General features: G+C 38.2%; 1 protein-coding gene across 2 annotated transcripts; it reads right to left on the reverse strand.

Moving 5' to 3' along the window:
* Window positions 1–23071: 23071 nt before the first annotated feature.
* Window positions 23072–48455, reverse strand: CJD1 (Chloroplast J-like domain 1). Of its 2 annotated transcripts, XM_088896575.1 has the most exons (11): window positions 48208–48455; window positions 47612–47708; window positions 47392–47496; window positions 47218–47295; window positions 47029–47073; window positions 29719–29774; window positions 29193–29250; window positions 24467–24592; window positions 24232–24327; window positions 23775–23846; window positions 23072–23416 (listed from the first exon to the last, which is right to left on the reverse strand). In XM_088896575.1, the coding sequence occupies exons 1-11, from the start codon at window positions 48312–48314 to the stop codon at window positions 23354–23356; spliced, it is 903 nt and encodes a 300-aa protein (XP_088752701.1). In that variant the 5' UTR covers window positions 48315–48455; the 3' UTR covers window positions 23072–23353. The 2 variants fall into 2 exon arrangements, with proteins under 2 accessions (XP_088752701.1, XP_010244067.1); XM_010245765.3 differs by lacking the exon at window positions 47029–47073 and having other exon boundaries at window positions 48208–48453.
* Between the last annotated feature and the right edge of the window lie 23634 nt (window positions 48456–72089).

The raw sequence follows: 72089 nt of genomic DNA on the forward strand, positions 1-72089 counted from the left end.
TAAGTAGTGTGGATGAACTACCATCAAAGTCAAGACAATATTCTTTAGTCCTTTGTAGGTATTTTAGTATGTTCTTTAGAGCAATCTAGTGATCTTATCCTGGATTGAATTAATATCCACTCACAACACTTACAACCGGAGCAATGTCTAGCCGAGTGCACAACATAGCATACATGTTGCTCCCTACAATAGAGGCATAGGGAACATTTCTCATATCCTCTATCTCCTCAGGGGTCTTAGGTGACATTGCTTTGGAGATAGTGACTCCATGTTTGAAATGAATGAATCCCTTCTGGAATCCTACATGTTGAATCTTTTGACAATCTTGTCAACGTAAGTAGATTGGGACAATCCAATTAACTTATTCGATATATCTCTATAAAGTTGAAGTCCCAAGATGTAAGAAGCTTCTCCAAGACTTTTCATGGAGAATTTCTATGGAATCGATACTTTTACTATGGTTAACATTCCTGCATCATTCCTAATGAACAAAATGTTATGTACATATAGAACCAAGAATATAACCTTATCTCCCACTAGCTTTTTGTAAACACGTAGTTTGTCCGAATTTTGCTTAAAATCAAATTGTTTGACTATTGACTCAAACTAGATATTCCAAATGCTAGAAGCTTGCTTTAAGAATGGCCATGGGTCGGAAGGTTTCCTCATAATCGATTCCTTCTTTCTGAGTATAGCCTTTCGCCAAAAGCTGAGATTTATAGGTGTTAACATTTTCATCAGGGCCATTCTTCTTCTTGTAGATCAACTTGCAACCAATTGCTTTCACCCTGGGGGTAGGTTTACGAGAGTCCATAATCCATTGGTTTTCATCAAGTGCATCTCTAATTTTCTTGGAATCTAACCACTTTAAGGAGTCTACGTCTAACATAGCTTCCGTATAAGTCATGGATTTATCGGAGAGATATTCACCTCCTTGATCTGATCAAAGGATTTTGATTTGTTTCCCTAATTGTTTCTCGACTTCATGTCTAAACTCCTTGAACTTTTCAAACGATTCGGACTTATGCCTCATTAGGTACATGTAACCATACCAAGAATAGTTATCGGTGAAAGTTATAAAGTAAGTGTGTTGGTTCCATGTCCTAACATTCATAGAACCACATACATCAGTATGTATAAGGTCAAGTGTGCCTATTCTTATTTCAGGCTTACTTGTAAATGGCCTTTTTGCCATCCTACCTTGAAGGCAAGGTTCATAAATTGGTAGATCTTCTACTATGAGAAAATCTAGAAGACCATCATTCACCAATCTTGTGATACGCTCTTTGTTTATATGGCAAGTTGGTAATACCACAGGCATATGTGATTAATCGTTTCTCGTGTTCTTTTCTTGGGGATGTGTTCTGACATCATTTCGGTCACATTTATTTCTAAACAAGGGTGAAGAACATAAAGACCATTCTCAAGTTCTCCATGAGCAAGGGTTTTGTTATTCAATTTAATTACAATTTTATTATTGAATGAAACAGAATAACCATCCTTACATAACTTAAAAATAGAAATCAAATTTCTTCTAAGTTGCGAAGAATAAAGACAATCTTTAAGGGTAATAATCCATTCTCTAAAAATTAAATCTATTGACCCTATAGTAGTAGCTACAACAGTTGTAGATGTACCCAAGTAAAGCATGACTTCATCATCGCTCAACCTTTTGCTTTCCTTGAACCCCATGCAATGTATTACATGCATGAGTAGAAGACCTAGAGTCAATACACTAGGATGTAGAAGTGACCAACATATTTGTCTCTATGACTTGAGTTTTGAAATTGCCTTCTTTCTTTTTCTTGAGGGAATCCAAATATTGAGGATAGTTCCTCTTCTAGTTCTCGGACTTTTTGCAGAAGTGACACTCATTTAAAGACTTGTCTTTGTTCTACATCTTTTGCTTGCTGCCCTTCCTTTGAGGCCTCTTCTTGCACTTTCATTTCTTCCTAGTAGATTTGCCTCCATCAAAAAGCATGGCCACTAGCTTGTTCTTTCTAATCAGTTCATCGACTCTCTACAACATATTATCGAGCTCATGCAAGCTTGTTAGCTTGTTCATGTTGTAGTTCATGACAAACTAGTTAAAGGATGTGGGTAGAGAGTTTAAGATGACATCAGTCTTGGTGTCATAATTCAGCATGGAACCAAGAGCCTCAAGTTCATTGATAAAACCTATCATCTTCATGACATGGTCATGAACCGCTTGGTTCTTAATCATCCTGGTGTTCATGAACAATTTGAGGACCTTTCGCCGTGCAGAACAATTCTGTTACTCATACATTGTCTTTAAACTATCTATAATATCTTGACAAGTTTCTATTTTGTCAAATTACCTCTGGATAGAGTTGTCTAATGAGGCAATGATGTAACACAAGGCAAGAGAGATTTTCTCTTCCCATTCCTGTTATTCCCTTATCTAAAAATTAAATCTACTATTTTTATAACAGTAGATGCAACAGTTGTAATTATCTCTAAGTAAAGCACAAACTCGTCATCATTCAGCCTTCGACTTTCCTTAAACCTCTGCAATGTGTTACATGCATTAATGGAAGTCCCAACGTCAATACACCAGGATGCAGAAATGACCAACATATTGGTCTCTATGACAAGATATTCAAAATTACCTTTTTTGTTCTTGCGGGATTCCATATTCTGAGGACAATTTCTCTTTTGATGCCCAGTCTATTTGCAGAAGTGACCTTTATCGGATGACTTGTCTACTTCTGCTTCTTCGGTTTGCCTCCCTTTTTTGGAGGTTTCTTCTTACCCTTCATTTTCTTCCTACAAGATTTGTCCCCTTCAACAAGCATGGCTATTGGCTTATCCTTATTAATCAGTTGTTCATCTCTTTGCAACATATTGTTGAGCTCATGGAAGCTAACTTTTAGCTTATTCATGTTGTAGTTCACGACAAACTGATTAAAGGATGATGATAGAGAGTTCAGAACGACATCAGTCTTGGTGCCATCGTCAAGTTGGGAGCCAAGAGCCTCCATTCATTTATATAACTTATCATCTACACGACATGGTCATAAACTGGTTGGCTCTCGGTCATCCTCATGGTCATCAACAATTTAACGACCGTTTGTCTTGTAGAATGATTATGTTCCCAATACATGGTTTTAAGACAATCTAGGATATCTTTGCAGATATCAATTTTGTCAAACTATCTCTGCATAGAATTATCCAAGGAGGCTATGACATAACACCGAGCAAGAGAATTCTTCTCTTCCCATTCTTGACATTCCCTCCATGCCTCAGAAGCCCCAACACCCGGATGTTCCAGTGTTGGGTTTTTGGAAACGTTGTCCAATTTCTCGGACGTAAGCACCGGGTTTAGATTACAAAACTAATTTAGATAGTTGGGTCCTTTCAATTTGTTGTCGTCTAACAATTTAGCAAACTATCTATGAGAAATCACATGAGTGCAAGGGGCCTACCTATGAGAAATCACATGATAGTTGGGTCCTTTCAATTTCCCTTCTATCTCAGTGACGATGACAAAGTTCATGTCCCTAGAAATGTGGGAAATCACATGAGTGCAAGGGGCCAGTTGTTTCAATTGCATAAACCATTACTTTCTGTGAAGGATCACATTTCCACCCATCCAATGAGCTTTCCATTTGGCCTCCATCAAATAAGTTTCATTGTCATTTTAGGTTAAACCTTTCTAATTGGTAAGTGTAGACCCGTCATATCGGGAGCCCCAAGGTACTGTGCAAGAGTCATCCATTTTAGGATATGCCCCTTCTACTAGTCTATAATGTCCCTATCATCTCATGAAATAATCCCACTGACTGTCTTAGTGAAATGGATAACCCAATTTTATGGTGCATCTCCACCCACCAAATCAGACTGTTTTCATGCTAATGACAGAATGCCTTTAGAGATATCATCTTATGGTATTCCCTATCCCATTGCGCTTATGTTGATAATGAGTGAACGTGTATATCAGTCCCTAGGTCATATTTAGGTAATACCATATTGGCTCCCACTGACTTTCACAAAGTCAGATTCAAATGGACACTTTAATGGGATAGGGTTCCCGCGAGGTTCCTCTTGGAGAAGAAGTTATTAAGGGGGTCCATTAGAAAAGGAGATCATGCAATGATCCCTGGGAATCATGGCAATGATGTGGATTTAGCCATGATGTTCGTGGAAAGCCTGATAAGTCAATACATGGCCCATGAACAAATCACATCCATTCAACACATCACATACACATACATAATTGATCCATATCAATTTAAAACTTGTAAAACTAGATTCATTTAGATTAACACATGATCAACCCATCAATGGACCAAATTATCTAATGTCTCGGTATATGGGGCTAAACTACAAAAAGCAGTTCGACCCATATAGTTGTCTATGCTGAAATGGGATAGTCTTGCTTTAATCTAACATTAAATGGTTTTTCAAGTATGGGCCAAATTGGTCCCTACAATGGGTCATCAAACCCATGGCCTAAAATCAATTTTGGGTCACTCAAACAATGATCCAAGGGGTTGTGATCAGACCCCAAAGAACCATAGGTTCAACCCAACAAGATTGGACCAAAACTAGGTCAAATCGGCCTACGGTTTGGTGTCCAAAACATGCATCAATTCACATAGGTAATGATCTGAAACTATCAGTTATGATTCACAATCATATTAGAAAATAAATAGAATATAATAAAAAATAAATGGTTAGGGCTGATAGTGTGATGGTCCGAATCCAATCTGGACAAAAATTGCATCACTTTGAAACTGCAATCTACAAATTGATCTCTATTTGCGATCTTTGTCTTCTCTGCATACTTTGACTATTTCTCCGATGTAAAAATAAAATAAAATAACCCTAATTTATATTGCTTAAATAAAAAAAAACATAATACATTCTTTCTAGAAAAGAAAAATAATTAATTACAGACCACATAATGAAATTAATAAATTCGGTGTGCACAAATCTTGCCACCATCAAGAGTTCGATCTCCATCACACTTTCAGCCCAAGATTTCAAGAATCCATAATAAAAAATTCTATAATATATCATAATATATATAAAAATTTTAGATCATTGGCCCACTTTGAGAACCAAATTCTTAGAGATTTCTGCTAACTACTCAAATCGACTAGACTAGTTCTTGCCAATTTCAGTTTTGGTTTAAATTTGGATTGGTTCATCCCAAGGATTGAACCTAGTGCTCTGATACCATTGTTGGATGGGTTAGGATCCGTCATATGGATCGCCAAACCATGCTAGATGGTTGGGTGAAATTTCAAAAATTTCGTAACCCTTTTGGAAATCGAATTCCCTATGTTTTAAAAAAGTGCATTTTTCAGGATCGATCTTGCACTGAACCGAACCAAATTCAAAACCAAACAAAGAGGGATATGGGGAAGCTGAACCTAAACTGGACCAGATTTGCACTGATTCAGCAACACGGTTTTCATCAAAATGCAAACCAACTGCTTGGATCGAATAAAACTAATCTTTATCAGTCCTTGAAAGCCTAGGTCGTGATATGGTTTCTTGGAAAAGAAAAGAGTAGAAGAGAGAACAAGATAGAGTGTTATTCTAGTCTAGTTCACCCTCTTCTTCTTTTATCTTCTTATGGAGCACTCTCGTAATCAAATTAAGAGATTATCCAAATCTAATTTGGATCTTGACTCTATTAAGAAATAAGCTTTATCCTATTAAAAGAATGGGTGCTCCATACCCATTTCCAAACCCAGATATGTGATAACTTACATAATCTTATTGATTATGGGCCTTGGGCCCATTTCCTTCAAAGGCACACAACCCAAGGTGTTGCATGGCCAATTTAGGCCTGATTTGTATGGCGTGGTCCCCATAATGACCTCACATAATTCCACATGGGTTCAGCCCGACCTCTACGAAAAGGCTTAGTTGAATTTACTACTAAATGCAATGATCCCTTGAGCACATCACTATGGGCTCAATATGGGCCCAACATTTCCACTTAAATGATCATTGAATTCAGCCATCCTATGAAGACCCAAGAATAATAGATTTAAGTAAGATAAATCCCATCAGGCAATTAGCCCTATAATGGTCTTTTACACATAACCTCTTGGCCCATAATAATCACAACACTACTCGGCAGGGAAGGATCTCTCCCCTAACTACAAGGTACAATGTCACATTCTCTACTTAGATGGATTTCGGGAATTAAAACCTTTTGCAAATATTCTCATAAAACATTAATATATGTATATGTATATATCATAAATATATTTTGCAAAATCAGATTGCAAACCACTGTTAAAATTCACTGTCAGCAATTCAGGTTTCCATTTGAGAGTTTGTAAACCCTATCATTCACTTTATCCAACAAAGGGGCTAATCCTATCGCTATGATAACCCACTTAGGTGAATTCTAAGACTGGCCCGACATACCCAGGTTTTAACCTTTGATGGATCTCACTAATTGGCATATCAAAGATAACCCAATCCAACACTTAGTGTAGTACCATAATCAAGTTTAAAGGTTATGTGTAACTTTCCAGATTTGCCCATCAATCTCCAAGGTCTAGGGCATAACTAAAAAATGATCTGTGTTCAGTGTTTCATCCAAACACACACTGCATGTGCTTTGGGTCAAACCCTAGCAGCTGAGACAAACTGCCCCAACTTCTTTGATAGCACAACAGTGTTAGCCTTGCCAAGATAAACTCCCTAAGTCTATCCAACAATCAAGAACATTTTAAATTAACACAAGTCTCACAAGTGTCCAATTTAAGGGGTAATTTCATAGAAACATACCATTGCCAACATGAAACAATCATGTACTAATATTCATTTGCAATAAATATATTTGTACATCAATTTGATTGGAGCTAAGGGCATACACTGACAAAGCAACCCCACAATGATCTCACACAAGCCCATGTGAGTCAGGGCATTGAACTCCTGACCCTATCAGCATTGATCTAGTTTAGGCCCAACATTTACAAATAAATGATCATTGGATTCAAGCTCCCTATGAAGACCCAAAGATAATGGACTCATTTAAGACAAAGCCCATCAGGTAAACAGCCCTGTAATGGCCTCTTACACTTAAACCTCTCGTTCCATAGTGATCAAAACACTACCCGACAGGGAATGACCTCTCCCCTGGCTACATGGTGTAGTGCCACACTCTCTGCTTGGATGGATCTCTAGATTAAAACCTTTTGCAAAGATTTTTCATAAAATAGTAGTATATGTATCATTTAAATACATTTGCAAACCAGATTTAAAACATTGGTGAAATCCATTGTCGGCAGTTTAGGTTTCCATCAGAGAGTGTAAACCTTAATATTCACTTTGTTCGACAAATGGGCCAATCCTATAACTATGATCACCCACTCAGGTGAATTCTTAGATTGCCCCAACATACCCAGGTATTTGACCCTTAATGGATCTCACTGGTTAGCATATCAAAGACACTCTAGTCCAACACCTAGTGCAGTACCATAATCATGTTTGGGATTAAGTGTAACTTTCTAGTTTTGCCCATCTATCTTCAAGGTATAGGGCATAATTGGAAATTAGTCTGGGTTCAGTGCTTGTAATAAAAACCCGCTAGCTGTGCTTGGGGTCTAAACCTAGTAGCTAAGGAAAACTGCTCCAACTCCTTATCAGCACACTAGTGTTATCCTTATCAGGATAAACTCCAAAAGTCAATTCAATGGCTTAGAACATTCTAAACTAACACGAGTCTATTAAGTGTCAAATTTAAGGGGTAATACAAAGAAACATACCATTATCAACATGTAACAATAATGTACTTTATCCATTTATAAATAAATATTTATGTACATAATTCTGATTGAAGCTAAGGGCATACATAGTCTAACACACAAGAGAGAGAGAGAGAGAGAGAGAGAGAGAGAGTGTGTGTGTGTATGGAAATCCATGCTTTATTTGGTGTTCATGGGTTTCATCCTCTAATTCCATTTAAGAGTATGGTTTGCTTAAAAATCAATCCTCTCTTTTGTTACAAATCCAATTTTGTCATCCAATTGTTTTCTATTCTTTCACCACAATGACGTCTAGGTTCTTTGGGCGAAGAAAGAATCCAAGGTTGCAAAGTTGCTTTAGTTTGATATCAGGTTGGAAATCCAAAACTATAAGCCATGTGGAATTATGGATGGGAACTCATAAATTTTGACCTTCATTTTTATGTTAGGCAGCCAAGATGGAGGTTCCTTGTTGGAGTCGATAAGCCTCAAATCATGGATTTCGGAAAACCCCCATCTACTTAGGCGAGAAGGATGTTGAGAAGTGGGATTATTGATCTTCGTTTCTTGGACTTTGAAGTACATTGTGTCTAGAGTGAGGAGTGGAGATTGGATTTATCACCCAATTTTGATGGTCATTTGAAGAGTCTTCATCTGTTTTTTCCAGCCCCATTATGTCGCATATATTATTCCTTCCACAACTCCACTGGGAATCATGCGCCTCTCCCAATTTTGCCTCTTCTTTGACTTTCGACCTTACTCTGAGAAAATGGTGATTCATTGCTCTTGCATTCTCTCTCTATTTCTTCCCTCTCCGACTACTTCATCTTCGACAATAATCGGAACTTAGAAGCAACTCTCAAGGAAAGGTGATTCGAAAATTCATAGAGAGCCATAAAACTCTCAAAGCAGAAGAGAAGACCTATGATTTTGGCATCGTTTGCCAACTCTAGTTAAATTACGATATGGTATCATTTGCTCTCACTCCAACATCCATTCCATTTGTTGTTGAAACTCTTCAATTCCTTTTTGAAATTGATCGTATTTGGTGGTTATTGGATTGATTCTCTAATATGGGTCCCTATTAGATGCAAGCACCTACTTAAGTTATGCAAATCATGAGGAGGAGCTACTGTTGAGTTTAAGTCTCGTTGCAGCGGCGGTGATGGAAGAGGGGAAGAAGGGGGAGAGAGAGAGAGAGAGAGAGAGCGGAGGTGGAGGGGTTATCACATTGCCTCTTTGTCTCTTTTGGAGAGGAGGGACTACCAGAGATCTAGCATTGCCACCCATCTCTTTCAGTGAACCGTTGTGTGTCAAATGGAATGGGAGAATGAATAGTAATTTTTTGAGGAAAAGATTAAGGGCAAAAGGGACATTTTATCATTCTCATTGCAATTTAATGGTAATGGCAATTGGGGTGGTTTAAGACAATGGTTAAATAGTAAGGGAATAGTTTGTCGATTAGCTAAACAGTAGGGGTAGTTTAAGAAATTTGCCTATAATACCATACACAATAGAGCTTATATGAGTGCCTATAATACTTGTTGATGTGTGCACAATGTACACATAAATTCTGATGTTTATGCATGGTTTTGGTGCTGATTTGTGTGAATTCTTACGCCAAATTAGCTTGATTTCAGGAAATTATCAAAGGAAATAAGTCTAGGGGAAAAAGAGCATAAAACCATGCTAAAAGAGGTCAAATAGGATTTACTTCAGCCCAGCTGGGAGAAAGGCCCAGCCGAGAGGTCAAAGGAGAGCAATTCGGCACTTGAATGCCCATGCAGCACTCTTTGGGAGAGCCCAAAGAGAGAGCCCAGTTGAAACTCTCCAAGGGAGCCCATTCAGCCCAGCAAAGAGGGAGGCCCATTCATAGCTCAAGAGCAGCCCAAAGTGCAGCCCAAGGAGCCTAAGGGCGGCAAACTCTCTAAAAGTTTCAAGAGAGGGCTGAGGAAAAAACTATATAAGGAGAGGAGAAGGAGGGAACACTCCAGCTTGGTTGGTTCAAACTCTTTGTGTGCAACTTCCTTGGGTGAAAACTGGTTTGGTTCAAAATCTTGGAGGGAGAAGAGAGAGAGGCGTGCAAGAGAGAAGAAAGGAGAAGATTCAAGAAACCTCAAGAGGAGAAGAAGCTGAATTCGAAATTGGGAGAAGAAGCCATTGGAGGAGATCAATCTAGGTTGTATTCTTCCTTGAATTCTGTGCCATTGGTAAATGAAATCAGCTAGGGTTTCATGTTATTTTCTCCATTAATTCATCTTTCTTGCTATAATTGAAGCATGATTCTTGTAACTTCATATTAGTAATTAGTTTTCTAGGGTTATTCAAATGGATTAGATGCAATCTTGATGTTTCTTGATTAGGATTTTATTTGTAGAATAGCTAGCCGAATTGATCTTGATTCTTATAACGTCTGAATTGCTTGAGAAAGAATTTAGGCAATCTTAATTCTGTTTGGCCGAACTGTTCTTCTTTCTTGGAGTTTCTAGATTGCTTGAGAAAGAGTCTAGAAATTCGGATCTGCTAATTAAGAACCGAATTGAGTACAAGGTTAGAAATAACTTGTACAATTCGGTTGGTGTTCATTCAATCTGAAATGATGCCCTAGAATTCTTGATCTTAATGCATGCATGGGGATTAGATTCTTGATAGAGATATAAGAATCGTCACTCATGCATAGAATGAACATGCGCTTGAGAGAGGCTATTCATTGCCTTGGGGTTTCACCAAACCTAGACTGAATCTCAATCCAATCGAATGTCCTAGAGAACTAATTGCTGAACCAATTCTGTGCATACTTAGCTTATCTTCTCAACTTGCATGCAAGGTGTTTGATCCATTGTGTTAGAGATAGTTTGCTAGTTAGAAATTCAGTTTGTGGTTAGATATATACAATTCGGTTTATCAGATAATAGAAGGCTGATATATTACTAGTAGTTGCTGCATAAGTACTTGTGGGAAATGATACTCTATTCATCACTCTATTACTTGAGTGACTAGTGCACTTTCTAATGTAACAAATACGCATCACTTGTAGTTGGGCTTTTATGTGCCAACAAGACCTAAATGGTGTTTAAACTTGAACACCTACTTGCACTCAAGATGATAAAAGTATAGAACATGTCACATGGTAGGTTAGAACAAGAGACCTCTGAATGTGTAGATATACCAATATACAACACAATCTATTTAGTCACAAGAGCTTTACTCCAGATGCTTTGTAGGGCTATTCATGAATTGGGCCAAACCAATTAAATCAACCAACCCAACCCACCTTGATCTGAGTTGGTTGGTGTTAAATTTTTTGTTGGCTTCGGTTTAAAGACATAAATAAACCAATTGATCGGTTTGGCTTGCAGATTTTGAATTTACAAATCGAGTAAAACCAACCAGAACGGTTGTATACAGTGGGATACATAGCGTTATAGTCATTAAAAAAAGTTAATTCTCTTTCACGTGTGATATGTACTGTAAACTACTTTTTCTAAGACATCACAAGACAATGACATAACCTACCAAGTCTTGTAGGTCTACAATCCTAGCCCCTACCCCCTAGGCCTATTTTTCGGCAAATGCCTACAATTCCTATTCATTGTTTAATTCTTTATCATTTTTTCATTAAATTTTTATTTTGACATTTGATTAAAATATTCAAATAATTGTTTATTGTCAAAACATATGTCATGAATTTGTACCAGTAATAATGATTTTTATTTTTTATTTTCAATTTTCATGTCATTTCATATGAACCCCAAGCTACAACCTATAAACTACAAAAGTACAAGAATAAAGTATCCATCAATGGATATCTCAGTTTGGTTAAAACCGATCAAACCGAGCATCTAACAACATTATTTTTAATTGGTTTGTGTTATTTTTCGAGTCTGTTTCAGTTGGCTTATTAGCCAACCCAAGATATTCAGTTCGGTTGCTAAAGTACTATGTAACCAAACCGAACCGACCCATGAACAACCTTAATGCTTAGCCTAGTCAAGAGTTCTTCTAAAAATAACTATACATTATGTACAATGATAGAATGGCTTGTTTTTCTTGTGCATGCTTTGAATCAAGCTAAATTTTTTTAGACATTGAAGGGATTTTTTTCTTTCCTAGAAATGATTCAAATTTGCTCCAACATGATAAAAGGCTTTCTAAAGATAACAATAGTTGTTTAAGCCTTTAAATGGTCAAATTTCTTCAAAGTAGTCAATTTCTAAATTTTTAGTGTCCAATTACTAAATGAAGGGAGGAATCCCTTTTCTCTTTCAGTTGACTAGTTCCTCCTATTAGTTGATTGATACCAATTAGAAATTGGTTTGTCTGGATTAGTCAACTATGAATTTTTGGGTAGTCAACTATTGTGGGAATTGGAAAGTAGCCCACTTTAGGGATAATTCTATAAGAGATACCACTCACCACTAAAGAGAAAAGGGGAGTGATGGTAATCCTGATATTTGAATTGAAATAGCCTTTAATTTTTAGTGACTCCCATGCCAAGACAAAGGTCATCCAAGTAAGTTAGGGAGGGGGAGGGAAGGTGTTAGGTGCCCCTCTCTCCTTTCTGTGTGAATTCCAATTCCCCTGGACCAAAAACTAACCAATGGAGTTTATGCAAATGAGCAGTGAACTTCTTAATAGAAGATTTAACAATTCAACCATGCAAGTAGAGTGCAAATGTATTAAGTGGCATGGTTCCATGTTGTAAGTACATATAAATTACCACTGCAGAGATTGTGATGAGGATCACAAATTATGAGTACACGAAGCATTAAGCTTGCAATGAGGACTGCGATGGCACAAAAGAAACTACCATAACACCTACGATGAGTGTTATATTGATTAACAAACTCGACAAACAAACACGAGTGTAGACCTTCAAGATGGATGAGAAACATTCTAAAGTGATGAAGCCGACCATTTACACCTGCGGTGGCATACACAATCATTGTTCAAACTTATTTGAAGCCTCAACAAACAAGGTTCGCCAATACTATGCTATGATGAGTAGCGGCGACTTGCCTCGTCATAGTAAGTCATGTCATTGTGACATGCCATTAAAAAAAAACTTATTTCTAACACGTGGCCACAAGTGATCCTAAAAAGAGACATATCCAAGACATACCACATGATGATCTTAAGGGAAAAGGTAATCCTAATCCCAGAAGATCCTACTGTACATGTGGAGAAACCCCAATAAGGCTTACCCGCTAGGCACCAGATAATCGTGATTCACCTTCCTAATGAGAAAAGTCCTAGTCTGTATGTTTCTCATTATAGCCTCGAGATCTCCCTATAAAAGGGAGAGACTCGAAGGCCCATGCATGGGATCAATCTTGATAATCCCTTGTCTTCTAGCCTTCTAAGCCCCATGCTCACTATTTTCCTACAATTCCCTCCCTCACAAAGCTTCCTACGCATCCCTATTCACATAGACCCTTGGTCATCCTTTGTCTTTCAAGGAGCACATTCCCAATTGCCTTTCCACCCTACTTACATCAGAATCTCTAGTTACCTCCTTGATCACAAAAAAGATGGTTCATACAAGAATCAACCTTTCTCCAGTCCATGAGAAAGAGCCCGTTGATAAGGAGGGATTCACTCAGGACGTGGACACCAAAGTACCCATTCCCCTAAAATCAAGTGGTTGCGTAGACATTGTGATTTTATCCCACAAAGTCTACGACTTTGAAGAGAGCTTCAGTCGCATGGAACATATGTAGGCAAAGATGAGTCATATGCTTCAGTTTCTCCTACAATGCATAGTTGCATCAAAGAACCCTCGTTTCACCTTAACCGATCCATCTACCCAGCCCCTTGTCTATCCCAAGACCACAATACTGGAACTTTATCAGAAAAATACTTACAGATCGACCCCACCCACCAGAAACACCACCCGAACATCCCATCCTTCTAGTTTGTCTACACTCATCCTACTTGTCTTCATCAAGGAATGAAACATCGTCCCTCCTAAAGCACCTGTGAGTCGCATGGAATTGAGGGAGTATATCCAAAACCTCTTAGAGGCTAGACAAAGCAAGACTCAGGCCTTCACCCTCCTCTAAAATCCTTACTCTAACCAAATTCTTCATAAGCCCTACCTAGTTGGGTACACACTGCCCAATAGTGGCCCCTATATGATGGACAAAGGGGCAGTCCTCAAGAGCATGTCAACAAGTTCGAGGATGCTTTGGGACCTTTTGCCTTAGATGGGGATCTCAAGGTACGAGAATTTTTTAAACCACTTACTAGGTCGGCCTATTTGTGGTTTGTCAACCTGGCCCCTAAAATCTTGGATTTGTGGGGAGAGCTTAGCACCAAGTTCTTGTCCAAGTGGTTCAGTCTGGAGCGGCAACTCATCATGGCCGATCTACACAGTGTTGAGCAGCGACAAAGAGGAAATCTTCTAACCTATGTGATGCAATTCTAGAAGCTGACACACGCCGTGTTCAATGAACATGTCGTGTTGGCCGAACCCCATACTCTAGACCTAGTATCCAGGGAAGACATGATGACGGGCCACCACCACCTTTTAACTATAACAAAAATGAGGTCTTGATGATAATGAATAAGCTCGTAGAGGACTAAGTCATCAACCTACCTCCTCCACCTCCTCACATCAACCTAGAGAAGGATAGACATGGTCCCTAATGGTGCGATTTCCATTAGTCCACCAATCATAACCTAATGGATTGCTTCACCCTATGGAGGATATTTGCTCAAAAGGTAAAACTAGATGATTCCCTTAAACGAAAACCAACACAAGTCGGTACCAATCCCTTACCTAATCATCAACAAGGGGGTAGTGTGAATGTGGTTGGAGCGGTCAACTATGGCAGCATAGCATCGGATACACTCTTGGCGAGGTTCGAGCAGAGCGAGGAATTATGCCAGTTCTTCTCCAAATAGGAAACCAATGACTTTACAAGGAGAGCAACCATTAGGGCTTTGGTTGAGACATTCAAGTGACCCAATGAACCATATCGCCAAAACCGCTTCAACATAGAATTCTATGATGATGATATGTTAGCCACAGACCCTCATCACAACAGACCCTTATACGTAATGGCAAAGATCTACGGGCATGAGGTAAGGAGAGCATTGATAGATTAAGGGAGCTCCCTTAACCTGATATCTGCACACATCCTCCAACTGATTAAGATCATAGAGGATGATATTGGTGGCTTACTGATGGAGATGATTGACTTCAATGGCAATATATCGGCAAAATGTGGCTCCATCATGCTCCCTATGGTCATAGGACCATTCTTCGCAGAACAGGAGTTCCATGTGATTCATTCTTTGGACCTAGTACCATCAACCTACCACCAATGCATCAAAGCGAAACATAAGGGAAGAGTGGTTCCATACCTGCCACAAGAGTACCATTCGAGATATTATAGGCGCATCTATAGGATGCGATATACTACACAGAGTTGGCCAAAGATGGTGAAGTGTGAATTACAAGAATTGATAAAGTTGAACTACCCAAAGAGGAAGACGGTAATGATGCATCAGAGTCACAGACACAGATGGAAACTCATACCATATTTCTATACCATCGTGGAAGAAGATGAGGATGCTAACGTCCCTACCACCAAGAAAATATCGATTGAAGTATAAAATTTACATTTTATAAATATTGTATGCCAAAACAAATGAAATATACTATAATTAAAATTCCTATCTCTTATTGTTTCATCAAATACATAAGTCTCAATAAAAACACATTGTCGTTGCTTCCATACTATTCTTTAGAACAATAGAGATTACCCTATAATATTGACATCGCACCAACATATGGTGGTACAAACACCCCAACAGATACAATAAGCCGAAATCAAGGTACATAACTTACAACATAATGAACCAGACAAACATATAAACATCAAAACTAACATATACAAACATAAACAAGACAAAACTAGTGACGTCATAGAATACTACGACGAAATTCACATTCCTCCCAAGCACCTACAAGATTCCAACAGTGCAGTCGAAGAACCGTTGGAGGAAATTGATATCGTAGATGGATAACAGGACAAACATCTCTTGTTCATCTCTGCTAGGCTAGAAGGAGATGATAGGACAACTCTACTTTTACTCTCACATCAGTCCTTTATCAAATCATAGAATTCCCAGACATCTTTGCCTAGTCGGACAACTAGATGCCTAGACTGGACCCAACCTTAGTGAAGCACGCTTTGTACATAGACCCCAAGCACAAACCTGTAAAGTAACCCTAAAGGGTCTTCAAGCCAAAAGTAGGTCTGAAAATAAAGGAAGAAATAGAGAGTCTCCTCAAAGTCAGGTTCATAAAACCCACGACACACCCAAAATAGCTAGCAAACATTGTACCAATCAAAAAGAAAATGACCAACTAAGGTTAGTTCCCAAACTTCCCTTATGAGTGCTCATCGCATAGTAGAACTTAGCTAACTCCAGCCTATGCTATCTTTTAGGTGTCGTGTGGATTTCCACAGTCTCAACAAAGCTTGTCCAAAGGATGAGTTTCCTCTACCCAACACAGAGATCTTGATAGATGCTACAACTGGAAATGAGCTATTTTCTTTCCTTTATGCTTATATTGGGTACAATCATATTTACATGAACCCTGTAGATGCACCACATATAGCTTTTCGAGTGCTGATAGGAAACTTCTATTACAAGATGATGCCTTTCAAACTCAAGAATTCCGAAGCCAGTTACCAAAGAGCAAAGACATGTGTCTTCCATGACATGATGCACAAAGAAATAGAATGATATGTGGATGACATAGTCATTGAAGCTAGGAAAAAGGAATACCACACAGAGGTCCATAGAAAAGTTTTCAAGAAGAAATGTAGAGAATTCAATTTAAGCCTAAATCCACTAAAGTGAGCATTTGGAGTGCAGTTAGGCAAATTCCTAGGGTATAGAGTTGATCAGTCTAGAATTCACCCTGGTGAAGCCAAAATCAAATCTATCCTGGAACTACAATCACCTAAGAATGAATCGCAGCTTAAAACCTTTCTAGGGAAAGTCTCATAGCTTAGGAGATTCTTCCTAGGACTCACACTGGCCACTTCCCCTCTTCTCAAACTCACCAAGAAGTCTACTTAGTTCTAGTGATCTAAACAACACGAGAAGGTGTTTGAACAGTTAAAACAAGCCCTAGATAAGGCCCCGACCATGTCTCCTCCTAAAGTAGTAAAGAGTTCAGACTCTACATCACATCTAACCTTGAGGCCATAGGGTGTCTAATAGCTCAGGAGAACAATGAAGGACAGAAACACCCAATATATTATGCTAGTAGAACCCTTAAGCCAATAGAAAGGAGGCATTCCCACATGGAGCAATAGTGTTTAGTACTAGTCTTCACCATTCAAAAATTTAGACACTATATTTTAGGACAGAACATAGTCATCATAGCAAAGAATGTTCATGTTCGATACTTTGTAGACAAACCACTTCTCTCAAGAAGGTTTGTAGAATGGATTATACAACTAAGCGAGTACAACATCAAATCGACCCAACCCAAAGCCATTAGATGCCAAGCAGTTGTAAACCTCTTAGTTGCATTCCCCAATGATGATCCACTTGACATATCTGAAGAAATCCCTAGAGAAATACCCTTCATCGAAGTAGTAGACGATGCCGAATGGGACCTAGCATTTGACAACAATTGTACTAATTATTTAGCAGGCACAAGAGTGACTCTGACATCCCCTTCGGGTGATACCACAACATATTCCTTCAACCTCCAATTCCCCTATTCCCATAACATCATAGAGTATGAAGCCATTGTCTTGGGACTAACCATCGCAAGAGACTTAAGGGTGACTAAAACCCAGGTGGTCGGAGATTCCAAGCTAATAATTGGCCAAGGAGGGGAGGACATAACTATTAAAGAAATCTTTATCCTCCCCTACACGATCCTCATCCAGAGCCTCACAAAATACCTAGAAGTGATATACCAGCACCAGAATATAGCAAAAAATAGATATGTTGATGCCTTTACCACTCTAGGATCTAAAATTCAAGCTAAGCGAAGACCCCACCACCATATCCATTAGAATGCAAGGCCAACCTACCATTGACAGAATGACCCATTTTGTGGAGACAAAAGATCAGATCCAAGAAAGAGATTGGTGTTTACCTATAGTCCAAAAGCTCTAAAACCCCACCTCCTCTACCCAAGACTACAAGATACTTTTGCAATACTAGTTGGTGCATGGAGTGCTCTACCATAAGATGGTAGATGGGGTAAGAGCGAAGTGTTTAGGAACTAGAAAAGGATAAATAGTGCTAAAAGAGACCCATGAGGCCTGTTGTGGGAACATTGCAATGACTCTCTACAAAAGACTACAATGATTCATTTACTACTAGCCTAAGATGAAAAGAGACGCCACCAAGCTGTAAAACAATTGCGATAAGTGCATACTCGAAATAGACAAGTTTGAATGCCTCGTTGTGGATGAAGCTAACTGGTGAGACACTTACTTTGACTACCTAAAGGAGGGAACATTTCCCATAGACACCATACTTAGAAAGAGGTTGTTATCCAAAATTAAGAGGTTCTACTTACAAGACAGGATGCTCTATTGCAAGTCCTACTCCGACTTACCTAATCAACTGCATATCTTGCTACTGAACCACTAGCAATTGGAGCCTCATTGAAATTTCTATATTTGTCTTGGAAGGAGATTGTATTTTGAACCTGTTAATCAGGGTGTTTGTGTTCTGGTTGCCTCTGATGAAGTTGTGTATTGCCATGCAAGCCACAACTATTAATTGTTGTGTTTTTAGTATATAGCATGGCATACACTTCAGAATAGGGAATCGAGCCTTTATTATACTGAAACTCTGTTTGATGACACTTCTCAATGATGCATGGAATTGTTGAAGTACTCTTCTTTTATTGTAGGTCATCTACCCCTTCGAAAGTCAGGTAAATGATATGTATTACGATATGGTGCCATGTAGCTAGTCATGTTAAGGTAGGCAGAATCCAAACATAGTACTTACTTGATCATGGGAATAGGTTATATATATTTATACGTGTATCCAAATAATCTAAACAGATTATTAATGTATACATACATACCCTGGGGTGGATGTGGGAAATTATATTTCCGATTATGTATGGGCTCTGCAAATATGCAATAGTTATGTGTAGTCCCCTCCAATCCAACATGGACAAATGTAAACCGCATATTGAAATCACATGCAGCCATTACATTTTACATGCAAGGCCCTTTTTTGTGTCGGTACGATGTCTACATATCTGTAGGGACCCACGCAGATATGTGTGTCCCATCAATATCCCTATGCAATTCTATAAAATAAACACTATTATACATACATTCATCCATCTTGTGATTTTAATAATAGCTAATAGTGTGCAAATAGGGCCAATATTTTTTATTATGTTTGATGTATGGATGGACACTATTGAAGTTAGGGGACCCTATGATTGCCAATGAAGTTTAACCACCGCCATCAATATATTATTGAAATACCAACTAATTGTCCATTCTTGCATCATCCGATTCCTTTCATTGTGACCAACAATGTAAAGGAAAATGGCTAATTGCTCCTCCACCAAAACATCCTGACTATCTTCAATGAGTCACCATTCTTTCAGTGTATTGCATAGACGTATAAACACATGTTTGTCCATATAACAAAGTTCATACAACTAGTGCAATCCATGGTGTATGTAGGTTCTTTGTGAACCCATATCATAACAATACTCATCCATGACAAATGCAACATCCAGAATACATTCCATCTCTTCATCAGTGTCCATTACCCCATTGTATGACAAGCTAATTTCAAATCCTGACTCTGTATCCAATACTACTTTGGTCTCTGTTTCGACGTCTATATCAGTATCCATCTCTTACACTACCATGAAATTTAGAACACACTAAGATAAACATAAAAAGAAAGCATAATGACAAAAAATGCAAGTCCAACACACCATATCAAGTCCAATAATAAAGGTTCTAAATTTAAAAAGTTAACAAAATGAAGGAGTAATCAACTTTTTGCAAAGCATAATGACAAAAAAAAAGCAACAAAAGTTCAACACTCTTTCTCAACCAAGTAGAGTAACGTGTGAAACTATCACTCTCTCAGAATGCTCATACAACTCTCTAATCATATTCAGACACATGGCCGGTCATCCCTTCACTTGAAGTTGCCACTGCACCATTCGATATGGGCAAAAGGAGGAGGGTTTTCTCCATTCTTAGGGGCAGCTTGGGGAATACGAAATATTTTAAGGGACTGTATCATCCCAAAAAAAATATGAATAAGCACTTGTTGAAGAAGTGCTTAAAAAAGCCACTCGAATGCTGCTGATTTTTTAAATGCTTATTTTCGAAATAAGCACTTATTCCTGACTTATTTGCCAAATAGGAATAAGTGCTTATTTTGCACTTATTGTATGGTCCCAATACTTATTATAAGTACTCATTCAAATAAGTGCTTATTATAAGTAAAATCAAACAGGGCCTTATTCTCTTAGGTGCTGATGTAACAAGAGATTACAACGGTATAAAAGAGAGATTGACAAAGTCTTCTATGGTCCATTACAACAATTTCCCCCGTTTTATTCAAATGAAAAGCTAAGTGGGCCACTACATCTATTGCATACGTTGTTACACTAGTTGCATGGGCTGCATACGTGGGAACATAGGCAACTCAAACATCGAATCGTAACATTATATTATTACTTTAATAGTAATATATACCTATCAGCTTTTCCATTCTTCAAAATTATTACTTTAATTAACCAAAATTTACTATTTGTAATACTTTAACTTTGATAATTTACTACTTATATTTATTGCTTTTCATTATGAATAGATTGATTACAAATTAACCAAAAGTCAGGACTAATTTATTTGACTGATTACTAATTGACTGAAAATTACTACTTATATTTTTTTACTAATTGACTCATTAATTACTACTTATATTCATTACTAATTAACAAAAAGCTCCTAATTGACCGAAATATGATCTTACAAAACTAACCGAAGAATTAGTTCAATAAAAGTTTTGGAAAATCATTAATTTAATAGGAATTTTCATAATTTATCAAACAATAATTTTGGTAATTTTGGACAACAATTAATTTAATAGAAATACTTATTTAAATGAATTTACCAAAAAAGTATTTTGTTTACCAAAAATTAATAATTTGTTTCCATGATTTTAGAAAATTAATTTTAGTAATTAACTGTGGTAGATTAATCTTGGTTAGCTTTGTAATTAATTTTGATAAATTAATTAGTCAATTTTCCAATTATTCATGCTAAATTAATTTTGGTAACTCTCTTAATTTAACTTACCAAAAATTAAATTAACAAAATTTGGCAATTTACCAAAAAATAGTTTCAGTAAATTAAATATTAGTTAATTTTGGTAAGTCTAGGATTTATCAAAAAATATTATTTTTCATAATTTATCAAACAATAATTTTGTGACATTTATAAAATTAATTTTGGTAAATTAATAAAATTTTGATAATTTTCCAAAAATGAATTTTGGTAAGTTACTTTTTGCTAAATTTGATAATATACCAATAAAATATTTGCTAAATTTGATAAGTTATTTTTTGTAATTTTTCAAAATTAATTTAACAAAAATGAATATAATAAATTTTGGTATATTGAAAAATTAATTTTCTTAAATTAATTGAGCCTTATTTTGGTAAATTAATAGCTTACCAAAAAGTTGTTTTTTTTTCTAATTTATGAAACAATAAATTTAATAATTTTTTAAATTATTATTTCATTTGTTTTGGTAATTTTGGAGAAAATTAATATAATACAATTTTTATAATTTTCAAAATTAATATCGGTTAACTTGGAAAAATTAATTTTGGTAATTAATTGTGATAAATTATTTTTGGTAAATCTTATAATGAATTTAGATATATTATTTTTGGTAAATTTGGTAATTAATCTTTGTAATTTAGTTTTGGAAATTTTGTAAAATTCATTTACCAAAATTTAATTAATCAAAATTTGATGCTTTTCAAAAAATTAATTTCAGTAAATTAATATTAGTTAAATATGATATATTAATAATTTATCAAAAATTATTAATTTTATCAATTTCAAAACAATAATTTAAAATTTTCAAAATTATTAATTTAATATTTTTTGTAATTTATATAACAATAATTTTGGAAACTCTAAAAAGTTAATTCTTGATAATTTTGGCATTTAATTTTGGTAAATTGGGTGATTAATTTTGGTAAGAATTGACCTCACAAATTGAAAGGTTCAAAAATTTAACATTTTATGTTGATAAATATGTATTTTAACTTTTACCATACAAACATTAATTATATAATTATTAAAATTGTAAAAATTGAGAAACAAAGTAGATTAATTTTACTAACAATATATTATATTATTTTCTGTCGATGCATCACACACTTGCAAACTTCAAAATCTCTTTTATTTCAATTTTGCATAACAAAACCTGTCCGTTGCACGGACCCCGCTAGTACATTATATGCCAACCTGCCCTGTACGGCTGTACCCTTGGCAAGAATCACTTCGAATGCAGAAAAGTTGTTCAATGAAAACAATTGAGGTGCTAGTTAACCCAATTTACTGAAAACAAAATGGTTGCACTGAACCCGGTTCATATTCAACATTCCCACCTTTATTCATTCTTTTGGTTGTGTTTCTTTACAGTGCAAATGATACATAAATGTACTCTAGTTCAATTTTGCAAATGTTTGCTAAGCATATACCAGTGCACTGGTAATGACAACTGTCACAACTACCAAAACATATTTGTATTCACAATTGATACATTTTGATATATACTTTACACTCGGTTGATGTAAAAAAAAAAAAAAAAAAAAAAAAAAAAAAAAAAAAAAAAAAGTGGATTTTATGTTTTACTCTTTTTTTCAAAATCAGTTTAGAGGGGCCGATTTAAGGCCCGGCTACCCTCTGAACGAATGGCTGACCCGATACAACCCCTGTAAGGGCATATCGGGAAGCCACCAGCATGATACGTATCGGCCGATACGTGTCCATACTTTAAACCTTGCTCGCTACAACCAAAAACCGTTTGTTTGGAATACAAAATTTATCAGTACCAAATTAAACCAATTTATATTCGTTAACCAGTGGGGGAGAATTTTTGAACGGTACATATTTGTTTTTGCACCAAAACAAACGCAGCCTAGTTACTTAAATGCATGCTTTGCTTAGGTGCAGAAAAGAGTGGCAGAAGTAGAAGTGATACAGAACAAGAACAGCAGCAGATACGTGGATGTGTACGTCTCTATAGTAAATGTCTTAAATGCTTTGATCCAATGATAGGAATAGAAAATACTCGACACCAAGATATTATTAAATGAAATAGGCATAATCCTTCATTGGGAGGGGAGCAGAGATCAGAGATATTTTCCTTCCCCACGCTCCAATTGGAGGTTTTAGCTCTATTCAAAATTTGAAGAAAAGAGATTTAATACAATCGATCAAAAAGCTCATTTTTCCTCTCTCACGCCCCAATTGGAAGTTCAACTCATGTGGCAAAATTTAACAGCAGAATTCAACAGAGAATAGAACCAAATCACCCATATCCTCTGAAACTGCATATCATCTGTAATATGATGCCATTATATAAAGCATAACAGCAGTTGAAACGGTAACAAATAGCTCCTGCATACAAAGGATGAAAGGAAACTTGCTACCATAAGGGCAAATCCAAACAAAAATGCTGGAAGGAGGAATTGCATGCACGAATTAAATACAAAGTGCATGTTATGTGTGCATGTCTTGAGGTACAATTATGCATAACTGCATGCATCAATGTATGTCCACAGGCATGCATTAACATGGTTGCTTTATGTTTATAATGCATCTTTTAATACATAGTTCCAATTCTGAAGTAGTTGCAGGATGTTGAACTTCAGTGAAAAGAAAAGAGGTAGACAAATCCACATGCACATTAAACTTCGTATGCATCTTCTCCGTGTTATGTGCAAGAACCAAAATTCCAACAAGTCAATTTAAGTACCTGGTTATTGTAGAGGAAAGCAGGTATGTACTGACCCAGAAACTCAATAAGGTTAAGAATGCCTGTGAAGCCCTGCAATATTTATACAGTAAAGCAAAGAGGAAGAACATCAGACAGTCAAAAAAGGAACGGGCTTTAGAAGAGAAACTAAACAATGACAAGCATTGCTTAAAGATCTTACGAAAATGTGGCAATAAAGCCCATAGAATGCAACTAATTTTTAAAGCCAGAAAGGCAGAAACATCTCTCAGAACTAAAAATAACCCTTCAAATTACAAATGAACATGTGAAACATTTTAGACCATGAATTTGGTACCTAAAACCAAAGAAGTTCATATCTGATCTCCACACAAAGATATTATGGGACTTAATATTTCACTCTTATCAACCTATCACCGAGAAGATAATTATGGTATGCCTGATCCAGTGACACACACAAAGAAGAAGAATCATGTACCAAGGATGAAGCAGCAATGCAGCCAAAAACCAGTGCAAGAGAACGAAGAAGACGTTTTCCCATTCGCAAAGCCCTACCTTCATCCTCACCATCTTCCTGCAGATAAAAGACATTTCAAAATTCAATTAAATTGAAACAGTAGTACTAACAGAAAGACCAGAATTAGCTGTAAATTCTTCATAAGAGAGTACCACTAAGAAAAGGATAAAGAAACTGGTTGCTCAAGGTAACTCACAGTAAATGTTGGAGATACAGGTGGTTCAAAGACTTTTAACTTTTCAAATATTCTGTAGACAAATGCAAAAGCTAAAAACTGCAGTGGCTTCCATTCAGCATTCTGTTTGATTATGATCCAAGCTGTCTGCATAGAGGCAAAGAGATAATAACAGATCATCTAGCACCCTTTCAAGAGAAGAAAGAAAGTGCAACTTACAACTCTCAAAGCTAACCCAAATATAATCTACAAGCAAGAAAAAAAAATGCACTCTTCACCGACACCTCTTCCTCAAGGAATTTGAGAACACAGGACCACTGCTCAAAGCTCCATGAGATGGATGCAGTTGGCTTAATGTTCTCTTTTATTTGATTAGTATAATAACAGTATTGTACATGTCATAAGCAGCTGATATTAAATAATTTGTACCATAAGATTAATTACGTTTTCCCTCTTTGTAAGTAAAATATAAATTATACTGGGAATAAATTTTAACAGATGCAGTTGATATGCTACACATACTACTACGAGGAAGAGAAAGGTTAAAGAATGGAAGTGTGGGGAAACAGATTGGCAGTAGCATGCATAAGAATCAAAATTCATGGTAAAGTAATAAACTAGATCCTTCAAAAACAAAATTGCATTGGCACAAATACATTGATGAAGACAGGTGTGGTCCTTATGATTGAGAACCAGATCAATTTCTTTTGATTGGCATTGGGAACCACATCAAATTGCTTCATCTTTTCCATACTATTGTAATGCAGAAGTTTATCACTTCAAATGGGGTCATCTGTCCTGAAATGCAGTCACTGTGCTCCTCGTCATAAAGAAGGTAAAAGAGAAAAGTGAGACGATTTCATTTCCTTTCTTCAAAATCCTAAACTTTAGCTGAAATAAGTTCACTTTCTATGATAGAATGCCATCCTTGTTCTATGCACTTTGCACAATTTTCCATCATTTCAAGTGCTATGAAAGGTACATTATTCAAAATTTCAAGACAGGGTATCATAAAAGGCTGAATCAATCAAAAGTTTCATTGCTCGAATCAAGCCAACCTTCAGGGATTGAATCAGAACTGGTTGAAAGATATCCATATTTGGTCTACCAAGAGCCAACATATTACAATGGGCTGAGTGGCAAAACACCCTGTGAAATACCTACAGATCATCTAAAATTGTCTGTTCTTTAGGTCCAGAAAGCCCGGAGGCCAGGACCAGGCCCGTGTAGGGCTGGGCCAAGGCCTGCAATTTAAGTCTAGAGTGTGGACCAGGTTAGGCCCAGGCCTAGTCCATGATCACCCCTACCCTTTAGCAACGGCAAGGATTAATAGAGATGAATTGCTTTATTATTTTATCAAAAAAAAAAAAGAAAATGGAGGTGAATTGCTTTGGGGGCACCAGACATGGGATTGTATCCTGTATGGTTCCATGATGAAAGTGTATGTCATGTCAGAGTTAGGATAATTTATACCATGGTTTAAAATTTCGATATCAAAGGACATTTCACCATGTTGAGATAGGGAAATTTCAGGGATATTTTTCTAACATTTTGAAAAACATAAAGAAATCAAGGAAATTTTCTGAAAACATGGAATTTGATAAAACTTCATGGAATTGTTAGGAAAAGTATAGTTGCACATTAGGCTCAGAAAACCATAGCCAACAATTTTGTATATCAAATAAAGGGAAAATAAATAAACTTGAGTAGTATCTTTCTTTGTCTCTCTTTTAGTCTTTTAGCCATCTTTTTTTCTCTTTTGTTATGTCTTTTTTTCAATTCATTTGTATTATAGTTACTTAGCAAGCGAATCATATTAGAGTAGTCAACACCCAAAGACAATCATTTCGAAGATTTCTATGAAGCACCAGAAAGTTTATGCATACTACAATTTAAATCTTAAATACATAGTTTACCAATGAAATTTGATATATCACCTATATATTGGCAAGGTATCAAAGATATTTCACCAAATATGGTGGAATGCCTTTTAAGTTAGGCTTTGTGAGACCTCCCTTCCCACCTGACCTCCATCCTCACAATCATTCTTATAGAAATGCAATCACTGTGGCCTTTATTATTCCTGAAAACTCCACCCACTCCAGATTAGCCCAGGTTACCATTACTACAGCCATCAAATCTCAGCTTCGCAAAGCCCTCCTCTGGTGGTATCCACCTAATGCTCATTTTGTTTTCTTTCTTTTTTTGGATCAGCAACACAGAATTTTATTAAAATTTAAGGAGAAAGAGATTACAACAAGAGGTTGTTAGAACTAAAACCCTTTACACCCAATGCTCATTTTGCCTTTGCATGATAATGAGTTGGCCACTTCTCTCCAATTCCTAATTATGTCATCTGTTGAGAAAAGAGAGAAAACCTCCATGGTATTCCTATCTGCACAATTGGACAAATACGTGTGCCCTTCCTCCACTCTGAACAACTACCTCTCAACTTCCAAAATCCCCAAGTCCATTCTTGACCAACACCTTAACACACTACCATTTACTTAGTACAATTCATCTGCTGCAGCTTCATCTCTACTTTTTAGATCTGCAAACACTTTTCTTTCCTAGCATACTCCTCTCTAGCCAAGAAGAACAAGCCCGATTTTTTAAACAATTTCAACTTCTCTATCAATGACCCTCTCCACATCTACTTTCATATCCACTAATCTAACTTGTTTCAACATAAAATCATTACCATTCTTCGTTTCAGCATCTTCCTCTAAATCATCTTCAAAAACATCCTTCATATGTTTAGATTTTATCTGCCCTTATTTTTAACTACTTGGGTCTTTTTACATGAATATGATCTTCCCATTTTACCTCAAAGAAAATTATTCATGCATGCGTCCATCTATTCCTTCTGATGATTCATCCCTCATGTTCTCCTCCAGCACAGGATCACTCTCTTTTAATAGAACATCTTCCTAGTAACTGCACACAATGATGTATCATTTCTTATACCGTTTGCGACATTTGCTCCATTCAAAGTCACCTCTATCTCTGATATCAAACGCTCTATAATCAAACCCATTATCTGGTTGATAACTTTGCTGCTCTTCCTCTTATAAAACTTTTTGAACCTTCTACATGGATCTGGACCACATAACCCACTCTTAAATTGAAAAAAAAAAACCTTTGGTGACATGAACCAATCTATGGCTTTTGGCATCTCTAACATGTCTTGTTCTTTTCCAAAGTTACTTTCTCTTCCTCTTCTACAGTTCCAGATTCCTTACCCATCAAATGTGATTTGATGATTGGATTAAAATTTCTGATGTGACCTAAATCTTTTCCCACTTTACCACCATGAACTTTGACAATTCCTTTTCCAGAAGCTCTGCCATCATCTGCCTTCGACGTTTCGCACAGATCCAAACCTTCTCAACATAACTGCCTAGTTTTTCACTTGGTGCCCATGCTAATGGTCAATGAACTTATGCTGAGAAGAATCACCCTCAATACTTCTTTATATCAAATTATTTCAAGTCACATTAACTTCAATTAGGTCCTTGGGACCAACAATGGCTGATGGATGATCTGATCCACCAAGTAGTGCATCTGTAGTCAAATAAGCCCCATCAACCACCCTAGCTGACAAGAACTCACCCCCCCCCCCTTAGGTTTTGTGAGACTTCCCTTCCCACCTGACCTCCACCCTCACAATCATTCTTACCAGCAAGGTTCAAAGTACCGATACTGGACGATACGCCGGTAGGGCGTATCGACCTGATCGACCTGTATCGGTCCTTTTTTTTAACTTTTACTTTTTTTCAACTTTGGTTCAGAGGAGCCGGTTTAAGTCCCGGCTACCCTCTGAACCAGGCCCTGACCCAATACACCCTGTAGGGGCGTATCGGGAAGGGCCCAATACGTAACGATTTTTTGAACCTTGCTTACAAGTCACATCTTCTTAAATACATCCACACCCAATATCTGGAATACCAACCCCAACCATCCTCCCTTTCATGATCTTCATCAGCTCCTCGCACATGACCCTATTCCCCAAGGAAGCTACAAAGGATATCTCTAACATCTTCCATCTCAATCACCTCCTGATTCTGGTTCATACCATAATCTACCACCTCGTTACCTGTGTTATGCATTGAAGAATCAATTTTCCATGTACTTGCCTCTCATCCCAAGGGCTGGAGATAACCTCCACATTTTGTTGCACATTTGGCATTATGGCCACCTAAACATGAATTGCAGCCACTTCTTGAATTAGCAATATCTAATGTATTTCCATTTCCTATGATACCCAGATACCTGTACAAGGGTGACATATCACATTGGATGTGTCAATTCTTGGTGTAAATTTTGTATCAGATTCCATATCCAGCCACGTGCTTCATCCATGTGAAAATGTGCCTGGATTACAAACTATTAATATAAAGATCAATATAACTTGATCCTTGGCAACATTGAGAAACCATCATGGCTCAATGGTGAAACTTGACCTAAGGGCCAAATGCTTCAAATGAACATTTTCAAAGTCCCCTTTCTACTTGTATTCATGGCATCATTGACTTCACTGTGATTGTGCTTTCAATTTAGAACCATGAGATTCGACAAATAAAATATACATAAATAGGGAATACAAGTCAAATGCATTCTTCTTATGATTATAGAATGTGCTTACTTGTAGTAGCCTTATCATGTACACCAATCAAATTAATTAAAAACAGACAAATATTGCAAACAAAAGCTGAAACTTTTCTCCACTTCTCGTTTACAAACTTACAAACAAAGCAGATATTGCCATATTGATGCGCATGTCCGTTACACTAGACTTGGTGAACCTGCAGAGATGGACTTCATAAGTGACAAGTAGGGCACCAAGGGCATTAAGAAGATCTAAAGATATAGTTATAAATCATACAAAAGAATAGCTATGGGGAAATGGATAAAAAAAAAAAGAGAGAAAAAAAAAGTAAATTACTGTAGTTAATTACAGATGAAATGGTCCATGATTAACCTCAAACTAGGATTTCTTCCCTTTCCCTTTTCAGAGGTAATTCTCTGTCAGAAAAACATATTAGTCTTTATTTAGAAGTTCTAGATGAAGCCAAATCTGGTCTTCACTTTGTAATATAAAAGTCTGTCTAATAATTTGTTTTAGATTTAAATTATAACTTTAGGGAGAGCTACATAATTCAATTTTTGGATCACTGAAAATAAAACCATAGGTTTCCTACAACAGCTGCTTCACAACCAGAAGATGGTTACTAAAGGAATCCCATTCATGAGAAGATGATACTGAACAGTACCGTGGTCCCCAAGGTACAATTGGCTGCTTATCAGCGTATTTGATGTCCTTTGATACCTGCTTTGTACAAGCATAAAAAATACTGTTCAATAAAAATAACTAAGCCAAGAGCCAGAGGTTAAAAGCTAGCTATATATAGATGAAAGCAAACTATACTAGTAAATCTCTACCTACTATTACAGAATGTACTTTCCATAGGAGCATGCATGCAAGAAGGCAAGACGGAAGTTCGAACTTGATGCTAATGGCTAAAATTTATTCTGCTTCATTTATTTAAAATAAAAAATGATTCTATGTATCGATCTTTGTTTTAATTTTTTATGTTGATTATATAACTATTTAAAATAAGTATCATATATGCTTTTATATTGGTACATTCATGTCAGTTACTTTAAGAATCTTGTGACAGTACATCATCAGTTGGTGGCATAAAATAAAAGAAGACAATGGAGAAGAGTTTTTTTAAGTTTTCTTCCAATCGATAGCATGCTGATATGGAGTTGACACAAACAAAGGGCTACACCAAGTACTCAAGGTTACATTTCATTCAAAAACAAAGATTGCAGCTCCCTATCCTAGTCTATCTTTTTTTTTTAATCGATAACAGAATTTCATTAAATTTTAGAAAAAATACAAGAGGGAGCTAAACTTTCTTAACCTTACTCAAGGAAATTAAAAATTACAATTGTGCCCAAAATAAATGATTTCTTCCAACCCCTTGTTTTGCTAGTGCATCAGCAAACACATTAGCCATTCTTTTAACCCAGCTAAACCTCACATCCACATTTCATGCCAGCCACTTTAACCTCTTTTTTTCATTACTAAAAACCCAGAAATCACTTTCTTCCTTTTTGCAACCAATCCACTACCAGCTTTGAATCACCTTCTATAATCAGCCTACTCAAGTTCATGTCATTTGCCTTTTGCAATCCCTCCACAACAGCCATAACCTCAGCCCTATCCAATTGGGCCTGAAAATAAACCAACAATTCTGCCTTCACTATCTCTAAAAACTCCTCCAATACCAGAGGGAATTGGGTTAGAAGAACTACTCCCATCAAAGTTTAGTTTGATGTAGTCATTCATTGGTGGAGACCAAAGAGGGCATGTACTGGATTTATGACAGCCCGACCTAGCCACTTTCAGTTTTTCATAATGTCGCCTACTGAGAAATTGGAAAAAATCTCCAGAGACTTCACCCGATGTACTACTCTAACCATGATGGTCTCAATAACCGCCTCTCTACTTCTTTTCTTTTCTGAAAAGAATCTTGAGTTCCTTTCTTCCTATATGGTCACAGCTCACTGCAGCCCTTAAACATTCCCATAACATTTTTTCCCTTTTCTTTGGCCACCTAAAGAAAGTAGAGCCAAACAAGCTTTGCACATTATGTGGTTTGCCCACTGTTGTGAAACTTATTTTGGTTTGCTGTTAGTATGCTGTCAGCCTAGTCAACCTAGGTGCTGTCAGCTAGTTCCTTTTTTCCTTTTTGTTATTTGTTCATTATTATGAATTGCCACCAAGGGCATTCTTGTAATTGCCACCAAGGGCATCCTTTTTGTTATTTGTTCATTATTATGAAGCTGGTAGCCGCCCAGCCCTTTTGTCTTTGGTTCTCAATCGAACCTTTCTCTCTCTCTCTCTCTCTCTCAATCGAACACACGGTATCGGAGAAATAATTCTGGGGCTCCAAATTTTTTTTTCTCATCTGAATCTCGGTCCTCTTTTTTTCCTCTCTTTCTCTTGATCCCTTGGAGATGGAAGACCAAGAACTATAATCAGATTGATCAAAGTTCTTGCGGCTGCTGTTCTTTGGGTTCCTCCTTGGTCGTGACACCAAGGAAACCTTAATAGAAGAGAGGCGATGCTGGAATGACCCTCCTCTCTTAGTTCACTGCTGTGGAAAGCATTTTGTGGATTCTCCGATGCTGTGAAAAAATATTTTCTGGGTTCTTTTTCTTGATCTCTTGCACCTTCGTACAAGTGCTGGACAGGGGTATTGCCCCCTTTTTTCTCTGTGGTCTATGCTGTGAAGAGCTGTGAATGCCGTGGTTTTGAGGTTTACATCTCCATGCTGGACAGGAGTATGTGTTTCCTTTTTTTATCATGTGCTGTTGTCGAACTGTTGGTAGGGCTTGTTAATGACTCCTTGTGGCCGAACTATTGCTGCTAATGGACTGTGTTTTAAGTAGCCTGTTAGTAGACTAGTTGTTGGACTGATTATTGGGCTATTCTAAGGGCCGACCTATTGCTGGACTGTTTCAGCAGTATTTTTTTCTCTTTTCGGAAGTGAAAATTCTTGGGAGTTTAGCATTCTGTTTGTGTGGGATCTGGTCTGGCATAATTGTGACCCTTTTTTTTTCTCAATGGCAAATTATGATTCAGCATCTTCTGGAGTTACAACAACTCGTAGTACAGCTGGTATGGGGGGTGAAAACATGATGTTTCCCATGCCAATTACCCCTTTAAATGGCCTGAACTACCTGGAGTGGGTTAAAAGTGTGAAACTTTATGTAACAGCAAGGGAAAAAGCTGGTTACATAAATGGCAGAGTGAAAGAACCCAAATGTGAGATAGCTGAACATGATAGGTGGGACCAAGAAAACAGTATGGTAATGTCTTGGCTCCTTGCAGCCAGGGAACCCGATGTGAAGAAGAACTTTATGTGGGCAGACACCACGAGTGAGATTTGGGAACAGGCCAAAACCACCTATTCTGAGCAAAGGCATTATGCCAAAGTTTACCAGTTGCAAACTGAATCCTCAACCTGTAAACAGGGAAATCGTAGTTTGTCTGCCTATTATTCGGCCCTTACTTCCATATGGAAAGAATTGGATCACTATCGGGCTATAGAGTGGAAACATGATGATGATGCTAAGGCCTATAAGAAGTTGGTTTCTTAGCAGAAAGTGTTTGCCTTCTTGTTGGGACTGAACCCTGCTTATGAACCCTTGAGAGTTCAGATCTTAGGAAGCAAAGAGTTGCCTTCGGTTCAAGAGGTATATGCCCTTGTTCAATCTGAAGAAAGTAGGCGGAGTGTGATGGTTACAACTGAGGGGGAGCAACAGGTAGCTTTGGTTGCAATGGGTAATAACAATATGGGGAAGAAAAGTGACTCCAAGAAGGCTGATGATAAAGACAAGTTGTTTTGTACCCACTGTCGACGCTCGGGACATACACATGACACATGTTGGGAAATTCACGGGAAGCCCAAGTGGGCAGTGAAGAACCAAGAACAAGGTAAAGTGCAAGGTCAGAAGAAGACAAATACAACACATAATGCAGCACATGTGGCAACCCAAGATACTCAAGTTGTTGGTACTACCTGGGACCACTTTACTAGTTCTGACCCCAAGGAAGATATCATGAATTCCTTCAGAGATCACTTGGAGTCATATGGTAGGGCTTTGCAACAGATGGATAGTTCAGTTACTGGTACTCCTACTTTAGGTAATGCGGCTTCTGCATTCCATGTCATCACTACTACTGGTTCCCCTTTGATCATTGACTCAGGGGTCTCTAACCACATGATCAGTAAGCCAAATTTATTTCAAACTTATAGCCTTTTGTCAGGAAGGGATAAAGTGAGGCTTGCAGATGGATCATTCTCCTCCATTGCAGGCCAAGGATCAATATCCCTTCCCCATGGCCTTAGCCTAAATAGTGTGTTGCATGTTCCCCAACTTCCTATAAATTTTCTTTAATCAGTAGTATCACAAACTCTTTAAACTATAGTGTAACCTTTTTTCCTGGTTCATGTGTTTTTCAGGATCTAACTTCTGGGAGGACGATTGGTAGAGGAAGCCTAGTGGATGGTCTCTATATTCTCGACAACAAAGCTGGTCTCTCAGTGTCGTCCTCGGAGTCATATAGTCAGTCAGATAAAAGTCAATTTTTTTTGTGGCATAGTCGGTTAGGTCATGCTTCTTTTGAAATAGTGAAGTCTTTGTTTCCATTTTCATTTAAGTCATGTTCAGTGTCCGATTTCCAGTGTCAAACATGTCAGTTGAGCAAATAATGTAGAACAACCTTTCATTCAATTAATAAAAGATCCAGTTTTCCTTTTCATATTGTGTATTCTGATGTATGGGGGCCTACTACTATAATCTCTAAGGGCGGGTATAAGTACTTTATCACCTTCATCGATGATTTCTCTCGCTATACATGGGTATTCCCAATAAGTAGCAGAGATGAAGTTCCAAAGATCGTGCAAGACTTCTAGCGGATGGTGTTTACGCAATTCCATGTTGAAATACAGATCTTTCAATCAGATAATGCCAAGGAAAACTTCCATGGTGAGATTAATGAGTTCATTGCCTCCCATGGATCTATTCATAGGAGCTCATGCGCAAGAACACCGCAACAAAATGGTGTTGCCGAAAGAAAAAAAACATACACCTTCTTGAGGTAGCTCGAGGGATGATGTTACAAATGAATGTTCCAAAAAGGTTTTGGATGGATGCTATACTTGCAGCCGCTTATGTCATCAACCGCATGCCCTCCAGAGTGCTGAACTACATGGCCCATCATCAGTTGTTGTTCCCTCAGTCCCCTCTATTTTCCATTCCCATGAGAGTCTTTGGTTGTCGTGCTTTTGTCCATGATTTGTCTCCATCTCGGGGAAAGTTAGACCTTCGGTCCATTCCTTGTATCTTTTTGGGGTATCCCTCCTCTCAAAAGGGGTATCGATGCTTTGATCCCGTTAGTCATAATTTTTTTGTCTCTATGGATGTGTCCTTCTTTGAGTCTGAACCGTTCTTCCCTACTTCTCCTCAGGGCGAAAGTAGTGTGGAAGAGGAGAAGCAGGTTCAAGTCCGCCAAGTCTCTCTTCCTTCTATTCCGGACCTGGCCCCCTTTCGTGCCTTCCAATGTATATGTCGTCAAGATCAACAATGTGACAGAGATGTGGAACTACCAAACATTGAGCATCCGACACCGTCAAACTCCCAAGAGGTAAGACCAAACCCTGCTCTACCTATTGACACCCCTGCTCCTAATGTGGATGACCTTGACATTCCTATTGCTCAAAGAAAGGGAGTCAGGTCATGCACTACCAAACACTCCATCACCCAGTATGTCTCCTATGATCACATTTCCCCCTCATACCGAGCCTTCCTATCTGTAGTTGATTACATTCTTGTACCCAAAAATGTTGCAGAAGCCTTAAAATACCCTGAATGGACAGATGCTATGAAGGAGGAGATTAATGCCCTCCATAAAAATCAAACTTGGGAATTAGTGGATCTTCCGAGGGGGAAAGACCCAGTGGGGTGTAAGTGGGTGTTTATAGTTAAGCACAAGGTGGACGGGACAGTTGAAAGGTATAAAGCAAGATTAGTAGCCAAAGGGTACACTCAAGTGTACGGAGTTGACTATGATGAGACATTTGCTCCAGTAGCTAAGATGAACTCAATTCGAGTTCTTCTATCATTAGCTGCTAATCTTGATTGGGAATTGCATCAACTAGACATTAAGAATGCCTTTTTTAAAAGGTGACCTAGAGGAAGAGGTATACATGGTTCAACCCCCGGGATTCTGTGCCAAGGGAAGTGAGAATAAGGTGTTTAAGCTAAGAAAGAAAGTCTCTCTATGGTTTGAAACAATCTCCCTAGGATTGGTTCAGTAAGTTTCATATGGCAGATCAACAAGTAGGGTTCAAGCAATGTCAGTCCGATCACACACTCTTTGTGAAGAGATGTCAGGAACAGGTTGTTTTGATAGTGTATGTGGATGATATCATCATCACAGGAAATTGGAGTTCATAAATACAACAGTTGAAACAATTCCTTACATCTAAATTTGAAGTGAAAGATCTAGGTCTTCTAAAGTATTTTCTTGGAATTGAAGTTGCCCGCTCTAAAAGGGTTATCTTCATTTCTCAAAGGAAGTACACCCTTGATCGGTTACAAGACACAGGCAAGTTAGGTGCAAGACCAGCAGATACTCCTATGGATGTTGATCATAAATTGGGTAATTGTGATGGTGAACCTCTAAAAGATGTAAAACAGTCCCAAAGGTTAGTGGGAAAGTCAATTTATTTGTCCATGACTCGTCCAGCCAGACATTGCTTATTCGGTTGATGTCCTGAGCCAATTCATGCACTCTCCTAGGAAACCACATTTGGAGGCAGTAGAGAGAGTTCTTAGATACTAAAAAGTATCCAGGAATAGGTCTACTATTTAGTAAGCATAATCATCTAAAGGTGGAAGTCTTTACAGATGCTGATTGGGCAGGTGATGTTGGATGACAGAAAGCCCACAAGTGGGTATTGCACATTTGTGGGAGGCAACCTAGTGACTTGGAAAAGCAAGAAACAAAGTGTGGTAGCAAGGTCAAGTGCTGAAGCAGAGTATAGAGCTATAGCACAAGGGGTGGTTGAAGTTCTTTGGCTAAAAAATCTTCTAGGGGAGCATGGAGTTGTTGTTCATAATCCTATGTCTCTTTACTATGACAACAAGGCAGCCATTAGCATCGCCAACAATCCTATCTTACATGAGAGGACCAAGCACATTGAAGTGGACAAACACTTCATAAGGGAAAAATTAGAAAAAAGGGAAATTTGCATCCCTTATGTCAACTCCAAGGAACAACTTGCTGATGTCCTTACAAAAGGACTTCCATACTCGCGGCACAATGGGTTGTGTGACAAGTTGGGCATGATAGACATATACAGCCCAACTTGAGGGGGAGTGTTCTGAAACTTATTTTGGTTTGCTGTTAGTATGTTGTCAGCTTAGTCAACCTAGGTGCTGTCAGCTAGTTCCTTTTTTCCTTTTTGTTATTTGTTCATTATTATGAATTGCTACCAAGGGCATTCTTGTAATTACTGGTCTTACTATGTTAAGATAATATAAATAAGAAGTTGGTAGCCGGCCAGCCCTTTTGTCTTTGGTTCTCAATCAAACCTCTCTTCTCTTCTCTCTCTTCTCTCTCTCCTCTCTCTCTCTCTCTCTCTTTTCTTCTCTTCTCAATCGAACACACCTACCTCTTACAAAAGCACCTTGACTTTGAGAAATAATGGAAGGAAGAACGACCCTTATCCTTAAAGATAGAACCTTAGCTATAGTTCTATAGAGACTATTCACCAAGCTAACAGATCTAAGCTCATGAGGATGTGTTGCATCACTTTCTTAGGCACCAAGGCTACGAAAGTTAAATTATAAGACCAGGGTTTATTACTCCTCTTTCAAAGAATTCATTGAACACTACCAGTAAGTCTTCTTTCAAAATGTCCCGATAATCTTGGTTCCATTGTGAATCGATCCAGCCCAGATGCTTTTCATCTATCCGTTGAAAATACAACCTCCCTAATTTCCTCTTGCTCGAGTCTCCTCTCCAACCAATCCTTAACTTCACCTGGTAACCTCAACTACTCAAGACCATCAAGCCACACTCTTTTTATTCAACAGTCTCCTAAAAATGGATCTAAGATGTTCTTTAAATGCTCCAGCTATCTCACTCTATTGTGTCTTAGTTACACCATCCAACACTAATCTTGAAATGTGATTTCTCATTTTCATGCCATTAGCCAATGCGTGGAGGAATTTAGTATTTCTATTACCCTCCTTGATCCATTTATGCCTTAACTTTTGTCTCCAATTTATTTCCTCTTTGTGAAGTATATCTTCCGATTGTTTTCACAAAGACCATCTAATTACATTATCTCCTTCCTTAGAGGTGCCCCTCTCCTCCTTATCTAACTCTTCAGTTTGACTGATCACTATTTGCTTCCTCTCTTCAATCCTCCCAAATTCAAGAATATTCCACTCCTTAATTTTGGTCTTCAACTCTTGCAACTTCCTATGAAATCTCATCCCTTTCCACTTGACTCTTCGATTGCAATCCCCCCACCACTCTCTAATTTTTGTATAAAACCTAGGTGACAGCCACATTTTCTTGAAACAAAAGGGAGTTGGGCCTCTTCTATGAAACCCCTCCCTATAGATGGAAACAATGTTTTTAAAATCGTGTGATTCATGATTTGAATCATACGATTCATATCTTTATTGATCAAAAAATCATATGATTCATATCGAATCGGCCCCAAAACGATTCATATCGAATCGGCCCCAAAACGATTCAAATCGAATGTCCCAATCGTTTTTTAAATTAATCATGCAATTTATGTTGAAATCGTTGTATGAAATCGTAAATCGCGATTCAGAACCGATTTAAACGATTAGAACCAAAACATAATTTAAGATAAAAAGACCATTTAGTCCACTTTTTTAAAAGCTACACATTTACATCAAGGGGCAGCAGTGTCATTTTGTTTTTATTAACTTAAATAGCCTCTTTAATCAATCAAAAGAGTCTTACTACTATCGAAGGAAATTCTTGGGTGGGAGACCGGAAAAGACGAAACCCTCCATTGAAGCTCCAACCCTTATCCCCTTGTTTTCTTTCTGTCTTTCTTTCTTTTTTTCTTTCTTTCTTTCCCCTTCTTCTTCTCTTTTGACATGAAACAGGGGCTCCGCCCCATTTCTTTCTTTCTTCTTCTTCTTTTGACGCAAAACTTTATTCTTCTTCTTCTTTTGACGCAAAAACAGGGGCTCTGCCCCATTTCTTTCATTCTTCTGGCTTTTTTGCATGGAAGGTAAGGGTATTTGTTTTTTTTTCTGATTTCTGTTATTTTGTTAGTTGTTGATGAAAAGGGTAAGGTCCAACCCCTCTTCTTTTGATGCAAAACACTTCTTCTATTCTGTTTTTGCATGAATTTTTTGCAATGAAAACAGGGGCTCAGCCCTATTGCATTTTCCTCTTTAATTCCTTCATTTTTTTCCTTTTTCTTTTGGATACAAACACAGGGGCTTCAACCTCTTATACTTTTCTCTTTTTCTGATGCAAAACAAGGGCTCACCCCCATTTTTCTCCATTTTATGTTTGACCCATGTTATGTTTTCATTATTTCATAAGACTTTTCATTTTATCTAGTGTCATATTTTAACTTTTTAAGTTAGTTGTTCTTCTTGTTAGGTGTCCTTTTGTTTATAAATGGTTGGAGGCTATGATAGAATAGGGCATCTTTGCTGGACACTGAAGAACTCTATATTTCTAATTGATCAATGAGGATTTCTTTGTTAGCTTCAGTGTATAAGTCTTTATTTATGTTGGTTTAGTGGATATGGTTAGGCTTATGATTTGGCTAGGTTTGTAATATATTATACTTGTCCACATAGCATCTCTTTGGTTGTTTAGCTGTTTATGCCAATGGATGTGCTTATGAGTTATGTCCAATTATGCAATGGTATTAATTACCAAAAAAAAAATTATTAGATTTCAAAATTTAATATTTTTAATTGCATTGTTTCACTATTGTATTCTTGTATTGATGATTTGGCTTAAATTATTGAAACTTGAAAGACATGAACATGAACATGATGTCATGTAAAGCTCATATTTATATAATTAAATGATCATATCAAATAGCAATACAGTTAAGGATATAATTTTTAATTGCTTAAAATTGAAATTGAACTTGATCATACCCATGGCATCTATTGAATTATGATTTATGAAAGTGGTGTAACTGTCAGACTCGCTACTAGTCTACTACTATAGTACTACTACTACTACCTATTTATGTTATGTCTATAGGTTAAAAATTAGTACAAAGTCAATTCATTTTCATAATTTTTGAGGGGTTTAGGTATTTTTATAGTTTTTTGACAATTTTTAGAAAAATCAGAAAAAATCTTACGATTTGATTTAAACCTCTTTACAATTTATGATTTACGATACGATTACGATTTTCAGAACATTGAATGGAAATTGGCCAATGATCCAAAGTTAACCTCGGCAAAGCTCTAGACACTAGACCTCCCCAATGTTCTTCCCAATCCACTAAGAAAAGGAATCTATCCAACTTAGAGCAAATTGGGTTGGCTTGGATGTTGGACAAAGTAAAACTACTATGCAATAAAGGCAAATCTTTAAGCTCAAATGCATTTATGAACTGATTAAGCCTTCTTATAGTTGTGGTAATACCTTGTCTCCTGTTATTAGTTTCTTCAGTGAACCTAATCACATTAAAATCTCCACCAATGCACCAAGGTCCCTCCTACAATCCTCTTATATCTTCCAATTCCTCCCACATTTCATTCCTCTCCCTATATCCATTTGGACCATACAGATTTGTTAACACCCATTCAAAACCATCCTCCACTTTCTGAAACTTTATGGATACTGTAAATTTACCCCCAAGCTCTTCGGTTTCAATCAATTTCTCTTCTTTCCACAAAGTTATTAAACCCCCTGACAACCCCCAAGACAAAGTCAATGCCCAACTTATTCCCCCAGCCCTATACACTTCTTGCCCAACTACTATCAAGCTCTACCAATTTGATTTCCTAAAGAATGATTATGTCAAGATTTCCTTTCCTTGCTGCATCCTTAATGATTGCTTTCTTCCTAACACTACCTAAACCACAGAAATTATAACTTAATATCTTTGTAAATATCCATCTTTTTGGTCCCCTTTTGTTGCTCCTCTTCCTACTCCCTCCCTTTTACCCTTTCCCTACTCACACTAAACTCCTTGTCTCCTTCAATATCCCTCTTCAGCTTTTCAACTTCACTCAACTTCCTTTTCTACACCTTTCCTTCACCCTTGTTCTTTCTTAAATATGTTTTCATAACCATTGGGTCCTTAACATAAGAACCAAGTTTCCAAGCAAAATAGACCACATCCCCATTCTTGTTTATTTTATTCTTCACATGGTTTCAAATGTCGCTTAATTTCGCTAATGCCGCCCGACATATGTCAATGTCGAGGCTCACCGACATGAAAATGGATGGTAATATAAAAATTACATTATTTCGATCAACATTTCCTATATTTCGGAAATGTCAACCAAATCGGTCCAAATAACCAAAAAAAAGAGAGTTTTTCCTATTATGTCGACAAGATGTCGACTAATGTGTACATTAATAATATAACATATTAGTATATTATATTAATATAATACAGTATATTAATATAAATTATTCCATTAATAATTTTTATTTAATATTTCAAATAAAATATTAATAAAAAAGAATTAACAAAAAATAAAAACAAAATAATAAATTAATTACTTCATAATATAAAACATAAAATGTTTTTCAAGTAATAAAATATTAACTAGTTAGTATTTTTAAAATATTTATTAAAATCAAAAAATGTTAATTAAATTTTATAATAAATCATAATAAATTCATTAAGTTTTATAAGAAATCAGAATTTATCATAATCTTAATACTACAAAAAGGAGAATCAGTTTATTAAATTTATAATAAAGCATAATGTATTATAACTTTAATAATTAAAAAATCAGAATAAATGTATTTCTATTTACTAGTGTGAAATAAATATATTAGAATTTATAATAAATCAGAATTAAAAATAAGAAAAGAAAATACCGGATAACCTTGTAAAAACATCAAAATGCATAATAAATCAGTAAATCGTCATTTACTAATTTGTTATTGATCTTAGTTTCTTAGCTTTATATAATGGTTGGGAATAAGATAATAGTCTAGAAATATGTATAAATGCTTCTTTTATCATTTTACAAAATATCATTGCATATTTCCACATATTTCATAATATTTCCACAATGTCTCTAATTTTTACAATATTTCCCCTCGACATTTCCGACATATGTCCTATATTTTGGTAAGCGACATTTCCATCAACATCAACATTTTAAACCTTGAATTTCTTCAGTGTCTTCTCTCCCTACTTCTCTATTTCTCCTACTCCCTTCTGCCCTCTCATATTGCCTCCCTCCTCAATTTCGTTTAGTTTACCTTATCCTTCTAACTCTCTTCTTTTTAATTCTTCGAACAAAGCCTCTATCAGTTCCCAAATTCTTCTGCATTCCTCCTCCACATTCACCTTCATATTCATCATATTTTCATCCTTCTCAGCATCCCTTTCACTTACGTTTTGGTCTGCATTATCATGGGCATGCATCTCAAAAAGTTATTGGGGACCTGGAGAACATCTGACAAGCATAGAGCAAGACTTAGTATCCAAAACTGAAATGACAATTTTACTTGAGAAGAAGGATCTGCAAAGGAGGCCTCAAACAACTCTTCCTATTCATTAAGTTTTTCTACATCCTCCCTATCAATAGAGATTTTGGGAAGATCCCTCCGTCTGTGATAATACTCATTGCAAGTCTTCAGGAATTTGTCACTTGTCCCCACCTGACATCTCTCTGATAGGCCTTTGGAGATCCTCCTCAATTCCCTTACAAACACCCTGCCAGGAGTTTTAGTTTTGGTTAAATTTTCCTCTGTTTAGGCTTCAAAAAATTTTCCCACTGACCTTGTGCAAATCAATTTTTTACCTGTAGAGACATACTATACGCGTCTCCATCATCTTCATCCTTACCATTTTCCCCCACACTGCCAATCAACGACTCAGCCTCAGAATCAGAGTTCTCATCGCAGGAAGAACAGTCCATCCAACCTCCATCGACATCCTCAATGTCCCCCTTTTGGTCCCTAGTAAATCTGGGGTTAAGCTAATCCATTGCAATTCAACTGGAGTGAGATTCTTGAGAGTTGCCCCTCAGCCGTCACTGTAAGGATTCTTTCTTCGATTTGGTCTTCATAGAAGTATGAACTGGGGATGACAATAGACTTAGATTTATCATCCCTAATCGGCCCACTAGGAAATGTTGGGCCACAACTCACCTGAGCACTTAATTCCTCACGTACTCCCTTCTTACTAACTACTAAGTCCCCCAACCCAGCCAAGTTTAGTGGTCATTAATCCTAACCCAGTTGGTTCAGACTTAGTGGTCATTACTAATTAATCCAGCTTAGTGGGCCCCAACCTGGGTCTAACGTGGCCCCAAACCTCATCGTCCCAACAAATGATTTCTTACTCACTCTCCTTTCTCTATTTTCAAAAAGATTTGAAGTATTTTCCTTTTCAATTGAAACCCTTATTCGGCCATTTGGAAGCAACCTTTTAGTTCCATCTACACTGTCTTTGTTCCAAAGATTAAACAGAAGTCCAATTAATTTTAGAGTGAAACTTTCTTGGTGAAGATCTAATTGATTGCAGGACATGTGCCAGTTTTCGATCACAACCTGCCCATCCATGGTCTCCACTGTATCTACAGTCGATATAACTAGCCCCTCTTCTCCAACATCTAATATAGCCTTACAACCACTGAAAGGACTAACTGAAGGAAACGTAAATCCAAATTTCTTCAAGATACACTCCAGGATCTTCCCCCAATCTGTAACATCTCTTACTGCCGTAAGAACCAACTGTTACCTCCAAACTCCTTTCTCTTCACTTACCATCAATTTCTGATTCTTGTTTGAACCAACCAAAAATAGCTTAGGGCCCAAGGTTCTCCACAATTTCTTCCTTCAACTCCTCCCCAACCGACTGAGTCATTCGCCACTCGACCACTCTAACCACAAACCCCTGCTTCCTTCTATTGGTCTTCATCCAAGCTTGGTAGAAAATCATATATTTCATTCGTCATCGCCGTCAATTGCTTCCTGTTCTCACCAAAATATTCTGCTATTGCGACAAACCACCCTTTCTTGTTACTTCACACTTCTCATATCTCTTCCCCATTACACCTAAAGAACTCTTCCACCCCTGTTTTTTAATAGAGTATACTGCACCATCAATGAAGCCTTTCAACCAGCAAATAGCTTCTCCCACTAAGAATATTGTAGCTCTTTTGTCTTCCCTGATCTTCAGTGCCACTACTCCATTTCTTCATTCCTCGAGCAGTTTTTTTTTTTTTTTGCTTCAATCTTCAGTTCCCTTTTCCATCTCGACATTGCTTGAAAACCTCCAGCTCCCCTTCTGACATTTTCTCAATCCTTAGATCACCACAGATTGATAATTTAATGCCTTAGGCTCAGTTTGGAAAGAGTACAAATGCAAATATGTACAGCGTAAATACATACAAAATAATACAAAATATAAGGTTTTACACTCTACATATTTACATTTGTACTCCTTCCAAACTCAGCCTTACTTTTGTAAAAGGAAAAAGTGGGGTTCCTATCCCTTCCTTTTTTTCATATTTTCAAACAAAGATTGTAAACTAAATGCTCTAAATCATTTTTTTTATAAGTAAATGCTCTATATCATTCTTTTGTTGTTGTTTTTTTTTTATCAACAACTCAATTATCAAAATAAAGGAATTAGATACAACAAGAAGTTGTGAGCAACAAGCAAGCCCAATACAAGGCAGCCACCCAACCATTATTACAATTGTGCCCAATACATATTTTGTCTTTGAACCCCTTGCTTAGCTAAACTATTTATCAAACTGTTGGCAGATCTTCTAACCCAACGTACTCGCAGGTCCATATCTTTTGACAGCCATGGGGCTGTTCACAAAAGGTTATAAACCAATCAAACGGACCAAACTGGACTGACTTGACCCAAAATGGTCAGGTTTAAAAATAGTCGATCAGATTCAGTTTAAAAAATATTAGAACCCAACGAGTTGGTTCGGTTACGGGTTACGTCCATGTAAACCAAACAAAAACCGACCTGGCATATATATGTAATGGCAAGTTGGCAACCAGATCTTTTGTTATTTTGACTAATGTCAGCCTGTAGCCCAAAGTTCTTGCCTCATCTAACAATTGTCCACAAAAAGCTAATAACTTAAAAAAGTAACCTGCAACTGACAAAAAAACAGTGTGGTTCAGAATTATTTTCTTATCCTTCAAAATAAAATATTAAAATAAAAGGAATTTTCCATTCTCTCGTGATGTCCCAATGATAGATCAACAAGCACCCTCTTTTTTCAAGAAACCTGATGCAATTACAATTAAAGTCAAAATTCTGCCAAAATGCTTTCACCAATCACTTCCTTCCATCACATGTCCTTTAGGCTTTAACCCATTACACACATACAGTAAAGTAGAGTACCTGCTCAGTCCGCTCAAAGAACTACAATTATGCATTATCAACCATCATTTCTTTTTTTTTTTTTTTGATCAATAACTCTGAAAAGATTTCATTAATTAGAAAACTTTAGGATACAACAAGAAGTTGTGAAAGAAGCCAGCTTTAGTAAGCTGACCCAGAACAGAATTACAAATGCGCCCAAAACATGTGTGTTCTTTGAACCCCTTGCTTTGCTATGCTATCTACCAAACTGTTGGCAGATCTCCTAACCCATCCCACCTGGATTGACATGTTCTTTGACATCCATTTAAGTCTTCAGAATTCATTCTTCAACTGCCATGTCACCCCTTCCCCTTTCTGCAACAATTTTATCACAGTTTTTGAGTTTCCCTCGATGATCAGTCTATTAATACCCAACTCTTTAGCCTTCTCCACCCCATATGCTGCAGCTAGAAACTCTTCCCTTGCTACATCACCCTGTTCCACAGGACTGGAGTACAGAGCAATAATGTTTCCATTTTCATCTCTAATGGCCCCCAATGCCTGAAGGGCCTAGATTACCCACACAACTCCCATCAAAGTTCAGCTTCTTCCAGCCATCTGTTGGAGGAGACCATGCCTCAAAAAACTGTTGTCTCGTAGATGAGGAGACAGCAATAAGTCCCCAAACCCTAAAAAAGTCTTCAACCTTAAAAGTTAAAAACAACTTCAAGCTTTTTACCCAATGTGTCACCTTCAATGTTATTGTTTCGATTAATGCTTCCTTACATTTTTCTTTTCCTTCAAATATTCTAACATTTCTTTCCTCCCAAACAGTCCAAAGTAGTGCTGCTCTAGTACACCTCCATAGAATCCTACCCCTCCTTTTCATGCCACTAATACCATTAAGGCTGAATAAACCTTCCAACCTGTCAAGAGAAGACCACTCGCACCCAAAAAGGGAAGTAAACCAATTCCAAATAAAACTGACAAAAGGGCAAGATACTAGAAGATGGAAAGCAGTCTCACCACTCAACTTACACAGGACACACCAGTTGGGGGACAAGCACCAATTTGGTCTTTTCCTTTGAAGTACATCAAAGGTATTAAACAACCATGAAATACTTCCCAACAAAAAGCATTGATTTTAGGGGGAATAGGAGGGCACCAAATTTCTTTGACTGGGAAAGGAAGAGAAGAGGGAGTGGCAACCAACGATTGTAGAAGGGATTTACAAGAAAACAACCCATCAGAATTAGGAGCCCAACCATGAAATACTTCTCAACCGTCATTTCTCTTGGGTTATCTTTGTTTTTCGGTTAATTGATCAAAACTGACTGAAACTCAAACAATTTTTCCATCTGTTTTAAGTCCTTATTGGTCGGTTTCAGTTGGCTCAAGGGTCAACCCGGCAGTAACGATTTGGTTATTACAAAATACAAATAAATAAAACCAAACCAAACCAACCCGCGTACAGCCCTAGACAGCCACTTAAAGAGCCTGAATTCATTCCTAAGCTGCCAAGTCACCCCTTGCCTTTTTCCAAACATTTCTTTTATTGTATATTTGCATTCTATATAAACTCATTTATGTGATTGCGTCAACATCTAATATTTAGAACATGTATTTTTTATGTTCAACCAATCAGTGCCTAGGCACCAACCAGTCATCATATTGCTAAGGAGGCCAAAACAACTAGTCATCACTTCACTGCATTAATAACACTGGGAATAATTAAGTTGAAGACCATTTCCTGGGACAGTGAACTAATGGATGAATCAAGTGACTAACAGATATGATAGATGCTTTTAAACGGACAAACTAGTCCATAGGTCCATTAAAACAATACACATCTAAGCTTTGAAATTGATAGAGAAAGTTCTATGCTGACAGCAAAGAAAGTTCTTGGACAAGATTAGCAAAAATAGAAAAGTTATTACAACACCAAGATGAATATGCAATTACTTTGCTGCCAATCTGCAAAAATGACTAATATAAACTACAGAAAAAATTATGAGGCATCATATAAAACTGAGTAGAGAGGCCATTATTTGGTATAATTGTAAAATCTTGAGCTGGCAAGCATGTGAGGGCAGCCACTTTGTGCAAAAAAAGAAAAATGCCAACTGCTAGGACCATACCCAGTGTACCCCTCACAAGACCCTAGATAGCTGGGACCAACACTGGGTAATGGCCTTTTTAAATCGAACTAGAGTAGCAGTGCTAATAAGATGACAAAATCAGATTCTATATTGATATTTTTTGTATATAATAAATCTTTAGAGGGTATGCAATGGTCAATATTAAGCATCAGGAAACTATTTCAGACCAAAAAAATGTTATAACAGTGTTTAAAATTAGTGTTCAAATTTTCCAAAGTAACTTTGAATGATGCAAACAAAAAACAATACCAGAACAATTGAAAAATGAACTTCTACAACATACCAGGGATTTTACCATTTCATTAGGATAGTAATGGAATATGGTTTTCTGTCACAAATAATTCAAATCAAGCTACCGTGTGCAAATAAGATATGATAATGTGTTACAAACAGCATGCTCCCCTCCTATCAAAGACAAGAATTTCAAAAACAAAAAAAAAAAAGCAAAGCTAGAAAGAAACATGGACTTCACCTTGAACGAACCAAATGTCACACCCTTCTTCCTATTTGTTAGTTGTGCCATCATGACTTTATCATATGCCCTCTCTAACTGGATATAATGTATACAAATCTCTTAGACCCAAAAAAAATCAAAACTATTCATCTTATATAAAAGAGAGATGTCCGGATATCCTTAATAACCTACTTTATCCACAGTTACTTGATCACCTCTTCTCTCAGCTTCTTTGCGTTTCCTTGCATATGCTGCCTTAATCATATCAAATCCTTCTATGGGGTTTACACCAAGAACCTTATAAATGAATATAAAAGAAGCAATCAATAGGCAGGAAAAAAAAAATACAGATTTCGTCACTCAACTATAAGAATCCTTTACAGGATTTGTCAACATGACAATTTGAAGTTACCTCATAAGGGTTTATTTCGCTATCTGGACTGGAACTTCCTGCAGCTGATGAAGCAGCAGACATCACCACGTAACTTCGTGAAAGCTTTCTAGGAAACCTGTTGAACCCAAGATTCTGCTCAAAGGTAATCCTTCCATATTGCAAATTTGCAACTAATAGCGAACACGGAATCAATCACACAATCAAAAGGCCTTTTATAAATTCATGCATCCGTAAGATCATTGATCATGAAGAGACAAAGCACCCACAGAAACATAGGAATCATCCAACAAACACCTCAAACTCCAAAGGCAAAAAACTTAAAAATAATAAAAAAAACAGAATTTAATTTAGCTCCATGAATTTAGCCGCAAACAATAGTTTTTTCTTGATTTCTATTTTCAAGCTTCGTATCAGGTATTGTAGAATTTAGCTTCTCCCTGTATTTCATAGAATGATTCCACTAAAAACAAATCAAAATATATAAAGGGTGAGTTTCAACTCCAAAAATTCTATCCAGAACTGATGATCACCTGCAATTCGAGACACATAAAGCAGAAGCACGCGTAAATCGCACGGACTAATTGTAATCTTAGACAATCTTTCGTTTGATTTACCTGACAAACGAAGCAGGAACATTTGAAACTGAAACTTCAGGGATGCAACTCCTTCGGGAGAACCTTGATGTAGAAAACTGCAAGACATTTGAAACTCCCATAGCCATTTCTCGGAACTCAATGAAGAGTAGAACGAAGCAGTTGGAAGCTCGGGTTTAGGGTTTTACGAGTGGAGACGGTCGAAAGAAGCCATTGAAGAGTACTCTCTGGAATTCGAAACCTGGCCACCTGAGCTCCTCAGCACGGGAAATCTCTATCCGAAAATGACAAAGCGTCGATTGGGTCACCCGACTACCCGAGGGGCCAATAAAAAACCCGACAAATATAGCTGGTCCGCTAGACCCATAATTTAAAGAGAAATTTTTCGATAGGTACCCTGTATTTTAGTCCGAACATTAAAATGCAACAATCTATGATCCAAATATTTATTTTACGATATTTAGTATCAGGCGTTAATTCACCGTTATATGTCATGGGAAAGACACAAATGCCGTGTTATCTAATTTTCTTTATCAACCTTTTATTAATAAAGTACAACGATCCCAACTTCCCACTAACCAAACTAAACACAAAGCATAAGAATTCAAATATATGAAAGCATAAGAACAAGACAAAGTAGAAGCCTTGTCACTCTATGATCTATCGATTATGGAAATCAAGAGAGAAGCATTAAGTAAGGAAATTAAAGCTCTTGAAGCTGAAGAGGACTTCGAGTTTGGTTCATGGGGTGCCTCTCTCTTTGACAGAATCTAAAATGTGTGCAGCCAATGATGTGTTCTTTTAGGGCCAGATCCTACCTTTACAACTCTCGGTTAGCTTTGAAACAACGTGTTCTTTAATGCATCAAACTGATCAATAACAATGTGAAATGTGTTGGATGATTATAAGGCAAGGATATTAGCTAGAAACTTCACATCAAATGTTGGATTAAGTAGTACTTCACCTAATATATCTTTGGCCATGTCTCTAAAACAAAGTTGTCGTTGTCCAAGTTGTTCATGGTGTTCAAGCACCAGGGAGAGCAGATTGTAAGAATAGAATGTGGCTATAGCACCTATAGTCAGGCAAAAGACTCCAGCAACCCAACCCAGCAAAGCAAACACAAATAGTAAACTCAGAAGCGTCGGAGCTACAATCGAAGTTGTTAGATGATATCCATAGTGCACCCATGATCCTACAATTTTAAACAAAAACATGCAACACCCCCTTCAATCTTCCATGAACTCTCTCTCTCTCTCTCTCTATCTATCTATCTATCTATCCCTCTCTCTTGGAACAGTTATGATTCAAGAGGATGAAAGTAAAAAAAAAAGCTAAAAATCAATATAGAGATGAAAAGGTGAAGATAAGTCCACCTCTGGATTTGAGAACAAAGAGAGCTCCAGTGTCAAGATCCTTATGTTGATGAAGTTGGGCCATGAAGAAGAATGGTTCAATTCGGCTTCCATCAAATTTGGAAGTGGAAGAACAATACTAATCTTTCTCTCCATAGATTGAAACTTGTAAAGGTGTATGAGACACAAGCACATAGAACAGAAAGAAAAGGAGTTTCACTTATAAGAGTAATCATGGTCAATGGTCCAGAGCTTCCAAATTCATCAAATACCTACTTATAATCACACAGTTATTGAGTAGTTGTAAGTGTCCAGTTAGCGCAATTGAAATAGTTTCTTAGAGGGTACTTGTTTCTAAGGCCAAAAGTAATAGAAGAAACTCAAACGTGAGTGAAAGTGATCATCATGAAACATCTCTCACGAAACAACAACAGCAATGGCAGGATGAGGGAAAGCAAGCCATGTCTCACCGTCGCACATTTGAGTTGTTAAAGGAGCTCTCGATTACAGATGTGCCACGGGAAGCTCAATAACAAGTATCTCTCATGTTTATTCCAACGAGCGCCCTTTTTTCTCTCTCCTCTTCCACAGTTCCTATTCCGCCTCCATTGTAGTTTTCTTTTTCTCTCTTGATCAAGAGCGTCAAGCGTGGGCTATGGTGGTAGCTATGGTGGTAGCTATGGTGGTGAACTAAGAACACCACTCCTCCCGCTAGCCATGGTGGCGGCCAACAGCGAGCCCTAGCTCTTGTGTTTTCATCAGATTGTTGAGAACTTGGCTTGGGCTCTGTTTCATTTTCTTGAGAAAGAAGATGATAAACAATGTGTTTTATTTTCAAGGTAATTTTGGCATTTTCAAAAGTTTTAAATCACATATTAGGTCATGTGATATACATAACTGACGGTCCATTAACGGTAGGTACTAGATTATCGCATTTCAAAAGTTCGGGTACTAGATTGTCACGTTTTAAAGTTCAGATACTAAATTGCCACTTAGCCAAAAGTACAGGGTACCTATTGGGATTTTTTCCCTAATTTAAAGGGTAAAATATAAAAACCTCCCAAGGTTGTCTGACAATCTTATAGATCTCTCGTGTTTTGAGTCTTTTGACACTAATAGAAATCTCCCTTGTGATTTTGATAAAAGGGGTGCTCACAAAAAATAAAAAAAATGGAAAAACCAAAAAGAATTGAGAACTGGATCCAAAAATCTAGCTAACCAAATTGATCAATTCGGTATTTTTGTAAAATTAATTAAAAGACCAGTTCGGTTTTTGTTCACCTAAGTAAAACGGTGATTAATCGAATTAACTGGTTTATATATTTACATATATATTATATATGGTTTAGTATATAATATATAGTTATGTATTTATAATATATTATATATTTATTTATAAAATATATATTATAATTATAAATATAAAAAATGAGAAACCGAATAACTAAATCACAAATTAGTACCTTATACTTTGGGTCTAGTCTCACATTGGCCCCTAAACTTTAAAACATGCCAATCAGTACCTGAACTTCCAAAGTGTGCGAATTTAGTACCTACCATTAACCAACCGTCAGTTATGTTTATCACGTGATGACATGTGCGATTTAAAACTTTTGAAAATATCAAAACTACCCTTCAAAATTAGACATTGTTCATCGTCTTCTTTCCCTAAACTAACGAATTTCATCACTTTATTTTAATTGTGCAGCTTGTGCAATTTGTTTTACCTTCAATCATGCAACTTGCTCTTCCTCTAATTATTTTTCAAGCCTCTAAGTTGTCTCCCTAAGCTTCAACCCAACCATCTCTGTTATTCGTTTGAGTTGATCCTCATATGACCTGTAAATCTGCTTCTTGTTTTTTACGTAATTTCATATCTCCTTGCTTCAACTCAACCAAAAATCCAACAAAGTATGGTTGTCCACCATTCTCTACCACAACCATGTCCACAAGGCCTGCGCCATCAGTTCATATTTTCTCTTCAATCTACACTTGGAGACATTAGATTTACTTGAAACCCTAGATTTAGTGTTGCCCAAAGGAGTTCTTGTGATCCTCTTCAGCTAGGTTGAAATCGGTTTGGTTTAAGAAGGGTTTTATCCTTCTCTTGGTTCACCATACTATGATAGTTTCCTTTTCTGGACATCTGACCAGAAGGTAGCTCTCTATTATCATCTCTTCTTCAGTTTCTAATATCAGTCTTGGAAATTTGTATTTTTTTGTTTGATTATGGCTTCAGAAAGAGTAGATGTCCTCCCTGTTAAGTTCAATGGACTAAACTATGCCTTGTGAAAGTTTAACTTCCAATTTCATGTTGAGGAAAAAGGGCCTTTGGGGCTACTTAGATGGGACTATAAATAAACCTGATGACTCAGATGTTAAGGCCTTAAATCAGTGGAAAATTGGCAATTCAAATATTGCATCTTGTATCCTCGGATCTATTGAGGTTGACATTGCCATTCCTATGCGAGGTTATATAACAACTTATGAGATGTATGAATATCTTGAGAATGTATATTAGCAATCAAACACCTCTAGGGAGTACCAACTAGAGATCGATATCTTCTCATATTATCAGGGAGAGAGAAAGGTCCAAGAGTACTATGCAGGGTTTATTAACCTCTGGATAGAATATGAGTTAGTACACATGGGAAAGGATCCATCGGACTGATGTGTGAGGTATATGAAGGAACACTTTGATAGAAGGAAGGTTATGCATTTCTTAATGCATCTTAGACCTGAGTTTGAAATTATCAGGTCTAATATCATGAGTCGAGGAACACTTTTTGATCTAGATACCATTCTTGGGGAAATTCTGAGAGCTGAAACCAGACTTGCTACACAGACCACTCTTGATGAGAGGAAAGACTTCAATATTGATGTTGTTTTCTTGGCAATCAAATCAAAAGGAAAGAAGGATTTCTCCCGAATTTAGTACTATGGATGCAAGGAGTTTGGGCATATTGTCTCACATTGTAAGAAGAAGAACACATGCACCCATTGCAAACAACAAGGACGTATCACTATAGAATGTCCAACTCGACCACCAAAGGGAAATGGATCTAATTAAAAGAAAAGGTCTTACAAAGCCTATCAAACAACCGTGGAGAATTCAAATGCCTCATCTACCATTACATCAGTAACTTCACAGAATAACTCTTCTGGTAGTATTTCTGAAGATCAGCTTCGGCATCTCATGTCCTCAGCTATCTCTTCCATTTTCTCAACTATTGGCCTATCCGCTAAGTTGTCTACCTTATGTCCCTCATCAAATCACCTTTGTATTATAGACTCTGGAGCTTCAAATCACATGGTGAGGGCATCCGTTGGTTAGTCTCCTAAACCCCATCTTTCCAATAGACACATTATCACTACAAATGGTGAAAAGCTATATATACTTAGTTGTGATGATCTACACTTGTCTACTTCTAAATCATCTTACTTTCACCTACCCAAGACCTTATTCGTGCCCAAATTAACAACTAATTTGATTTCTATTGGCCAACTTATGGAAGATGGTAATACAGTTTTATTTTCCTCTAATGGTTGTTTGATATAGGACCAACAAACTAGGGAGGTAAAGGGAAAGGGGCGTAGACTGGGTTGATTGTTTGCTTTAGAGTTTGAGAAGAAGAAAGTTGATTCAGTTTCTCCTTCGTGTTTACTTTCTACTGCATCTAGTTTTGAACCTTTTAATTGTAATAATGACTGGAACTTGTGGCATAGATGCCTTGGTCATCCTTTTTACTAAGAAACTTGAATACTTGATTATTTGTTTGCTTCTTCTAGTTTATCTAATGTCACTGTTTATTTTAAGAATGCTAATAAATCTTGCATTACTTGTTGTTTGAGCAAAATTCATATTTTACCCTTTCCTTCTATTTCTGAGCATGCAACGATACATTTTTATTTGATACATAGTGATGTTTGGTCGTCTCTAGTTAATTCTAAATTGGGATTCAAATATTTTGTTACTTTCATTGATGATTGCACTCGTTTTACTTGGATTTATTTCCTTCACAAGAAATCTGAAGTTGATCATAAATTTAAACTTTTCCAAGCCTATGTTGCCATCCAATTCGAAGGAAAAATATGTATCATATGATCTGATTTAGGTTGAGAGCACTTTGATGGGGATTTTTCAGGCTTATTTGAAAGAACAAGGAATCCAATCCCAAAAATCTTGTCCCGGTACTCCACAACAAAACGGAGTAGTAGAAAGAAAAAATAGACACATCTTGAGTGTACTTCAAACCCTTTTGCAAGAATCTTATGTTCCCTCTTGGTTTTGGGTGGAGGTGGTCAACACAACACTACAGTGTATCTAATAAATCTTCTTCCCTCTTCTATTTTGAATAATACCTCCAGTCCTTGTTTCACAAACCTCCTAACTTATCTTCGCTCAAAGTTTTTGGTTGCATTTGTTTTGTTCATCTTCCACCCCATGATGCACCAAGTTGACTACACAGGTAACATTATGTGCTTTTGTTGGGGACAACCCTGACCACAAGGGATTCCTGTGTTACGATCCCGAAGCTCGTCGTATCAGGATCTCCCATAATGTTATCTTTCTTGGATACATATCTTTCTTTGAGCATGTTGTTAAATTTTCTGCTCCTTCCATCTCTTTGTTGCACAACTTTGATTCCACAGATACTCCAAATGCTCCAACATCACCTGTGCAGCAATTTCAGACCTACTTCAGAATACAAAAGTCTACATCGGCTTCTATCCCCCCTCCTCTTCTCCAACATCAGATGCTAATCCAGTTACACCATTCATCTCTGTAAGTTCTTCTAACCCACCACCTGAACCCACTACATCCACATTGTGCCGCTCTTCTAGAATTATTTGCCCTCCTAACTGCTATGGTTACTCCCCAGACCATACTTCATTTTCTGTTGTCTTATCCCCCATAGACATTCCCAAGAATTATTAACAAGTTGTAGCAATCCCACATTGGAAAGATGCCATGGACTCTGAAATCTGAGATCTTCTTGAGAATGACACCTAGGAATTGGTCAAGGCTCCTCTTGAAGCCTCTCTCATTGAAAGTTATTGGGTTTTACTTTGTAAAGTTGAAGTCAGATGGAAGCTTAGATAGTTACAAGGCTAGACTTGTTGCACAAGGCTATAAACAGGAATATGGGATAGACTATGAGGAGACGTTTGCCACTATGGCAAAAATGACTATAGTTAAAATACTCTCTTAGCCATCTTTACAATTAAAGACTGGACAATTCATCAGTTAGATGTGAAAAATGCTTTTTCTTCATGGAGAATTTAAGGAAACAGTTTACATGAAACCTCTCCTAGATATGACATTGATCCTCAGCTTGCCTATTGTCTCAAGAAGTTTCTGTATGGCTTGAAACAAGCACCCAAAGCCTAGTTTGAGAGATTCAGATATGTGATCACTAATGCATGATTTGTTCAAAGCTCTTCTGATCACTCTCCTTTCACTTTGAATCAGAATTAGGGTGTGACTCTTCTCCTCCTATATGTTGATGACATAATTATTACAAGGAATGATGTAGAGGGAATCACTGATTTGAAAAGACTCTTTAGTGACTCCATTAAGATGAAGGATTTGGGCCCCTTAACCTACTTCTTGGGACTTTAGGTTAATTGTAGTTCCCATGGCTATTTCATTAACCAGCAAGTATGCAATGGATCTTGTCAAATTGGCTAATCTTAGTGACTCCAATACTATTGATACTCCCTTGGAGGTTAATTTGTAATTAAGCAAGGATGAAGTCTCTCCTCTTGAGGATCTTACTCAGTACCGACAATTGGTGGGCAGCCTAATATTTCTCACGATGACTTGACCAAACATATCATATGCAATCCAAATAGTGAGTACGTTTGTCTCATCTCCACGACAAACCCCACATGTCCGCAGTTCATCAAATTATTAGGTATTTGAGGGGAACCCTATCTCATGGCTCATATTTCTCTTCCTCCTCATCCACTAGACTTATTGCCTATGCCAATGCTAATTGGGCTGGTTGTCCAGACACTAGATGATATACTACGGGATGGTGTGTTTTCTTGGTAATTCTGTCTTTGTCTGGAAGTGTAAGAAACAATATACAGTCTCAAAATCTTCTACTGAAGATGAATATAGAGCCATGTCTTCCGTATGCAGTGAAATTATATGGCTTAGGCTTCTGCTACACTATATACTACATGAGCCACTGCTATCAATTCCCCTCTTTTCAGATAATGTTAGTGCCATCAAGATTGCCTCCAATCCTGTTTTCCATGAACGCACAAAGCACATTAAAGTTAATTGCCACTTTATTCACGATCTTCTTCAAGTTGGTACCACTTCTCTTCCCCACATGTCCTCTGGGCTCCAACTTGCGGATCTCTTGATGAAAACTATGATGTGGGCATGACACTTTTTCCTTATGGACAAATTGATGTTGATTCCTAGGCATCATTTGAGGGGGGTGTAGAGATAAAGAGAGTTAGCCAAGGGGGGCTTTTTGTATAATTTACATCTTGTTGCTTGTTGTATTTTATTTTCTTCTTGAAAACTATCCTCTCTTGTACTCTAAGGACAATTTGGTCCTTTTACCTTTTTTAATATAAAGTTATCTTCTAGGGTGTCATGCTCTATATTGGACACACCCACAAACTTGCTATTGTCTTTTTCTCTATTTTACTAAACCTAGACCAGCCCTTGACATCATACCCTTCACAATCTCTTTTTCAACAAAGTTTGATCCGATTGAAAAAAAAAAGAGTTCTAGACGTGTTAAAAACTTTCAGAACTTGTCCATCTTTTAATACAGTCCTCTACATTTCACAAGTACAAAGTCTCCCAAAAATTCATTAAATGTAGTCTCGAGGAAAAAAAAGGAAGACCAACGAATGTCCAAACAAAATGCTTCCACAATAGGAGAATTGAGAAAAGGATTCAAAACAGAGACCTAAAATGGGGCGTATCCTTGGATTAATTATTGAGGTTGTTTGAACTCGTAAGTGGTGGTGAATAGATGAAACAAATGATTTTGTGAGATAAATAAAGAGAACGAGTCGTGAGATGGAAGGATTCACCGGTTCATAGTTCACATCCTCTTGCTACTTCACGGTCATTAATGGATAACTTGTTGGGTCTTCTCAGAATTTGCGTAAGCGTGGTGTTAATCTTGTCGTTCGGGATGCCCAAAATAGTATAGCTCTTGTAATAACCTACTTCTATAGACGAAACAAGATTGCTTCTTGTACTTTCAGAGACTTTCAATAGCATTTGTGATAACCTACTTTCATCGTTGCTCTAGTTTAAGAACATGCTATATCCAAAGTACGAGAAAACATTGATGACTTAATAAACATGAAATATTAGTTTTTTTTTCATTTTTGTCAACATTTGGATGGTTGATAAGGAAAATTAGATGACACCTAAAGAGCATTTTCATCATTTCACATGCCACTTAACAAGTAGTTAACGGTAGGTACTAAATTGGCACATTTTGGAAGTTCGGGGACCAAAGTGAGACTAGGCCCAAAGTACAAGGTACTATTATTCAATTTTCCATTTAAAAGATGATATTTACTATTTACCCTTGAGCAATATCATTCAGTTATATATTTATTAGAATACCCAATACATTCGGTTCTCTTTTTGCTTCAACCATTTCTTTTTTTTCTTCTTTTCTATATTTGACAAGATGGGAGAAACATTATATACAGCGAGGAGTAGACCTACCTAGGTATCACAAAGGCAAATATACATGAGACTACTACATTTGAAACTCAAAGAGGCAATTTGATAGGAATGCCAATAATTTGTTACTAGTCCGTAGAATGATTTGCCCTTTAAGCATGTAATTATACAATATCGTTAGGTTGGACCGTTGGATAATTTGTAGATTTCAAAGCAATATTCAATCATCATTTTAATGTTCTAAGGTCAAGGTTCAGTGTTTTTTCCAAATACTCATTGACTGTGCTTGGGGTCTAAGACAAGCTGCTCGACCAATTTGACAACACATTAGTGTTAACCTTGTCAAAATAAACTCCCCAGATCTATCCAATGGCTAAAAACATTTTAAACTAACACAAGTCTCATAAGTGTTCAGTTTAAGGAGTAATTTAGAGCAAAACACCAATTTGAACATAAAGCAACAATGTACTTATTCATATAGAATTGTATGTGTACATCAATCTAATTGGAGCTAAGGGCTATTAGCAACTGGATTTGATCTATTTTACTAAATATCAACCAACTTGTAAATATACTAGAATATAAAGTAAGCAATGGGAATAAATACCATAATAAATGTAAATTTAACTGGTAAAATGGACAATAAATAAACAAACCTCTATAAGCAAACCTACATATAAAATTTATGTTACAATTACAAAACATGCATATGAAATAATGTTCTTGTAATAATAATAATTTCATTTAAACCTTGCTAAATGCAAAATAAATAGCAATCTTGAGGCTAATGGAAAAAAAAAACTAGGTAAACCTGCATACTTCAAGAATTGAAATTCCAATGAATCCTTAAACATCCATTAATCCATTAAATCATTCATAAAACCCCTAAATGATTTAGAATCCATTAAATCCTCAAGAATTGAAATTTTAACAAATTCTCAAACATCCATTAAACCATTAAACATAAACCTACAACCTAACCATCAAAATCATTATGTTTCTCAAGTTTTAATCAACAACTCCATTAGTCCAAGTCGAAAGAAAAAAAAGATATAAAATCCCCACAAGTTCAAGACTTCTCAAAAAATTCGATACTTAAACAACTCCTATCCAACCAATCACCAACCCAAGACTCCAAAATAAATTAAGGTGCAATCCTATGATTTTCAATCTTTTAGTCCAACCTCCTATTCCTACAAGAAAAAATAATAAAAAACATACTAACATTCATATGATTATGATTAAAGAAAAAAGCAATTAGTTTGTGTTAAGCCTTCTTACCATTTCTTGATGATCAAAACTCTCTCCATCAAGCCATGTTTTCAAGAGCAATATATTTTCTAATACAAATAAATATTGAAAGGAAAATTAAGTGTATTCTATCAAATAAACACTATTTCTTTACTTAATTACTAGTATCTAAATCTGACAACGAATCATGTCTACATATCAAGACTTCAACAATATTGGGAAAAAAGAAACACTGTCTTAAATCAATACTCTACCATTTGTAGAGAATGCTAATTTTGTTGCAATAGTAAAAACTGGGGTCATCAATACATCATTTGCTATCATAGAGACTATGGGATACTTTGGACTATTAACTCTGCACAATTTATATACTGAAATATGAATTTCTAGGGAAGAGTGGTTCATCCAAATATTGATCTAAATGATTACTAAGGCATTCATTGGTGCTCCAACTATCAAAAGTTGTGAATAAATATTTACTTCCTCTATTTTCATTACCATTAAAAGATAAATCATTATTGAAATCACTTTTTTTCCAATAATTGGGGGATTAACACACCTCATGAGCAAATCCATGTCATCGGTTTCATATGCAGAAATAGAGATCTACCATAAATCTTAGTGCAGTAAAACCTCATGCTTGATACCATCTTAAACTGTGGATCAAGAACTAATGCAAATGAACCTTAATAATGTAGAAAGAAGATTTACTACCATAAATCTTAGTGTAATAAAACCTCACTAGGAGCATCTTAAACCATGGATCAAGAGCTAATGCAATAACTAAGATCAAAATACACCCATACCAACACTTGTCAAACTTTGCCTTCATTTCCTTTGCCATCATTCTAATTTCAGCATGGTCATCTTTTACCCATGAAAACAATTTCAAATGAATTTCACAAATAATTTGAAAATAAATATTTGGAGTTAGATATTTAAACCCCAAAAAGTTATTGGTGGCATCATAAAAATAATTTTTCATTTTTTAATAATAATGCCATTTCCCACTCCTCATTAGATGTATTTACTTTGTAGTCATGATCCACCTGCTCAAAATGACAAAATGCTAGTTTAAGTGATCTCTTTTATGTGATGAACTAACATACTTGACAAAATCTCAATTTTTTTGAAGCACATATCCTATGACTTTCAAACATCTTGCATAATGATATTGAAAATATGAGCTAGACAACAAACATGAAGAAATTCCCCAAACAAAGGATGATTTAGTACCTTTGTTGATGCATTGTCAACTATTAGGGAAAATTCCCGATAGGTACCCTGTACTTTAGGCCAAGTGCCAATTTAGTACCTAAACTTTAAAATGCGACAATCTAGTACCCAAACTTTCATTTTGCGATGATTTAGTACCTGGCGTTAACTCATTGTAGGTAGGGTAAGGCTTGGTTGGGGGATTGTCTCTTTGAAAGACAGAGAAAGACCGAGATGTGGGGAGATTGGTTTTCTGGCTAGAATGCTAAGTAGAGTAAGGAGTCCAAGGCAAAGGGTGCTCGAGTGCTGAGTGAGTTTTCAATACGAGGAGGGTCTCTATGTATGGGGAAGATCCCGAGGTCCTAAAAGGTAGGAGATAAAGATGCTCATCTTCTATTAGGAAAGGAATATTGCGTTTGCTGTCAATCATTGGGCGCACAACTGGGGCTTCGCCATGTGTCTTGTGGGGATCCACCTAAGGATCAGCCTTACTTTCACTCAGGAACCCTCCTTACTCATGTGTGCTACCGCTTCTTGTGTGCCCTACTTAATTGACGTGGCACTCGTGACGTCACCTCCTGGCGAGTGATGTCTTGTTAGCTCTACGTGGCCTTTCGCCACATCTTTTAATGGGCTGTGGGTTTATCGTGGGTCTGAGCACGCCCGGGCCTCGCTGTGGGTTCAACACGGGTTTCTCTTAGCTCGGGCCGTGAATGGGCTTGTAGGGGGCGTGCGATGAACCGTGGGTATATCATGGTTCTGTGATGCATAATGTGGGTCCATCACAGATTTGCGGTGCATTGCAAGTTCATCACAGCCGAGAAGTTGGCAATTGGCTTTTCACATGCAGCCTCGTGGTATCAATTCGGTGTTTAGTGTTCTCTTATGGATTGTGTGAACACTATATACCTACATTAGAACCCTTGTTTATCGGTAACTGAGAGCTTATCGATAAGCACTTCGCTTTTTTATTTGTTTTGGAATCCTGGGGTGAGTTGGTTTTCGTGCGCTGGGTCTAGAAATTTGCCCTATTTTTGTGATTTTGTATAGGTGGGGCATGTCTTTTGTCTGTAATGGGGATTTCTTGTATTCCGTGGTTTAGCCCCCTGTATTTTGTTGATTTACTTCCTATCGACGGTCAATGTTGTGCTCTGTTTTTGTGTTGCAACCCCCATGACTATTGACGGGAAGAAAATCAACAAAAGACACTAGAAAATGCTACTTTCGACAGCCTCCTTTCTGTTTGATGAGCGGAGTTATGTTCGGTTTGTAGATTTTGACTCCCCTAGTTATTTGTGGAGGGGTATTTGTTGGAGTGGCAAGCCCCCCTGACAATTGTCGGCGAGAAAGGGATTGGTGGATGGTTCTATTGGTACTGGCTCAGCAAGGGCGAAGCCCCCCTATGTCATGGTGTGGTAGACTGTTCGATTGATGGTGGGTGATTGAACTACTAGCGTGTTATGTTCTCAATGAAGATTTAGACGGGCATGTGGGGGTGCCCACATGGCAATCATAATTAGTGATTTCTTCGTTAACTAAGCCATAATTAATGTGGCCTGACTACTCGTGCAACGACATTTTGTTGCCCGATGTGTTTTGAAGATGACGGTTGTTGATGTGGCGCTATATTTGAATTAATGCATCGTTCTGTCCTGCCTTTTGGAGGGTGTTTATGTAAATTATATGGGTTGCTTTTTCGCTAAGCATCCTTTCATGTCTTGTACTGACATTCGCTCATCTTCTCCGGCGCCGTTTGACATTCTGCAGATGTGGGGAAGCGCATTTAACAGAGAGGTGCGGCTCCATTGGTTTCTACTTTACATTCTTGGTTTCTGTTGCTTTCTGTGCAGGTTTAGTTCTCATGCCCGATTAGCGATGATTTCTCCGTTCCTGTTCCATTTTTCATTCATGGCTTCACGTCATTGAAGAGAAGAAGATAGAGGAGGAGATGGGGAAGAAAGTAGAGAAGAGGACTGAATGTCCCTTCCCTAATTTTGTTAGGAAAGCGGATATGATAGAATTATTGTCTGAGAGGGAGTTAGCCACTGCTGCTGATGGTGGGAGGGGGTTTTGGCCTCCAATGCCTGTGTTCCACAGTGAGGGAGGGGCTTTTGATGTCACCCTACTACAGAGTTGATGTGCTTGTGTGATCACCATGAGGTATTTGTATCGTATAACTGTCAAGAGTCTGGGATGGATGCTTCAAAGTCTCCTAATAATTATATTGCCGTATGTTACAGGATGCTGGGCTCCTTAGGTTCGTGGACTATTATACGAATCTTACTGGGAGGGAGGGGGTTAAGTACGCCAAGCACCTTCTAGATCATTGGTGCTGCCGCACTCACACTTTTGTTGGGTCATTTGGTGAATTCACCATTATTGTCGAGGATGTAGCCGTGTTACTGGCGTTGCCCGTCGAAGGAGTCCTCTTTGCGCAACATTTGCAGCACATTGAGTCCGTCCCAACAGACCTGAAGGAGCTCTGTGATCAGCATCTCAGAGAGGTTGCCACATACATAGTGCAGGTAGATCGATCTACTGCTTGGGGGAAGATGCCACTAGAGAGGTGGCTTGAGTACTGGTTCGAGTCCCATGGTAGTAGGGACATAATGGTTCAGGGTGTGGACAACCAGTGTCATTTGGCTACTTATATACTATATGTGGTCTCTTGCTTTTTCTTCCCTGGCCCCCCGATTACGGTCTGCGCTCGACTTTGATTCCTATCACCATCCTTGCTGCTAATGGTCACCAGCTGCCCTTGGCCTCTTTCTTCTTGCGCTATTTGTATGAGTAGTTGGATGACACTATTCAATAGATATGGACCCCTCTTTCTTGAGGTGTATAAGCTACATATGTGCACCGTTCTTATGGATGTTCCTGTGTGAACGCTTCGAACTCAGCGTCACACCTTGCCGTCTATCTCCCCTCCGTGTGGGGGTCAGCACTATGGAGGGGGATGGTGTTGAAAGAAAGAGTTTCGAGGTATGTAGGGGGAAGCACTGTCTCCAGGCCACCAGGTAGAAACAATTCAGGATGAGTGAGATCGATGTCAGGCTTTCCTCTCTTGACGGATTTATCTAGAGGCTATATGTACGACAGGGTCGACACGCGATGCATCTCTGCGTGGGTGTGCTGCTCCCAGAGGGCAATTATCAGCACTATGCCATCGAGGCATATAGTCTTATCGCAGGTATAGTGTGGCTGATTACTTGGCCCGGTGTTATTGCGTATCTGGATCGCACAGGGGAGGCTTAGTTCAATGCTTACTAGCCAGATTGGGTCCTTCGTCAATTTGGATACGATGATCTAGGCACACAGTTTCTCAGGTCAGCTGGGGAAGATGTTTTCTGGACTCGTCGCCATGAGCTAGAATTCCCAGGCTATGCCCGCTACCCTATCACAGGTTATGCGAGGGCACAGGGGTGTACTTCTTTGCGGCTCTCCTATCTGTGCATGCTACTTGGTGATTTTCAGGAGTTGTTGTGGACAAGCTCCCGAATTCATCATGTATTAACCCCTCCTGAGGTTCATGCTACCAACCGAGGGGGTAATGCAATTGTTCCTCTTCCAGATTCCTTGAGGAGGGCAAAGGGGAAATGGCTAGTTGTGGACGATGGAGAGGGTAGCCATCCTCCTCCTGCAATGAAGCCAAGGTCTGCTAGGGTGCCTCGTTTTCAGCCTATGTCTGTCTCGGGTTCTGCTGCCTTGGTGGCAACTTCATCGTACTCTCGGGAGGGTGGCCATGGTTCTGTAGTGTCACCTACTACAGAGAAGACTGTGCCATCCACAGAGATGGTGGGTTTGGCGGTTGCGGTGTCTTCCTCTGTTGGTACCATTGTCTAGTTCTCAAGTGGGCTGGTGAAGATGAAGGCTCCCCCTCGCCCGAAGCGAGGTCCTTTGGATAGTGATTCGGTATGTGACTTCCTCTACTTCTTTCTTTTTGTCTTTTGAGTTGGTTGTGTTGCGATTGATTGAGTACTGTTTATTTTTCCATTCTTGTAGTTTATGGAAGACGACGGTATTCGGTTGGATGCGGAGGTTCCAACAGCTCCACGTGGAGGCTGGTCTAGTAAGTTTGGCTTTGATCTTTAGAGTTGTTTTGCTTGTTGTCGTTGTTATATTGGTTTTACTATTGTTTGTTATTAAACTGTTTATCGTCTTTTGTGTTAAAGCGCATGGAAGCCGATGAAGCTCACCTAGGATCAGGGGCATTAGAGGCCTCTGTTGTGGCCGAAGAGGTATGTCTTTGTTATCTTTGTATTAGAATGCTATCACATCACATTTTATTTGCTAATTATTTTGTGTTATTCCCTCATAGGGTCCATTTGGTTTTTCTCCTGCTACCGTTCTTGTCATGCCCATTATTAGGAGGCTAGTGGAGGAGCTCAGATCATTACAGCCCCTCTGTGCGGCATCTAAGGTCCCCGAGGATGTTGGTGCTAGAGATGCTATTCCTGATGATGTGGGACGGGGAGAGGGGGTTCATGTTACCTTTGAAGTTGTGGTGCATTGCGAGGAGGTTCCAGTCCCGCCTATAGTTAGTGGTGATGAAGTTCCCGAGGTTCTAGAAGTTAGCGCTCCCGTTTGGCCGGAGGCCCCAGTTGGGGAAATTGATGTCTCCAAGAGCATGGAGACTTAGTCGGAAGATAGGGACATGGAACCTGGGATTGTTTTTTTGCTGGAAGAACTAACTTATGAGGAGGAGTTGGCCCAGATTCACCGGGAATTGTGGGAGTTATAAGATAAGCATGATATCCCTCCCTTGGATTATCAGACCGTGAATCCTGTAGAGATCCAGGGTTGTCTTGAAGGCGAGAAGTACTCCATTTCTGGCTCCGTGGCCAGTTTTGCCACGATAGTCATACAACATAGGTAGTTGCCATGTGCGAACTTCCATCCGTTGGTTGTGGGGCTTGCACTAAATACCATTGCGATTATGATGGACCGCATAATGAACTTGCTTGTTGAAGAGCTTTCATGGTCGGACTTCGCCCGTTGGCTGGAAGCGTGCAAGACTTTCATTGTGATAGGGTTTGATATGTTCCATATCGAGCGTCGGGTTGTGATGCTGGCACATGCATTTTGGAAGGATGGCTTACAGGTGTCACAATCTGTACTATTCCACTCTATGAAGGATGTGCGCCAGCACCGAAAGGTGGTTGAAGCCAGTATCGCCAGGGTTGCAACCAAGTTGGAGGAGCTCAAGGCTGAACAATCTAGGCAGTAGAAGATTCTTGCTGAATACGAAGCGAAGTTAGAAGATCTTAAGAGCTTTGAAGGGTGCAGTCAGGCTTTGGTGTCCATCATTGAGATGAGGCATAATTGGGCTAGCTCATGAATGTACTTTATGTAAATGAGAAAAGAACGAAATGTAAACATTTATCCTTGCTACGCTTCTTTTTGGTTATCTGTGTCTCAATTGTAAACGGTATTTGAACAAATCATAATTCGTGAATGCTAAGTTTGTCGCATGCTGGTGTGTGAACGTGCTTTGTGATTTTTTATCGAACATGTATTGACACGGGTGTCAAATTGTTCAAAAGAGCATTCTGTCATAAATTATTTGCACATATGTTATGGAGCTTAATTCGTAATTTTAGTAATATTGCGAGTTCTGTCGGTCTATATTTGTAAGCTACTATAGAAAAAGGAAATCGTGTCTGTCCCTGAATTTGGAGCCTCAACGCGAGTGTTTGATTGTCGCAAGGAAAGGCAGTTGCGAACGTTCATTAAAATTGCAAAGTGCTTCGTGAGTTTGTAGGAAACATCAAGAGTAACATGGTTCAACTATTTCTGAGTTGAGTGCCCATTTGGCTCTATCGCCGTTAAGTATTAGCACAAGTGTGGTAAACTTTATTGCAGTTCATTAGAGAAGTTGAACAGTGTTATTCCGTTATGCTGAGATACTATTAGATGTGAGTAAACTAACTCAAATAATATTATGTAAATAAGTAAGTGACTAACATGTTCATTGAAAGGAGTTGTCCAATACTTACATATTGTCGATTGCAAAAGAGTGACATGTACTGTGAAGTGAGCATTAAGGTTTGTTTTTGTACAAAATTGAGGTTGGACCACTTTATAAGGAAATGCTATTTCACCACCCGTATAATGTCGAGGGTAGTCGTGCCTTAAGAAGGCCAAGTCTTTCATGTTTGGTGGTTTGAATTCTGTTCTTACTTAGACAATCGCATTTGTAGACAGTAATGTACCTGTAGCCATGGATTGGAGAGGGATCATACCTGATGTTGTCAGAACCCTCCTGGGGTTGCTAGGGGATGTGAGTGCAAGCCTGGGGTTCACAGGGCCTTCCCAGGTTGCCAGGAAATTTGAGTGCAAGCCCGGGGTTGCCAGGTGGTATAAGAATGCTTGGGGATGCCAAGGAATGAATGTGCTTGGGGTTGCCAGGGAATGGATGCGCCTGGGGTTGCTAGGGAATAAATGCGCCTAGGGTGATAGGGCCTTCCTGGGGTTGCTAGGGAATGAATGCGCATGGGGTTGCCAAGGCCTTCCCGGGGTTGCCAAGGAATGAATGCGCTTGGGTTTGCCAGGGTCTTCCGGGGGTTTCCAGGGCCTTCCCGGGGTTGCTGGGGAATGGATGCGCCTAGGGTTGCCAGGGAATGAATGCGCTTGGGGTTGCTAGGGAATGAATTCGCTTGGGGTTGCCAGGGAATGAATGCGCCTAGGGTTGCTAGGGCCTTCCTGGGGTTGCCGGGGAATGAATGCACATGGGGTTGCCAGGGTCTTCCCGGGGTTGTCGGGAAATGAATGCGCCTGGGGTTGCCAGGGCCTTCCTAGGGTTGCCATGGAATGAATGCGCCTGAGGTTGCCAGGGCCTTCCTGGGATTGCTAGGGAATGAGTGCAATCCTGGGGCTGCCAGGAGGTGTGAGAAAGTATGGAAAGCATATTTGAAAGTCAGTACACAGATTACAACATTCAAATCATTGAGCTATTATCAAAGTATATGGATACATATAGACTTTATCGCAGTCTGAATTATAAAAGTAACTTTATCGCAAAATGCAAGCTGCTAATACATGTACTAATGATTGGAGACAATTATTCAATAGTAGAGTAAAATAAGAAAGCAAAGATATTGAAACGCTTTTCATTTACTCATGAAGTAAGTACATGCAATAAAGGAATTACATAAGTACAGAATTATTCGAAGTAAGGTTTCAACCAATAGCCATTGATTGTTTCATCCTCTTCTTTTGTATCTACAGTCTTCAATACATAATTGCCCAATGCACGGGCTTCTTTTATCACATACGACCCTCCCATGATGGGGCGAATTTTTCAGCAGACTTACCCTACCTAACATTTATCGCCGTTTTGAGCACCTTGTCTCCTTCTTTGAAGTTTCTAGGTCTCAAAGGTCTGTTGAAATTTGTGACTAGGGCTTGTTTATATTTGGTTTGCTTTGTAAGGCCAGGTTTCTGGCTTCATCTATGACTTCAAGCTTGTCTGGGAGTAAATGGTCCATGTCTTTTGGTTTGACCTTCTTGCCCATCGCAAAGGCTACTCGGGCGGATACAACCCATATTTCTGCTGGTAGTATTGCTTATTGGCCATATACCAATGAATAGGGCATCGCCTGTGTGCTCTTCCTAATGGTGGTGCGATAGGCCCGGAGGGTTTCTGACAGCTTTCTGCTCAATCCTTTTGATTATCGGCCACTGTTTTACTTAACATCCTTAGTAGGGTCTTATTTGTGGCCTCTGCTTATCCATTACCTCATGGGTAATATGTTGTTGGAATTCCTAGTCTCGCACCGTATTGCCCTAGGAGGTCACAAACTTCTTGATTTTTTATGGATAGGCCGTTGAGTGTCAAGATCCGCATTGGGACTCCGAATCTTTGAACTATGTTCTCCCTTAGGAAGTTGGCTGTGTTTTTTGTGCTACTTCTTTGCAAGGGTCTGACCTCTGCCCATTTGGTGAAATAATCTGTGGCCACTATGATGAAGCGATACCCTCTGAAAGGGGGTGTATCTTGCCTATAGGTCTACCCCCCAAGTATGAAAGGGCCAGGGGGTGATGATTGGATGAAGGCTGTTGGCAGGTTTATGGATTCTTTTGGCATGGATTTGGCACTTGTGACATTTGCACACATGCCTCTGAGTATTGGTTGGCTAGTAGAAACCCAAGTGTAGGATGTGATTGTATAACACTAGCTGTCCCTAGTGGACAGCTGGTTTGGAGCTATGGGTTGCCTCTAGTATTTCTTCAATCTCATCGTCAGCCAAGCACCGCAAAGGTTTTCCCGTATGTGATTTACTAAATAGCATCCCTTCTCGGAGGTAGAACCACCTTGCCTTAGATAAAAGCCTTATCCTCAATGTAACATCAATGGGCAATGTTTGATCTTGCAGATAGTTGATATACATCCTCCTCCAATCTTTCTCGCCGACCACGAGGCACTCTCTTCTGTCTACTTGTGGGATACACTTATCACATTCCCGTTGTAACCTAGTGGTGTCTGACATCATCGTAGGCTAGTAATACCTTAACCTTTGTAATTTTCGGAAGAGAGTGCTTTGGCCTCTGCTTTTCCTAGGCATCTCGTCCTCACCCCATCCGACTGTCTATGATACAATACCCCATTCACTAGTTGGAACTTTGCGATCAACTTGCTATCCTGCGTCCCTATGGTCTAACTCTTCAGTTTTTGGATTATTTCATACCTCCTATAATTCATCGTTATTTCTTCCTCCTTTTCTACCCAATCCTTCAATGTGACGGTTGATTGCTTGTCGACTGACTAGATGGTGATCTCTATTGGCTTTGTGCTGGATTGTATCTTGGACCCTAAGGTAGCCAGTGTCTCAGCGAACCTATTTTTGGCTCTAATTTGGTATTTGAAGTCTATGCCTGGGTTGCGGACTAGCCTCTGGATCAGGGTCCTATATGGAAAAATGGTCACTTCCTTTACTGTTCGACTTCCATCAAGCTGGCCAATCACCAATTTAGCGTCACCGATCACTTTTATCTTCATTGCACCGGTCTCTATCGTTTTGATCAAGCCTAGGACTAGGGCTTCATACTTTGCTATTGTTGTGAGAATAGGGAAACTGGATCTTGAAAGAGTAGGCAGACGTTTGTTCGTCATGTGAGGTTAGGGTGACCGCAGTGTCAGCCGAGGTGCTAGTGCTACTCCCGTCGAAGGTTAGGACCCGCTCATTACCTTCGGCCACAGCGATCATGGGTATGTCTCCGGGTACTTCATATGATATAGGAAAATCACCACTAGAGGGGAAGGTGGCCAACAGATCTGTTGCTAGTTGACACTTGATAACCCTTGGCTGGGTGTATTTTATTGTATACTCATTAAGCCGCATCATCCACTTGACAAGTCTACCAGAGAGGGGAGGTCTGTCCACGAGGAACTTGATTGGGTCGTTCCAGGCGACGAGTTTGACTTTTTGACCTAGGATTCAAAACCAATGCTAGACACTGTTGTTCCATGTGGGAGTAATTTTTCTCAGCTGGTTTGAGAGTCTTACTGGCATAGTATATTGGAATTTCCACTCCTTCGTCGTCTTCTTGTACTAATAGGCATCCTTTGGCCTCTGAGCCTGTGGCGATGTATATCCTGAATTTGTGCCCTTCCTTGGGCGATGACATGGTTGGGGCCCTAGCAAGGGTTGCTTTTAATTACTCAAAGGTTTGCTGGTGCTCTTGGGTCCACTTGAACTCGACAAACTTCTTGACTAACTTTATTAGTGGTAGTACTACATGTGCGAGGCCAGAAATGAACCTCCTTAGGTATGAAACTTTTCCTAAGAAGGTTTTCAGTTGAGATTCATTGACTGGAGGTGGGAGATCTAAGATTGCTTTAATCTTGCTCTCATCCGGGTGTATCCCTATTTGGTCCACTCTGTAACCTAAGAACTTGATTGACTACACTCCAAACGAACATTTCAATGGGTTTAACCTTAGCTTGAAAGCCCTGCATTAGGTGAATACTTTCCTCAAGACCTTCGATTTGTTTGTGCATCATGTCATGGAAGACACTAGTCATCACTCTCTAATATGTGGCTCCAGCATTCTTTAGGCCGAAGGGCATCATCTTTTAATAAAAATTCCCTATCGATGTCCTAAAGGCTGTGTGGGGTGCATCGGCAGGGTCCATAAAGATTTGGTTGTACCCGTTGTAGGCATCTAGGAAGGAGAAGAGCTCATATCCCACAATCGAATCTATCAAGACCTCCATATTGGGTAGAGGGAACTCATCTTTTGGATAGGCCTTATTTAAGTCTCTAAAGTCGACACAACACATGCGATAAGCTGAGTTAGTTTTCAAGTGGTATACTATTACTAAATGACTAGGTGGACAACACTAACCTGAGCTGTCCATTCTTCTTCTATACCGGTACTATATTGGCTACCCATTAGGGGTGTGCTATAGGCTTGATGAAACCTACATTCAGGAGCCGCTCTACTTCCTCTTTAATCTTCAAGGTTATTTTTGGCTTGAAAATCCTGAGGCTGCTTCACTCACCGGTACTTGGGATCTGTACACAGTGAGTGTCTTATGAGATCTAGGTCTAGTTCTGGCATCTGGTCATATGACCAGGCGAAAACACCCTGAAACTCTGTGAAGATACACAAATTAGACTAGTTTATAGGTTTTAAAGTTTTGTGATAAAGAGGGCTTGTTACCTCTCAGTAGTGCGATAAGCTTTTCTTTGTCCTCAGTTACTAGTTTGGAAAATATGTATAGCGGTCTTCTCTCTATTCCGTTAGCCTCTAGGTCGATTTCTTCTAATGGAATAGAGAGAAGACCGCTATACATATTTGCCAAACTAGTAACTGAAGACAAAGAAAATCTTATCGCACTACTGAGAGGTAACAAGCCCTCTTTATCGCAAAACTTTAAAACCTATAAACTAATCTAATATGTGTATCTTCACAGAGTTTTAGGGTGTTTTCGCTTGGTCATACTACCAGATGCCAGGACTAGACCTAGATCTCGTAAGACACTCTCTATGCACAGATCCCAAGTACCAGTGAGTGAAGCTGCCACAGTCATATTTGGCTGTAGCGACATCATTTTGTGGTCCTCAGTTACTAGTTACTGTAGCGACGTCGTTTTACAAGAATGATGCGGTGAAATAGTGTTGGTTGAAACATTACTTAGAGTTCTTTGTTAGAGAATTATAATGACTTTCTTGGCGGAAAAGAGATAATATGTATGTGTATTAGCAAAGGATTACATAGTCATATTTGGAGGAGAATTGTAGTTCATGATGTACTTTCTTGGAGGACGATCTTGTAAGCAATCAAAAATCGAAGAACTAAAGAAAATCATACTTCAGGGGTGGTCTTTTTGAAAAAAAAGGCATTTAACAATGGTTACAAATTGCAATAAGGTTATCTTTTCATTCTAGCAGATTTGAATGTCATAGGATAAATCATAATTTTATAAAATCATACCTCAAGGATGGCCTTCTTGACTGCTAGTGGTTTGTTGTCCTCGTAATCCATGACGATGGTGTAGTAGTCCTTTCCACCGGTTCTTGTCACTCGTACACATCTGCTTCTTTTCTTTCACTTGGTAGTCTCTACAGGCTTGCTCTCTGTGAGGTTAGGCAGTTTCATCCCTTCGACCTTGGATATTATTGTCTCCCCTTCATCTGCTATCTCTTTGAAGTAGATAGCATCCTTTGGGTGCATTTCTGACTAATCGAAGGGGGCCCTGGTGGCTGGGATCCTGATTGATCGCCCTCGGTGTTTGGCTTTGATGCATTGGTGGTATGTTGATGGGACGAGGGCCAAGGCGTGTATTAGGGAGTGCCCCAAGAGGGCATGGTAAGAGGTCCTCCCCAGGATCACCTGGAACTCCTGCGTGTTGTTGAACAGGCCAATCGTGATTTGCAGTTCAATGGACCCCTCTGTGATGGATGCATTCCCATTGAAGTCTGTCACCTCTAATGGCAATCCTTTGATATCTTCTTTGCATACATTCATGAATTCCAACAAGTGGATGGAAATGAGGTTGACAGAGCTTCCTGGGTTGACCATCGATCTTCTCATTTCAAACCCGCCTATTTTTGCCAGGATGTAGAGTAGTCTGTTGTGGTGGGGGTCAGTGGCTAACATGTAATCCACTATGAACTCTACGCTACTGCGATTGTGGCTGTATGGTTGTAGTGGATGCCTGAAGACTTCCTCTAATGCTCTGATGGCCAATTTCTGTGTTGTCCGTCTTTGCCCCCTGTTTGGTGAAGAACTATTGTAGTTCTTGGCTCTGCTCTAGCTTTTCTATTAGGGTATTAGACTGGTACTGGTTGGCTGCTCCTACCATGTTGATACTACCTCCTTGGGTATGGGCTAGGAGGGGGTCGGTTTCTACGCGTGCCGGGTCTCTTTTGATGAACTCATCAAGTTTTACTTTTTGTACA

This window comes from Nelumbo nucifera, chromosome 1, assembly GCF_055504915.1.
Source record: "Nelumbo nucifera cultivar China Antique chromosome 1, China Antique-T2T, whole genome shotgun sequence".
NCBI lineage: Eukaryota > Viridiplantae > Streptophyta > Magnoliopsida > Proteales > Nelumbonaceae > Nelumbo > Nelumbo nucifera.

What these genes read in the sequence shown, in the direction of transcription:
- CJD1 (XM_088896575.1), bottom strand. Translation starts at nt 48,314, where the DNA reads ATGGCTATGGGAGTTTCAAATGTCTTGCAGTTTTCTACATCAAGGTTC. An exon ending in TGGCAATATCTGCTTTGTTT is followed by an intron (nt 24,593 to 29,192) that starts GTAAGTTTGTAA and finishes GCCTCTATGCAG; the next exon opens with ACAGCTTGGATCATAATCAA. An exon ending in GCATTGCTGCTTCATCCTTG is followed by an intron (nt 23,847 to 24,231) that starts GTACATGATTCT and finishes TAAATATTGCAG; the next exon opens with GGCTTCACAGGCATTCTTAA.